The sequence below is a fragment of the Littorina saxatilis genome, linkage group LG1 (genome assembly GCF_037325665.1).
Source record: "Littorina saxatilis isolate snail1 linkage group LG1, US_GU_Lsax_2.0, whole genome shotgun sequence".
In the NCBI taxonomy this organism is placed as follows: Eukaryota; Metazoa; Mollusca; class Gastropoda; order Littorinimorpha; family Littorinidae; genus Littorina; species Littorina saxatilis.
The window spans coordinates 71,097,626-71,160,125 of record NC_090245.1 but is presented as its reverse complement, the minus strand read 5'-3'; the positions used below and the strand labels follow the sequence as shown (position 1 = coordinate 71,160,125).

The following is a 62,500-nucleotide window of genomic DNA, read 5'->3' as shown; positions in this document are numbered from 1 at the left end:
AGAGAGAGAGAGAGAGAGAGAGAGAGAGAGAGAGAGAGAGAGAGAGAGAGAGAGAGAGAGAGAGAGAGAGAGAGAGAGAGAGAGAGAGAGAGAGAGAGAGAGAGAGAGAGAGAGAGAGAGAGAGAGAGAGAGAGAGAGAGAGAGAGAGAGAGAGAGAGAGAGAGAGAGAGAGAGAGAGAGAGAGAGAGAGAGAGAGAGAGAGAGAGAGAGAGAGAGAGAGAGAGAGAGAGAGAGAGAGAGAGAGAGAGAGAGAGAGAGAGAGAGAGAGAGAGAGAGAGAGAGAGAGAGAGAGAGAGAGAGAGAGAGAGAGAGAGAGAGAGAGAGAGAGAGAGAGAGAGAGAGAGAGAGAGAGAGAGAGAGAGAGAGAGACAGAGAGAGAGAGAGAGAGAGAGAGAGAGAGAGAGAGAGAGAGAGAGAGAGAGAGAGAGAGAGAGAGAGAGTTGTTGTTACAGCTGGTACAGCCGCTGTGGTGCATGCCGTTAATCACCCACCCTCATGTACACCGTCAAGCTAGTACGTTGTCCTAACAAACACAAACAACTACACTGATTGGCAGTGTGCTTTGATACATTCATGGGGAAAGTTGAGATAAATGTTCACTGGTGTATCACCCCACTCTGCCTACAAAATATAGACTAGTTGAACCAAAGATGGTGTGACATTTCTTTAGTCGGTTAGTAAATCAATCAACCAGCAAGAACGTTAGTAAGTCAGTCAGTCAGTCAGTGAAACAGCCTTTTGTTGGATATTGAACGACCAAGGTGCAAGTACCTGTACCTGTTTGCTTAGTAAACTTTAGTTTAATATTTTGCTGTCTGTTATTAAGATTATTATATTTAAGATTGATTTAAGGCGCCTACGTTGTGTATTGTTGCTGTTATTAAGATGATTATATTTAAGATTGTAAGGCGCTTAGAACTATTTTAGGATTTGCGCCCTATAAATACCCTTATTATTATTATTATTATTTTCCCCCCGCTGGTTGAAATGTTGTTTTTAGGTCAGTATATATATATACTGTTAATGAGTTTTTCTTTTTTCTTTTTCTAGGTCTTTATAGAATATTTTTTTAAAGAAGAAGATGAAAACAATTACTCGAAAAAAATGTATAGATGCCAAGAGTGCTAGCTTATGCGAACATTTTCATTTCTAACGACAGTTAGTGCTCCTCTTCTTCATCTTGTTTTGTGTCTCAATTGAACATGTAAAAATTGTTGCATTGAATGCAAAACCGGAATTTCACTGCCAGTTGTTCTAAGAGCGCACGATATAGGACTCCGTATCAAGGCGTATGTTGGACATACAATGCCGTCCCCCAACCCCTCCCCCCCCTCCCCCCCACCCCTCCCCCCCGCCCTACTTCGTCGTGTAAGCCTGTAAATGTATTGCATATGTCAGTATTTGGAACTTTTTTTCTCACAAAACTTACGTCAGAATAGCGTCTTTTCACGTCCTTTAGATCCAACTTTGTGTTTCTGGCAGATGCGGTCCTTGAGACAAGGCCCTGCTTCGTCATCCGCCGTCATAATCTTACTCTGTGTCGTCACTTTCATTGTGACATCACACGCCTTTGACGCCAAAGACGTCGACAATGTCGTCAGAGCCGCTCAAGCGTGTCGCTCTCACACCAACCCCGCCGTGGCTGTGGCTGTGGTCAAGGATGGCCGCGTGCTGCTGTCACGTGGTTATGGCGTCACGCGTCTCCAAGGCAACGAGCGCGTGACGAGCAGCACGCGCTTCAACATTGCCTCTCTGTCCAAAGCCTTTGCCGCCACCCTCATGCTCAAGGTTATGGTGGAGGATGGACGGTGAGTCCTTTTAAAAAATAAGTCAGGCATACGTGTGTTTTCATTTTAATTTGTTTTTGTTATAGCCTAGTTGATTACAAGAATAGGAACAACAAGAGACTGCAGCGCAGGTGAGAAGAACAAGAATGAGATAACAATGAAAATGTACACACCAAAAACATGGACTGTTAGCGATGAAAAAGAGGACCGGTTTCGAACAACAGTCCTCCTTTTTTGGCGTTTATCAGGGCCGGACTAGGCGAAGAGGAGGGGGGGGGGGGGTTGCCAGTGGTGGCCCAGGGGGATGTCCCCCCTGGCAGCAGGGGCGGATCAGTTCATTTTATGACTGTTTTTTTTCAAAAGTATATTGTGAAGATATGGGTGTGAAGGCGCGAAGCGCCGAGCTGACGGCGCGAAGCGCCTAGCTTGCTAGGGGGGTCCGGGGGCATGCCCCCCCAGAAAATTTTGAAAAAAAGGATGCAAAATGGTGCATTCTGAGGATGATCATTACCAGTTTCAGGCAGCAGATTTTGTCACTGATTAATACCCCAAAAATTGAAACTCAATGTAAAATAAAGAAATGCATACCTCATTCAATATTTTTATTTTTTGGCTGTGGGGGGGGGGGGGGGGGTCCGGAAACCCTAGAACCCACCCACCCCCCCCTCGTTGTGGGGGTCAGGGGGCGAAGCCCCCTGAAGCTGATGGGTAGGTCATATTCTGAGATAGGAAAATGGTCGCTCCTTGCATGAAACGGCATAAAATAAGCAATAATAAAATAAAAATTAAATAAGTAAGGTACATGTTTAGGCTAGGGGGGGGGGGGGGGTTGCGCAACCCCCATAACCCCCCCGGTAGTCCGGCCCTGTTTATTGTCCATGTTTCTGGTGAGTACGTGTTCATTGTTATCTAGTTGCATTGATTACACGTTAACCTTACTGATCCTTTCACTGGCTTTTCAAATATATTAACTGATCACTGAGTCTAGACTGTTCATGTTGTCATTATGCTCAAGGCATTTTCCATGCTGTTTTACATATGATTATAGGCTCAGAACCAGCTCAAGATAGGCTTAGCCTATTTACTTCCAGACCTCGAAATTCAAGCTTGGCCATTAACACTGTATTAACCTCTTTCTTCAGCTTAATTGTTTTGAATACACGTTTTGTAATACGATGGTTGTGTTATTTCTGAGAACCGAAATATTGAACTATGTCTGTAATAGTCCATTGTTTGTATGTTTCTGTGCCGTTGTTGTTGTAGTTTTCGTTGTCTTTGCTGTTATTGTTTGTGTGTGTGTGTGATTAGTTTGAATATTATGAATTAACAATATCGTCTGCCACTTTGTTCTCTTGTCTCTAAGAGCACATTAATTTTATAAGTTTACCTTTATTACTCCATGGCTATACAAATATGTATCTGAATGAAATATGGTTTCCAACCAAATTATGAACTAAATGCTGCTTTCACACGATCTGCACACAGGTACAATCTCTCAACGAAAGTGCGTGACATTCTTGGACCGGATTTCCGGTACGGAGATGACATGCGCACAAAGGAGGCAACCGTAGAGGATTTGTTATCTCACAAAATGGCCATTCCTGCCAACAACCGTCTGCGATTTAACAACAACCTCACCAGGGCGAACCTGAAGGAGTAAGATGTTTCTGTGTTCATTTATGAGTGTGGCAAGTTTATTATGAAAATAACTACAGTCTGTGTGTGGTTGATGATTGCTGGGTATCTGTTTTTACGGGCAAGTTTACCGTTCACACCCATGATACACTCACAGAAACGACCACAAAGATTGTAGTGACGGACAGACATACAGAAATATACTCATGCACGCTCGCACGCGCAGGCTCGTACACACACACGCACACACGCACAAACGCACGCACGCACTCAAGCACGCACGCACGCACGCACTCACGCACACACACTCGGGCGCTGTTGACATCTTAATTTGAGCTTATCTCAACACTATCTGGTTCTGTTTCAACATTCGGCTCCTTTTTCAATTCTGCAATAATTTTTAAATGATACCTTAATATCAACGACACGCTATGTGCTTTTGTTAGGGGGGAGGGGGGGGTGGGGGGTGGGTGGGGTTGCAAACCTCTTGTTCGTTCAAAGCTTCTCATTCTCTTAGGTTCCTGAGACAGATTCGCATAGGTCTCACTTACTATTGTCTAACATTGGAGCCTCAGACCCGTTTGTATTCGTTTTATACACAATATATCAACCGTGATATTGGAAAATGTACTTGATAGTCGTTCAATTACCTGTGTGTCTTTGAACGATGTTTTCCTAACTTTGATAGCTTCTTTCTTAGCGGCTGAGGATGAAAATCGCTTGTCAGTTCATTTAAATGCCTGTTATTCTCTCAGGTGCCAGGAAAAGGGTTCAACATGACTCTCACCTACTTTGTTTCACATGTCGGCTACATTTCGAGCGCCCACGACCCTTTGTTTCTTAAATGATTCTTTCAGTTGCTTTAAGCGGGTAAATTTAGAGCGCTCACGACCCTTCAGTTGTTTCTCAGATGATTCTTTCAGTTGCTTTCAGGCGGCAAAATTAAGAGCCCTCACGACCCTTTGTTTCTCAGATGATTCTTTCTGTTGCTTTCAGGCGGCTAGAGTACTTGCACTCACCAGACGCTTTCCGCAACATCTACATCTACAGCAATCTCATGTACGGTCTGGCTACGCACATGACGGAAGTGGTGGGCAATGGACGCTGGGAAGACCTAGTCAGACGTCATCTGTTTCAGCCGCTGAAAATGAAAAAGTCGACCTTCGTGAAAGATGTCAATTTTGAGGACTCCGGTATTGCTCTGCCCGTGAGGAGTTACTACGGTAACTTGAAACGAATCTCTCCGCGTTTGCCACCGTAAGTACAAGCAAGACACTTTTGTTGTCTATAATGATTAATGAGTAAAATTGAATGCAGAATGTTTGATCGAAAGTGCAATTTAAGAACACTACTGCTTGTGCTACTCGTTTCTAGAAATGGCCGAAGGCTCATCAAGGGAGCCAATGAGGGTTTGCTTAGTAAGAAAGCTCTGTCTGGATTATCTCCCTTGGAATAAGAAAAGTGCACAACGGACTCAATGTTTTGCTTTCAGTGCTAGATAAGTGGTCATACTTTTGTTCATTTTGTCGTAATGATTCTCATTTCCTTAAAGATTTTCCTTTACAATGAACTGATACTTATTGCACTGAGGGTTTGTTTATTGACATATTTGCATGTCTGTTTGGAATAAAGACTTTTGGGCAGAATGGAAACTATGGTAGTGAAATAATCGACCCTCTTGCTTGGTCCTTCCTATGTAAACCATTTCGTGAACCACCCCCATAGCCTGGCTGCTTCTGTGCAGAGTTTGGTATTTCCAATCGGCGATCTTTGGAAATAACTCCATCAGGCTGTAGATTTTTGGCTTGTGTCTAAAAAGATAGATGGTCTTTCAACATTTTAAAAACCTGGACCGATCTCTAATGGTAAACGTGATCTGTATCACAAGAACTGGAATATACCTTTAAAGTTGTTCTTCGTTAACACTTTGCAGTCTTTGGTCCGAGCTGGCCGGCTCAGGGGCAGTTGTGTCGACGGCAGACGACATGGCAAAATGGATGAACTTCCATCTCTCAAAAGGCCGGGGTCCGGGAGGGGAAACCATCATTGCTGAGAGCACCATGGCAGAATTGTACAAACCGCGGACTGCTATGACGTCATCAACCATGACAAAGTTTCGTCAGCCTGACGTCCCGGTGACGTTATCCTACGACGTTTATAGCATGGGCTGGCGAAGAGGATACTATAGAGGTGAGTACGTTGACCTGTGTAAAGCGAACTTTGTTGTTGATGTAATAGATTGTGAGTGTGTGTGTCGAACCGTTGGATATGCTTTAAGGTGATTTAATCAAATCAAAATGTGTCTTTCACCCTCAAATTTCTGGCTGTTTCAAGATAATTTTTGTGTAGCGATGCGGCAGCTGCAATACTTATAAGCAAAAGATTTTTTTTGTCTGTTTCTGGTAACATGGCTAAAAATAATAGGGTCGGTAGGTAGGGATTTTTTTTTATTTATTTTTTTTATTTTTTTTTACCCCAAATGTAGACCAATAAAACTAACTTTAAAAATCGCGCAAAGAGACTGGATTCACTATACATAGAGACAAGACACTCAACACATTTACAAATCGTCAGCGGACTTTCGTTTTCACACGTTTTTGTTGTTCATTTTCTCATCCTGTCCTTTACCACCAAAAAAAAAAAATTTTTTTGAGTTTGGAAAAAAAAAGTTTAGGGTCGGCGCCGAAATTTAGGGTCGGTCGGGTGACCAGAAACAGACAATTTTTTTTTGGCCTAAGCAACGTCCATCTCTGAGTTATGATCTTTGCATTGCCTTTCTGTCTTTCACGTTTCTCTCTCTAATTCTTGATCTGATCTCTTGTTCCTGGTCGATGATACTAATAATTTGCTCGTTTGCTTTCACTGCGTCATTCTTTACTTAGTTCACATTGTCTAGTTCGTTTCACGGATAGTATTTTGATAGAAAACGCGTGTGGTCACGCACAACTGCTGCACGTTGAGTTTTAAATTTTGATTTTTTTTTCTACCCAATATACTGGATACCTATGTTTTACACCCGGAGCTGGCTGCAGGCTTCAGTTCGTATGTAACCCAAGGCGCGCATTACGACTTAGGTCTGTTCTTCATTCCAAGGTTACCCGATTGTGGGTCACGGCGGGTCATCATACGGGTACCGCAGCCTGCTCACACTGGTCCCCTCCGAGAAGATCGGGGTGTTCACCACCATGAGTGGCGGAGACTCCAACTACGTGCTTCGCGGGACGCTGCACGCCTTCTTGCTTGACCACGCCCTGGATGTCCAGCCTTGGCTCAACGTGTCCACTCTCTGCTCCTTCCCCGCCCCCTGGCACAACGAGACCAGCGATCGTCCAACCCCGCCCTACAGCGACAAGCGTCCTCTTCGCTACAACGTGTCGGCGTACGTCGGAAGCTACGAGAATCCTGCGTACGGGAGAGTGGAGGTGAGAGAGTGGGAGGACAGCGAGGATGGGTCCGATGATGGTCGAGAAGATTCTGCCCACTTCACCATCTTCTTCGGCTTTGGTACTTGGGATTTAGTGCAGCTTCCTGAACCTTCATCTTCCTCGCCGGCGTCGTCGTCGTCTTCTTCATCCACCTCGTTGCCTTCTTCGTCCAAACCTGAAAAGTTCTTCGGCAAGGGACGCAATGTCACGGCATGGGTAGATTATTCCCCTTTCGTGTTTCATCCTCTGCCGGCCGGAAGTGACGTCATTGTGGAGCTGAGCGTGCCTGGGTTTGAGAAACGCGCTCCCCCAGTATTTACACGACTGGGGTGGGCCACGTCTGGAGGTGGGACTATTGCTGCTTTTAGTGGTTTGCTCTGGTCGTTGGCTGTGTTTCAAGTAGTGTCGATTGTATTAATGTAGGAGTCATGGACAAACAAACGATGTCGAAGTATCTTCAGGTGTACTTTGGTCACATACAGTGTAGATTTTGTAACATTTCGTGAATATATTGAATGAGTGAGTGAGTGAGTGAGTGCCATTACTACCGTGTGTGTGTGTGTGTGTGTGTGTGTGTGTGTGTGTGTGTGTGTGTGTGTGTGTGATCACTTGTTTGTAGAGTTGTGCAAATGTGTAGCTATTTCTAGATGGTAAAGTTACCCGTCTGTGATCTTCACTAGTTCTAAACGTGATCTGATCGATACGGTTAAGGATGCTCTTTCTGTGTGTTGAATTTGAGCCGTTTGAGTCTTTTGAAATTCCTCAGGTCATTCAACGGGTTTGATTCCTATATTGAAGGATAGGTACAAAGAGGTTTTGAAAACACTCTGTTGACACCTTTTAGGCAGGGGGTGTTTGTATTGTTAATTTGTTCACAGGTTTATCCTGTATTTTATTAAAACAGTCGAGTAAGCCGCAAATGTTTTCTGTCAGTTTATGAATTTAGTTAACGGCTAAAGTGGTACTTATTTCGTTTGAGTAAGATCTTTACAATGTTATTTCATACATGATATTATAGACGTATGTCAAATTCCTTAATATAGATCTCTGATATGATGAATTTATATTTTTTGGCCACAAACTGGTCTTCATTTTGCACCAGCATTTAACGTAGCAAGGGGGATAAGTCCGCTGTTTTGTTTTTCCACAGCAAACATGAGATTGCTTCCCTTCCTTAGGGCAGGCAATAGTGAGCAGGACTTCGTGCATGGTTTTGTTATAATGTTAACTTTACCCTTCGTTTCAATGCAGATTCTTCGTTATCGTCCCTTTGTCTTTCCTTGTTAAAAGTAATATTCCTCATCTTCAATCTACTACTAACTGGAAGAACAACGACGGCAAACACTGATTAATTTTTGCGTCTGGAACTTTTTAGTGAGTGATTAGAAACGGCGTGTTTTTGTGTGTAAAGTCCCCTTGCGCTCAAGAAATGTTTGTTTTGACAGTCTGTGGTAGATGAGGTGCATGTATAACGCTCAATCTTATTCTGCTTCAGCTTAAAAAGCAAGAAAGCAGACCTTAAATGGGCAAGCACATGCTCTGATAAAGAGCCTCTATCTGTCTGTCAGAAAGTACCTTGTTTAGTCATTTTTGAGTTAGTGCAATAAAATTCTGAAAAGATTGCAACAATGTTGGCAGAGACACCAATTGCAGTATTGTCAGTCCGGCGGAGAGAGAGAGAGAGAGAGAGAGAGAGAGAGAGAGAGAGAGAGAGAGAGAGAGAGAGAGAGAGAGAGAGAGAGAGAGAGAGAGAGAGAGAGAGAGAGAGAGAGAGAGAGAGATGTGATATCTCAATACACAAAGTGTGGCATTACTTCCCTTCCTACTCTATTTTCATAAACGGAAGTGGTTACATTTACCATTTCACATTTGTTATTACTGAGATAAACTTTCCCAGTTCTTCTGTCCTACCCCCAGGGACATCGAGCCTGTTTTCTCATATTTCTCATTCCCCTTTCATTCACTGAGAAGCAAAGCTGTGATCGATTTCTTTCACTACTTGGTGCCAAAGCAAACCGCCGCCTCTGTTATCCACCAATGGGAAAGCGCCTAGCCTGTTTGCGATGTACTCGTGCCCAGTTTGTGCGGAGCTGCTTGTCTTGTCGTCTGCTGGATGAGTCAACAGAGTATGCTTTGAAAGCAAGCCGGGGCATCGCCACTGTGTCTATGATGTTGCAAAAAGTTGGTAGATCGGGATGGACTACGCAAAGTGGGGTTTTACTGACCTAATGGGAAACTTTAATGCAATTTGTGACGGACAGAAAGAAGACGTCAGATTTCACTTCGCCTTCATTTTTGTCAGACTTACATTATCAAAAAATATGCAAGTTGAAGTTATGTTATAGGAACGTTTAATTGTGGCAAAACAAAACGTTACAGTCACTATCCTGTGTCAGGAGCTGGATTCCCTTCGTCATCTTTTTTTTATTTAGTCCTCATAGATACTCTTTATACCCACTCGTCAAAGCAGATTAAGACTGTTGGATCATTGAGGAAGTCAAACCTCAAGTCCAGCAAACGCATGCATATGTCGTGCCACACCGAGCTAAAACGCTTCGTATAATGTAAACAAACACTCAGTCCGTTGGAGAATATCAGTCACGGTCTGAAATGACACACACACACACACGCACGCACGCACATTCACACACACACACACGCACGCACGCACATACACACACGCACGCAAGCACGTACCCAGAGGTAAGTACGCACGCACACACACACACACACACACCTGTGGCTAAAGTGACGCGCCTCTAACCTACACTTGGAATGACTGTCCATGCCCACCCCGTAGTATATCATATAGCATTTAAGCGCAGAACGTACAATATAATGCCACCCGGGCAAGTTATAAATGACTGTTTCCACGTCGCTTGATAGTAAACTAATTTGTGAACATGATCATCATATCAAAAGTACGTCCATGGGAACGCAAAGGTTTTATCAAGGTAAAAATGAGTATGGGGATGATTCTTTCTTTATTTGATGTTTAACGTCGTTTTCAACCACGAAGGTTATATCGCGACGGGGAAAGGGGGGAGATGGGATAGATCCACTTGTTAATTGTTTCTTGTTCACAAAAGCACTAATAAAAAAATTGCTCCAGGGGCTTGCAACGTAGTACAATATATTACCTTACTGGGAGAATGCAAGTTTCCAGTACAAAGGACTTAACATTTCTTACATACTGCTTGACTAAAATCTTTACAAAAATTGACTATATTCTATACAAGAAACACTTAACAAGGGTAAAAGGAGAAACAGAATCCGTAAGTCGCCTCTTACGACATGCTGGGGAGCATCGGGTAAATTCTTCCCCCTGACCCGCGGGGGGCTATGGGGATGATCATGTGAAAGAATTTGTATGAACAGTGTCATGAATATCGGTCCACACATCCCTCCCCTCCCCCACACCACGACCATCGTCTCGATTTCCAGTTAACATAACATATGTGTCTATGTTAAAACATTTAGTCAACATTTTGACTAAATGTAAAAAAAGGGGAAAAGCCACTGGAGCTTGTAGAATCATTATCCACTTGTATAACATTTTCATTTACACTTCTTCTGAGTCGCAGCCGCAATCATACTCAGAAGCACAGTATCTTTTCTTTGATTCTGCTCATGACTTTTCAACACCTTGGACTTGTTTTTTCACATTCGTTTCTTCGTTCGCTTCTGACAATCTGTGTCCATCCACCAAGCTACACCACCAAAACAAAACTGCAGCAATCAAAACTCAAACGCTTTATTCCGTTTTCTTCATTTTTTCACCCAAGTATTCTATGCTTTATTATCACATGTTAAATGAGCTCTCATGATGTCATTAAGTCTTCGTTGCACTTGCAAACATCCTGTGTGCCTACAAAAACAGCTATGTACAAGACCAAAATTTGCATATTATGTGAACAATGATTTCATTGGATGATGTGACAGGATATGAAATGGTATGGATGTGCACAGACGGAGACAGACAAATCGCATTTGCATATTTCTATAGGAACGGTCACGACGTGACGAGAGTGTGCAACACATACGTGCAGTTGTCAGGAAAACAGTTATTTCTGAAGGACTAGATGTGGTTCCTGTTAATCTTAAAGAGATCATTCATGCCGTGTTAACTCAACCTCATACTAAACCTTGATAAACATAAAAAGGTCGTGTCAGACTAGTCTGCCAGGGACCTGCTTTCCCAATGCTTATTATCATATGCCAAAGTCAGCGAGACAAACGTCGTTATGCGCCTGCTTTGCAATTATTCGTTGAAATAAAAGGACACATTTATTTTTGCTTGACTTACACTTTGACTAATTGTTACAAGTGAACTGTGTTTTTGCAATACTATGTTTGTTGAAACTCACCTTGGGTTTTTGTGCTCGACTTTGCCTTACTTTGAAGTGCGAAACAATGTTATTTTAACCTGAAGGAGTATGACGAAAGGCTAACATTCATTATGTCACTAAATGTGTTTACGAGTCAAAGTAATACATTGATTGCTATTACTTTAAAAAAAATACAATGCTCGACACAATTTAAAGGAGATCGTTGAAACTCATGACAGAATCATATCTGGCATTGTGCACACTTTTTGTAGGAGAACGAACGAACTATAATGATTAAATCAAATCCACACTTTCGTCCCTCTCTAACCGAGGTTTTTTTTTAAACGTGAAAACAAAAGCTAACTTACTGGTTAATTTTTTGACAATCGTTTTTTCAAAGAAAAGATTTAAATATATTTTTCTTGCTCCAGTTTGAACTGATGATAAACATACCAAAACTTGGCCTAATGTGCCTATTAAATACTGCAGAGTCTCTCCGTGCCGTGAACTATAGCAGGGTCTGTTCATGTTTCTTTTATCTAAAGTTTGATTTCGCCTTCATGCTAAATTGTGTTTGTTCCTAAAGATAAAATATAAACTAGTATAATTGTCTCGCCATAATGTCAAGCCTGTTCGTAGTGAAATAAAGAAGCTCGTCAATGGGCAAATTATCTTTGAAACGGAAACCAGTTTTTGAAGGAATTAAATCACACAAAGTCATTACCACCACTAATATAAATGTTATCACAGTCGCAAGTTCAGATATATATGCAAAACTACAGAACAAAAACAAATGGAATTTTACACGTCGACTATACGTGTACAATGACATACACCTCAACATGCGAATGCGATATTTGTGCGTATGTGGGTATGAGACAGTCAAATCGGAATATCTTTGCTTGCATGATTATCTTATTTAAAGGTTACAGGACGACACGTCTGTCTGTCTGTGAACACCTTATTGATACTACAACGGTAACTGACGATCGTAATTTAATTTCAAGCGATACATTACACTATAGTTAGTTTATATTTCATCTGATATGTTGTCACGGCCAAAAACATGCATACAAGTATGAAGGACAATCATATTCTTGCGTACTATTGAGAAGCCGACGAAAATCCATTTAGCCGCATACTTATGCTTCAGTCTTTTAAATGAAAACTTTTACACTAGTTGTCGGAGAGGAAATTAATCCGGCAGACACTGGTTAGGTCTTCGCGTTGATTGCTTTATATATATTTTTGTTTCTCTACAAAAAATTGCTATCGCTTTGTTATGTTTCACGTCTCAGTGATACAATGAAAGGTGGACATTTTATACCCTTGAAGAAAGTGGACATGTCATTAACATAATTATTATGACGGACTTTCACTCGTGATTAAAGACATCGAAGCAAGATTTGACCTATATTTGTGTTGTCTTGACGGTGCTTATTTCGGCAGAATTTGTACCCATGAGGTGCCAATGGCGATGAAAAAGAAAAACAACAACACAATAACAACAAAAAGAGAAGAGAATATTGTCTTCTTCACTGACATTCGTAATCACAGTTGACAGTGAATCACTATGTGGACAAAAAAGGACGACGAAGAATGAAAGATACCGTCCTTCTTGTCTGAGCCATCGTGTCGCCCACCACATTTACTTTATTTGGTGTTTAACGTCGTTTTCAACCACGAAGGGTTATATCGCGACGGGGAAAGGGGGAAGATGGGATAGAGCCACTTGTCAATTGTTTCTTGTTCACAAAAGCACCAATCAAAAATTTACTCCAGGGGCTTGCAACGTAGTGCAATATATTACCTTACTTGGAGAATGCAAGTTTCCAGTACAAAGGACTTAACATTTCTTACATACTGCTTGACTAAAATCTTTACAAAAATTGACTATATTCTATACAAGAAACACTTAACAAGGGTAAAAGGAGAAACAGAATCCGTTAGTCGCCTCTTAGGACATGCTGGGGAGCATCGGGTAAATTCTTCCCCCTAACCCGCGGGGGGGTGTCGCCCACCACAGATCTGCCTAGGCCTTGACATGGGGTAAGAAGAACATCTGTCCTCTTAGACACACACCAAAAATAAGCAACCTTGCTGCATCCTGTGCAGAGTGATAATTTTTGCTGAATTAATTTAACAGATTGACATCAGTGCCAGTAACAAAACAAATTCTTGAGACAAAAATAGTCGCTAAGCAAAGAAAATCGCAAGGCTGTTGGTTTTCGGTATGTGTCAAAGTGGAAGGATGCTCTCAGCACGTGGAAAATGTCTGAACAAATCCGTGGTGGTGAACATGACGGTCTCGCGCGGGAATGAGTGTGCCTTTAGGTGATGGGAATACAACACAAAGAGAAACGAAACAAATCAGAGAGAAATCAATGATAAATCCTACAAAGCACTTGGCGCCGACCGGTACCGGTGTTGATGTCTGGGAAAAGAGTTACAAAATATTCATTTACAGTGAGGCTACAGTACAAGTGTTTCCTTTCTTCTACAAATTGGGAACGTCCTGCTAAAGGATGCGATCAAATAGACCATGTGGGGAAATAACTCTGTCGGGGCGTTTATGGGCGTAAAAGAGTTGCGCCACGTACAAGACAGTGAGGCAAACAATGGAATCAAGTCAGTTGGACTGTGGGCAATCAAGGCGACCACAGTGAAAAATGAGCTCCGATATGCATTTTGTGCATAACGCCTTTTTCTTTCAAAAATATGAATAAACAAGAATAGTAGGTAATTGGAACGTTTATCATAGACAAAACAAAACGTTACATTTACTGGTACGTCGACCCAAAGGTTTTGGAAGTAGATTTTAGAACGTTGGCAATCTATCTGCTTTGGGATTTATTTCTGAAATCTGTACTGCCGCAATGACCGCTGGCCTGCAGAGATCGGTGACCACTTGTGTTTCGCGAGTGGTCACGTGTGCGCAACTCATCAAAACCAATAAAAAAAATACCGACAGAGTTATTTTTGGAAATCGTAAATTAAAAAAAAACACCTTTATGTTGTGGTTAATTGTGAAGGGAACCAAGATCGTTCCATCTTGAAGTATGCACAGTCAGAATGCACAGTCAAAATGCTCAGTATGATGAACTTAAAAAAAACATAAACCAACTGACATGCGTTGTTCAGTTTTCATCAATAAGGCTTCCTTGATTTGGTCCGAGAGAATAATGGCTTTCTAAATAGCGACTACTTTTATGTGGTATATAATTACGCTACATATATATATATATATATTGCATATTACTCTACGTTATTGCTTTCACACACACACAATCATTATTGGAATTCATGATGTTGTGTTTGTGTGCGGCGAATGAAAACACAACTAAGAACAGAGAAATAAGGTGTATGCGGATTGCTATATTTCTGATACAAATTCGTTTTAAAATTGTTGAACAATATTTTATTATATATCTAGCCCCCCCCCCTCCTTGAAGTTATGTCAACATTTCTCATCTCAATTTCAAAATGCAATAATGACAAATAACAATTCAGAGGGTATAACTCAGTGTAATCATTTCTCATCTGACGTCCACACTTTTCACTACCGTTGCAAAAAAGTCGTTAAGCAGTTTTCCTAGTGTACTGCACATGGTTGAAATAAAGTCTTCATCTTGTGACATGTCATACACTAATGTGTGCTATGTGACAACTGCAACTGCATGAGCAGCTGTGCTAAGATGAATGGCATGGAGCTTAATAACATGAGGCTCATAAACCTACTTTGTGCTCTGGTGATTAGCTGACTACATATCTATAGTATGGCGATGTGGAATTAAAGAACTATGGATTTAAAAAAAAATCATGCTGGCTTCTGTCTCTTTTTGCATATTGTCAAAGGTCATTAGAACACCCATGAAGCATCCTCACTACAGATGTCCAAACACAACAATTTGAACTGGCTCCTTTTGTAGTCATTTCTGTCAAGTCTCCGTGTATGAAGTGGAAACCACATTCATGCTTCGCTTCGTCACATTGCGGTTGATCCCCAGTACCATGTAATGGTGTTCAACAAGCACGCACTGAATCATGTTCGTGCACATGACCTGAAGTATTGTAGTGCAGAGCTGTACACAGGATCTTCTGAAGGTGTTACGAACATAATCGGCAACAAGAAGACCATTGCATCCGTCAGTGCAGAGTTCCGCAAATCAGTGATCCTCTGTTTGCGTAACCAGCTTCATCACCAACAACGAGGTCACTGCGTACGGCACGATTGCACGAGCGGTGGAGCCTTTTGACCACAGCAGTGGCTGTCAGCATCACCCCTCAGACACGCTTGTCCTTTGACTAATACACCATCTTATCTCCATCTCTAGCCTTTAGTTTGGTGCATAATTTCTCCCCTCCACATACAAGACAAAGACACCTAACAAGGTGTACACATACGAACAACCTTGACTGGTATAACCGTGCACATCGGGCACTTCACTCATTAGAAATAAAACAATAGGTCAATATGTGCATTATTGCTCTAAATTAATGGCGAAATTCCGTGTCCACAACACTTTTGAAAACGTGCGCCAGTACAGTCGTATATGCTACGGCTGCGCGCACAGATCACAGCACATATATTAGTATCCTTAGTGTTCAGGAAATATTGTCACTATTGTATAACATGTCCAGATCATTTGTTATGAAAATCTTCCTCACTCCATCCGTTACCTCGCTTCTAAGCAATCTTTCTTCCCCTCTTTCGAATCACTTAACTTCTTGCAGCTTGCTTGAGACGTCGTCGTTGTTGTTGTTGTTGTTGTTGCTGTTGGTGTTGTTGTTGATAAATCACCCTTTCTCTCATATTCACCTCTGAGCAGATTGTGTAGTTGGTGTTGCTGTTATTGTTTTGTTGTTGATGTTGTTGAGTCATTCTTTCTGTTATATTTGTATCTAAGCAAGATTTGTTTTCGTAATGTGTGTGACTAAATTTGCATTTGCCGACAAGCACTTTTCGAAATTTTTATAATCTAGCAGATCTTCAAAAATAAACCCATGTATATGATTCCTTGGTTTAAACGTGGGATAAGGTGTTAACAATTCACTGCGCAATCTTCTCATGATAACATCACACAATGCATGCCCAGCAAAATCAAAAGAAAAACTATTCACACTCGACTGAATTCTCCAGACACAAGCACAGTTTATCGTGTCGAAATCCCAGCATACATTTATACACTATAATGATCTGCGGGGCATAGGTACAAGGTCATTCACATGTTCCAATCAACATTTGTCAAAGAGACGGACACTACACACACTTGATTCTCCTTTGGTGTGTTGACGAGAGTATATAGAACACAGTTTGTAGATCTAAACATAGTAAATAGTCACTGTTGGCTAGAGTAGCAACCCTATATTGCAACCTGTCAGGAGACGACACATTTGATTCTCAATTCACTAGACACAATGGACGAGTGTATGGTATTCACTGTCATCTTTCCTCTTTTCAGCAGGAAAGTGAGGGTAACATGACGATGATCAGCAAACGTACTCCGCATCTTTGGACAGAACAGAACAAGCTTCTTCATCCTTTCTCAGTCATGCAGCTAACGTGTTGAATGAGAACAGTAGTTGTCGTGTATTGTGGTGAACGACTTTAGACACAATTTTCTGGTCACTTGAGAGACAGTCATTATAGACTAAGCTGAGATCTGATACTTTTTTTTTCATTGGAACAAATCTGTCACTTAGACATCAGGGGCAGGGCAACACAAAGCCATGTCAACAGTGTTGTTATCATGTCAATGAATATGCCAATAACTAGGCATAGCGCGACTATGTCTTCTTTCTCGAACTTGGTATCTGACAACCCTTTGCCAGCCTTTCTATAGATCAAACCAGGAGCACCAAGCACTCTTTAACTCCCTGATCACACCGCGAGTTTCCGCAAGACCAAATACTTCTCATGGAAGCAACACGGAACAAATATTCCAGATGTGCTCTACTCTTTTGCGCCAGGAACATCTCTTGTGTAACACTGCCACCACTCTTTGCACTGTCCATTGTGGGCAAGAGCATCCAAGACACTGCTATCTGGAATGTTGCCCTCCTACTTCACAAATCCCAGTGTCCACTCGATGTCGTCGAAGAGAGATCGGCGAGCTCCAGCTCTCTTCGAGAATTCCATCAAGATGTCCCCTCAACATCAATCTCTTGTTGGTCCTTGCCACAGTACGAAGATGAAGAACGGGGAACTCACTAGGGTGACTTTACTGTGCCAGGAATGAATTTTCCCCGCCCCTTCTGTCGCTTGTTTTCTCTCTGGCACAGTTCGAAGAAGAAGCGAGGAACATACTGCCGCCCCGAAGCGAGGAACATACTTCCATCAACGCAGCTGTCTGGTATACCGCAGCCCCGGAGCTTCTGGTCACACGTTACTATCGCTCCTGTTTGACATCTTGTAGTGCATGCATGACGAACGACGACGAGGAAAGCTTCATTTCCCACATGCGTTGGTAATCTGTCCCTTGTTAAGGATATATCCTTGTGGATTTGCTGCATGCATGAAGAACATACTTGGACCTCCTTCAAGTATTCTGCCGCCCCGAAGCCCCAGCGTCTTGTCAAACGTTACTGTCGCTCTTTGCCCGGATCAACGGTTTCCTCTCCCGCGGCGACCCCCCGTCCTCAACCGTCACTATGGAGGGGGTGTTGGAGAATGTTACGCGAGGTTCTGCACGAGTTTTCTCCCCTTTCTTGGTGGCTGCGAAGACACTAGGGGGCGTGGCCGTGGACACGGTGGCAGCCACGGTAGGGATGGGTACAGAGGTGGAATGGGAGGAGGCAGAGGAGGAAGTGGGGGGAGGGGCTAGAGAGGGGCCTGCGGACCGGGTGAGGGCAGGAGAGGAGGAGGGAGAGGGGGCGGAGGAAGTGGAAGGTACTGCGGTGGCGAGCGAAGTCAGGAGCGGAGCAGAGTGGACGTGACTGGGGTGGGAACTGCTGGCCTCTCCTACGCTGTGTGTTGGAGAAGCTGTGGTGGTTTCTGTGGTGGAGGAGGGGGTGATCATAGCTGCTCCAGACGGAGGAGGACCCATGCCCATTCCCATCGCCAGGCTGACAGCGGGCCCCATCATCAAGGGGTGGCTGAAGGAGGTCTGCGAGTCCTTAGGCCGCTTGATGCCCATCTCGCTGGTGACACTCTCCACGAGGATCTCGGCCACGCTCCTGGGCCGGCCTCCCTTCTTGCTGGGCGAGGCAGGCGTTTGAGCCTTTTCTGGCAGCGTCAGGTAGCGCATGGAGGTGGAGTCGTCCAGTGACGGGGTCTTGGTGTCCTTCAGCTTCTTCGGTCGCACCTCCCCCCCACGACCGTCGAACTTGAACAGCTTGCCGCTCAGGAAACTCGCTCGTCGCTTCTCGTCGGACCCCTTAGAGTCCCTCCTGTGCTCTGGCCCTTCCTCCTCTATGCTGTCCTGGTGGCTCAGGGCGTAAGCGTCCCCAACGCTGCCCGACCGCTTCCTCTCGGGCAGGCCGGGCACCTTGAGTCCGAACAGGTTGGAGCCCGAGTACACCTTGGGCAGCTTGGTCCAGATGTGGCTGTGCTTGTGGTCCGTCAGGTCAATCAGGTCCCGGTCCTTCAGGTTCTCACGGGACCTGAACTTTTTCTCCTCGGAGATCTTGTGAAGCCTGTTGGCGAAGTCGAACTTGAAGGGCCGCTTCTTCTGCTTGGACCCGTCAGAACTCTCGTCCGAGTCGCGGTCCTCGTCCTCGCTGGCGGAGGTAGGAATGGGCGTGGACTCCATGACGATCTCGTTGACCAGCTTCTGGTCCTCCTCCAGGTCCGCCCTGCTGGACACCAGGCTGGGGTTCTTGCCGATCTTGGTCAGGCGCTCGGCGGCCACGGACTCCATGGTGCGGCGCATGAGGGGGTAGCGCTCCAGCACGTCGTTGAAGTGCTCCACGGACAGTGAGTACAGGTTGACGTAGGTCTCTGCCCTGACGCTGGCCACTCGCCGCGCGTTGGTCAGCAGGCAGATCTCTGTGCAAACCCGGAGAGAAATGGTTATTTGTTGGGGATAACAGCTCTGGACAAGGCAGTAATATACTATACGCTATTTGTATTTTGGTCAAAAATACAATAACATTTATGTATCGATCGATGATAGTAAGAATTCCTTTTTATTTTTTTAACGATTGAACGCACACAAATATGCACTCTTTTGTAGCCTCGGCTAGCCTCCTAAGTATGAGTTTTTGTCGGACTCGAACGTCACATGGCTCAAAGAAGGAACTTCCCATGTTCAATCGATACATTACAATCTCTTACAACCTACAGATTGATTTGTAAGACAACAAAGCTCGTAAAACGTGACTGTTATTATGTCATTTTTCAATGCCTCCACTGCCTCCCATTAACAATCAAAATGCAAACAAAAGGACATGGCACAAAGCTATCTGTAGTTTCAAATCGACAATGTCTTGCCCTGGTCGAATCAGAAATAGCTGTGTCAAGCTGAATAGTATGTAACTGAGCACAAAAAAGGAAACAAAATAATACTTTAACTGAAATACACACAACATACAGCTGCAATTGTTTTTAGTATCTTGTTGATTACCAAAGACAATTAAGGTATATCCAAACCATTCCATCGAATAATCACAACAAGACAAATTTTTAACAACTCCCATCCGATTCTAAAACTAACAATTTCTTTCTCTGTCATTTATCCCTTGAACACAGCTCTATACCAGAAAGTATAGCCACCACAGCCCGAACTTACCGCCAAAGTAGGAGCCATCAGAAAGGCTTGTGGCCACTTCACCGTCTGACGTGATGATGTCTACAATTCCCTCCTGAATGAAGTACATCTGTGTGCCCATGGTGCCTTCCTTGATGATGTAGTCGCCGGGCTGGTAGACCTCGAACCTCAGCTTGCTCACCACCTCTGACACGAAGGACGGGTCGGCGTTGGTGAAAAACGGCACTGATGCCACCAGGGAGCGGCAGTTGTGGTTCACCACCTCCTGTTGACAGACACAGACACAACGAGATGTGGTGAGTGAATTTACACGATGAACGACACATTGGACGAGTTGGTTATGGTGAAAAACGGCACTGATGCCACCATGGCGCGGCAGTTGTGGTTCACCACCTCCTGTTGAGAGACAGAACAAAAATCGATCAGTAAAAAAACCCAAAAAAAAACCCAGCACAACCTTGAGATTGATCTGGAGCACAAAATACGAATCTATGTTGGCGAAGAGCGGCACTGAGACCACCACAGCGCATCCATCACATGAGGTTAACCAAGATCAGTAAACTGATGAATGAACACTGATGACAACCTTGCGCTTGTTCACCATTTTGAGCACAAAAGACGACCCTAGGTTGGCGAAGAACGACATTGAGGCCACCACAGCGCGGTAGTTGAAGTTCACCAGGAAGAGGCGACCAGAGAGCCAAGTACATGGTTGACAATTCTCTTTGACACAACTAACCAAGACACCAAAAGCATGGCTTGACACAGGGAACTAGCTGGCCTTAACAAGAAAGGTGAAAAAGTAAACAAAACAACAGCAGTCTAAAAGACCTTGCTCAAAAGAACATCGATCTCTGCCATAACAGGAAACCTTTTACTCTGTGTTTAGACAATTGCGAGGAAGGGAGACAACGCCCAAAAGACAGCTGTGGTCAAAAGGTCATCAAACATCTAAATTGTAGTGCATAGTTCAATAAACCACTCTATTTGATTGTTTTTTTTTAATTCTTAGATGTATCGATCTCTGTCTTGAAAAGAAAAAACTCTCCACTGTGACAAGTCGACGAGGAAGGGAGGGGCGGGGACAGCGCCAGACTGGCAGCTGGGGTCACCCACCCCCTACTAAAGTACCGAACATGGGGTGATCATTAAGGAAGTCCTTTGGACACAGAAGAGAGTGCTAAGAATATCAGAGGGCGGCAGCTGATTTTTTAGTAACTGCATGACTTCTGAAATAAAACGTGGCCAAGATGTTTACGCAGAATTTGAATTGAACGTCCCACCGGACATAACATTCTGTAGAACTTTGCGTTAAAGAACAAACACACAAAACGTCTTGGAACGACAACTGTCTTCCGCCACCTGCTGCCCAAAGGACAGTGGACAATCATGAGCAGAGAGGACAAAAGCTTTAAAACTTCTTCGGGGTAATCATTGTTACACAGTCGAGTCGGTCACCAGACTTGGCTGGACCAACCAAGAGTGACACCCGTGGTCCGCCTCCTGGTGAGACACAGACAATACAAAATAGGCCTACATGTGGACTTTGTTTGGAAAGTGCAAGATTGAAGAATACTGTATATAGCCAGTTCTGAAGTTCAAAACGGGACAAGGACGTGTATTTTGTATATGTCGTGCCAAATTAACGGAATTGCCGAATTCGCGGAATCGGCATAATTTTTTTGCCCATTTCTCGTAATCGACAAAAAGCTGCCCATTACGCGAAATCGGCAGGGTTTTGCCGAAAATGTGTGAAGGCTTCTGTAACTTACCTATTTTGCAAAATCAAGCTTCGTGAAGTTGACTGCGCGAAATCGACTTCGACCAATTATATCAGGCTTTAAGATCAAACTTTTGGACAACATCTTTTGTCAGAAAACTCTTTCCTTTTATCTGCTCCGTCTCTGTCTTCCTCCGTTTTCTCTCCTTCTCTCCCTCCCTGCTTATACTCACCAACCCCCAACTGAATCTCTGTATCTCGTATACCCCGCGAGGTTTCTCACACCTACGTTGACAAAGAACAGTTACTGTCTATGGTAATCATCAGCCTCTAATCCCTTCCACCCACCCGCTGGAACTGTCTCCCTGAAGGTGTATAGAATGTCGATTTTACGAAATAATTATTACCTATAGGGATACGCACCCCGTGAACCACAAAATGTCACTTCCACGAAGGAAAGTGGCAGAAGACAGTTCTCATTAGCCCTCTCACAATGATCGACCGAAGGAGCCGAATGAATAGAATAAGGTGACGTACGCGTCTGACAGACAAAAAGTCATTAACACAACATGGTCGGTAATGCAAAATGATTGCCCGACAACCTGGAGGTTGTGAAAGAAATCGAGTGCACTTTTATTCACGGCGTTTTTGTACGATCTTACGCAATGTCCACTATGGCTGCTGGATTTTTCTGTCACAGATAGTGTGTAATTGCAATGTCTAACACAATTTCAGAGACATTTTTAAACTCATGTCGGAAAGCGTATAAAATCCTCCGTTAGCCTGCTCCAGCTGACGTAGCAATTAACCTTTACGTACAACGTTACTCGTTTCATGTACGTTTAGCTGTTTAGTTGTTCGCAACATCAAATTAATATTTTCGTGTGGGTAGTCTAATTGCGTTGAGGCACGTTTGAGATATTACACAAAAATGAAAGTAAAACAAGTCGCGTAAGGCGAAAATACAACATTTAGTCAAGCTGTCGAACTCACAGAATGAAACTGAACGCACTGCAATTTTTCAGCAAGACCATATACTCGTAGCATCGTCAGTCCACCGCTCGTGGCAAAGGCAGTTTGTTTGCTTGTTTGTTTGTTTGCTTAACGCCCAACCGACCACGAAGGGCCATATCAGGGCAGTGCTGCTTTGACATTTAACGTGCGCCACACCCAAGACAGAAGTCACAGCACAGGCTTCATGTCTCACCCAGTCACATTATTCTGACACCGGACCAACCAGTCCTAGCACTAACCCCATAATGCCAGACGCCAGGCGGAGCAGCCACTAGATTGCCAATTTTAAAGTCTTTGGTATGACCCGGCCGGGGTTCGAACCCACGACCTCCCGATCACGGGGCGGACGCCTTACCACTAGGCCAACCGTGCCGGTGGCAAAGGCAGTGAAATTGACAAGAAGAGCGGAGTAGTAGTTGCGCTGAGAAGGATAGCACGCTTTTCTGTACCTCTCTTCTCTTTTCAGCAAGACCATATACTCGTAGCATCGTCAGTCCACCGCTCGTGGCAAAGGCAGTGAAATTGACAAGAAGAGCGGGGTAGTAGTTGCGCTGAGAAGGATAGCACGCTTTTCTGTACCTCTCTTCGTTTTAACTTTCTGAGCGTGTTTTTAATCCAAACATATCATATCTATATGTTTTTGGAATCAGGAACCGACAAGGAATAAGATGAAAGTGTTTTTAAATTGATTTCGAAATTTTAATTTTGATCATAATTTTTATATTTTTAATTTTCAGAGCTTGTTTTTAATCCAAATATAACATATTTATATGTTTTTGGAATCAGGAAATGATGAAGAATAAGATAAACGTAAATTTGGATCGTTTTATAATTTTTTTTTCTTTTTACAATTTTCAGATTTTTAATGACCAAAGTCATTAATTAATTTTTAAGCCACCAAGCTGAAATGCAATACCGAAGTCCGGCCTTCGTCGAAGATTGCTTGGCCAAAATTTCAATCAATTTGATTGAAAAATGAGGTTGTGACAGTGCCGCCTCAACTTTTACAAAAAGCCGGATATGACGTCATCAAAGACATTTATCGAAAAAATGAAAACAACGTCCGGGGATATCATTCCCAGAAACTCTCATGTAAAATTTCATAAAGATCGGTCCAGTAGTTTAGTCTGAATCGCTCTACACACACACACGCACAGACAGACACACAGACTGACACACAGACAGACAGACAGACAGACAGACACACACACACACACACACACACACACACACACAGACACACACACACACACACATACACCACGACCCTCGTCTCGATTCCCCCCTCTATGTTAAAACATTTAGTCAAAACTTGACTAAATGTAAAAATGGAACAATTTAGGACCAATCCCAGTAGCTCTTTAGGTAGAGCACTAGACTTGAGATCCTAGGGTCGCAGGTTCTAATCCGGCCCGGGACGGACACGGGTCAACTTTATGTGCAGACTCAGAGACGGCACGTAAAAGACCTCGGTCATTCTGCCATCAGTGCAGGTGGCTGATAACACCCAAACACCCATACACCTGGGTAGCGCGACTCTGTTGCTGCTAGCTTTCCACTTGGAGGAAGCGACCCGAATTTCCCAGCGATGGGACAATAAAGTAATGGAAATGAAAAGAAAACAATCCTGTGTTTCCGGTTAAAAGGGGTTGGCGCGGGAGGAGACTGAGGTCTGCATCCTCCCACAACTGCCCAGTAGTACAAGCAAGGAATGAGCGAGAGGTTACCGAAACGAGAACCAACGTTGACGTGATTTGCGACAAAAAGTAAGTGAATAGTCCAAGCCCCGCTGGATGTCTGCAACTGCAATCGGATTTCCTGGCTCAGACCTCAGTCCTTTGCAGGCACGAGGGACCATAGCGGGGCTATAGCCTTTATATAATCCTCAATCACCCTCAATCATGAGGAGCAGGGAAATGGACAAAGTCTTCCGGGTCGCAGTCATTAAGCGCCAGAACTCAACTCTGCTTGAGTGCTTCCTTGTACTTGTCGTCGTCCACATTTGGCAGATGTGGGTACTAATCGCTGATGATTAACGACAGGCTGCAGACAAATCCGGACATACAGAAATGCGGTATGCCCCACTCACACTGATCATCCACATATGTGGGGTCTGGAGTAAAAAACAAACACAAACCACGCACGAAAAAAAAGGAATGAAGAAAATAAGAAAAGGGGAAACAAAGAGAAGAAAAGATCATACGGTATGAGGTTGTCTTCAAATTAATCATTCAAGAAGGCAAAGGTCGTTAATTTCGTGATAATACCACCGGCTGGCCGAAGCTGTCCGAATCTTACCAAACATCCTGGCCAAGACTGGATCAGACCGGTAGACAACAGACACCGGCTTTAGTCAGGAACAAAGCTAAGCGTAAATGACGCGCCAGTAGCGAGGACAGCTAATCGCGGGGATCCAAAAGTGGGGTGGTTGGGCGGCCCAAATCTGTTGAGGACTTTAGCCTGAGGTGGCCGGCAGACTGACTCTCGTTGACGAGCTGGCTTCCCTGAGGTGAAGACTGGCAATCCGCTGACGACCGGGGCCCGGGCTGGGCATTAGAAACCCATCGGCCATCAGTCTCTGCGGGCATGCAAGACGGACTGCAATCATTAATCATTTTCTAATGGGCTTGTCCGCCTGATCCCGCCCTGAGCCTGACGCCGCCGTCCTATTGACCGTCTGACGTGCCACAATGACGGTAGATTTGGCATGCACTCTACGATTTGCTCTTGAGCAAGCCCTAAGGGAAAGTGGCTGACTGGCAATGGCCCTCGGAGAGTTAATGTGTCTTCGTGATTTTGCAGTCATAAAATTAGCCATGCTCGGAAACAGCACTTCGCCACTAACCCAGTTCAGTGCAGTGATACCTGCGACGAGAGATCACCCTTTGGACCGGACATGAGTGTCCCTACATTAGAGGTGTCCTCTCACAACAGGTATATTTTGGTCAAGTTAATAGACAAAGCAACAAAAGAATGTATCATCGTAGGAACCTCGGTGGCAGGGGTGACCACACAACTCGAAAAAGAAGCAAAGGTGCTAGTCACCACAATATTGCTGCAACCTTCGCCCCTGTAGTTACTTTACGCATGTGTATTTTGTTGATCACTGCTCTGTCGCAAATCGATTTCCGAATTCCCCTGTCGCAAAATAATGCGACATTGCGGCAAATGATCGCCCCTGAAAAGGTAGTCATTGCTTTAAATCCGTCATAGTCAGAAACATTCATATAGAAATGCTCCATAGCAGTTAAATACTAGAAACTTGGCGTTAATCACAGCACCGTGACAGAAGTTGAGTATATATATGATACTATTTCGTTTTCTGCCTGCGTGATAATCTTAACAATTCTATTCAAAGTCATCCCATCTTGTCTTCCAAAGAAGGAAAACCAAGAGCAGAAGGCAAAAGAAAAAAAACAAAGTAAAGACGTTCTGAACATATGGACTGCCAACGTTCCAAAGTCAAGAATCACGATTTCTTAATCACTGGAACGTTTAATTATAGACAAAACTAGAACCTCCATCAGTAAGGTATCGGTTCTTCGATCTCAAGAGGGCGAGAGTCAAATATAAAAAAGAATGTTCTGTACACAGACAATTAAGAACAAAGAAACTTACGTAATGCAAACACTCGTTGAGTTCCGATAAAATGGTGTGCTCGTCAAACATCTTGCCCTGGTACCGATGTTCGTAGTAGTCTGTGATCCGTTGGCGCAGACTCCGTGGTAACTTCCGGTATATCATATACTCCTCCACTTGCTTGAACTGAAATGGAAAAATACGACGTTTGTTGGTTTGATGTTAAATGCAGTTAATGGTAATACTGTACAGGCTTAGATTTACAACAAACAAAGGACTTTCAGGGTAACAATTTATATTTATATATGGTGGTGGCAGAGCTAAGAGGGATGACCCAATTGAATACAAAGTCAAAGCTTTTTTGGTAATGGGACACAAAACGTTAAAGTACATAAGTTTATGACAAATGTTCACACTCGTTTCTTTTAAGTCCAAAGCCTGAGGCAGACCAGGTGTAACTAGATACAAGCAAACACTTCGTTTATACAATATTTTATCCCATGTAAAAATGATACAATGATAAAATGGAAAACAATAGGAACACGAACACTTACTTTGGCGACCGTCAACCTTTGCACAATTGCTGACAAGGCATGGCACTAAAGACCCAAGAAGGCTTTGTTCAAGGGTGCCAATCTATTTACACATATATACTAACTTCATTTTCTTTCGATTCCTCGTTGGTTACTGACGAGACAGTTTGAATAAAAACAAGAATTATATTGCTAAAGTAAAGTCGTGAACTCTTTAAAACTGACAAAACTTAACTTCATTTCTGCTTTGTGGGGAACTCTTAACTTTATTTCTGCTTTGTGGGGAAGTTCAAAGACACGCCTTACCTTGGACCTACTGTCATCGATATGTAAGTATGAAACAGAACAACAGTAAATCGCTGAGTACTGCGAGTACTGCGGTGCGACCGCCTCCCCTACCTTTTCGTTGTAGAGTCGTCTGGACGTGTCGAAGGACTGGATGAGGGTGGTGGTGTGAGCCAGGAAGAGGGCGTAACACGTGGCCCCGCTCAGCATGCTGAGGATAGTCAGCCACGTGTCCGACATGTTTTGAGGCGGGAATCGGCCATACCCGATACACAGCATGTGGGACAGCGCCTTAAACAACGCCCACGTGTACTGCTCCGCCCAGTGCGCGTCCTGAAAACACAAGCGTTGAGTAGTTCAATACAAAATAAAATGTAAAGGGAATCCCATGAGAGGGATTGGTTGGTTGGTTGGTTGGTCGGTTGGTTGTCATTGTTTATCGTCTCTTCAACAGTCAGTGCTATTTGAGACCATTGCAAGTCTGTTTCCTTATTCAGTTCAAGAGAGGGAAGCCAAGCGACATTTTCATTTTATGCTGGTCATAATTGATCAGTTTTGCGTGTTTAGGTGTAATCAGTCAGGCAGAACGACGGCGATTTAAACAAAAGTATAATGGCACCGACACGGCAGTGACACAGGAGTAGGACATGGATACCATCTTTGAATCATGGCATAACTGAGGTTGGCCCGTGTCCGTCCTGGCATGGATTCCAACCTTTGGCCCGACAATCACAATTTCACTGCTTTTCGGACTTAGCTATAGTCCGGCCAAGGGCTACCGGAGGTCGTTTTTAATCATTTAAACAAAAATCTAAGCAATGTTTACATAGTGCTAAAGAAGAACAGTTGTTCGAAACAATTGGTACTATCTTGTGTTTAAAGGGTTTAGAGCTTTCCCTAATCGTTTTCGCTCTACCCCAGTAAATGTTTGAGTGATGCCACCAAAAAAAGGTAACTTTTAACCTTGAATGCACCCCACTGACCTCTCTACTGAGCCGGGTGCACGGTTTTTTTCACACCTGCCAAATTCCGTTTCACTGCATTCCTAGTTCAGGTTCTGTTCTATAAGCATGACAGTTTTAAAAAGCACTTGAGTTCAAACAAATATATTAAAATGCGACATTGAGCGTGGGGGTTGTTTCGGGTATAAACGTCAGGGTTTTTCCTCTTGATTTGTGAAAATGTCCGTGTGCAGGACTTAAACTGCAAAAGCTGGAAACACGCCTGTTTAACAGAAGGTAGTACTATTCGTACTTTACAACCTTTCTATATTAAAGTTACCTAGATTTCTTCAAAATAATGATACACGTTCCCCACCTGCTCCTCGGCCAGACTATCCCTGGCCTCCAGAGTTCAGTGGTAATTATTGTTTTATGGCAAAGCACGGTGACCATGCACTGTAAACACTACGAATCGTGTACTGTATGTTCTGGCCCGCCCATTGCACGTCCTGCCAGCAGAAGGGTTTGGTAGACGTGCAGGTAATCAGTGTTTTATGGCAGAGCCTAGAACACCTTATGAACACCATGAAGGGTGTATTGAGGTTTCGAGCACTGTGGATAGTGTTTTAGGGAACGGACAAGGTGAACAGTGAGTTTGACAGAACCACGTTGTGCATGCTCCAAGCGGAGGTTTAGGGTGGACATGCTGGTAACAGGTGTTTTATGGCAAGCCACGGAATGTTATAACCGCCATGAATCGTGTATTGTGGCAGTGTTTTGTGCTGAGGCTACGGTAGACCTGTTCTATAGGCGAAGAAAAAAGAAGAAGAAGAAGAAGAAGAAGAAGCAGAAGAACTTGAGAAGAAGAAGAAGAAGAAGAAGAAGAAGAAGAAGCAGAAGAACTTGAGAAGAAGAAGAAGAAGGAAGAAGGAGAACTAGCGTTGAAGAAGACGAAGAAGAACTAGAGGAGTTGGAAGCAGGGAACAGCACCTGCGAAATGTACATGCCAAATAAAATAAATCTCAACTATTCATTTCTCAAATGACGATATCAGCAACTTTGAAACGACCAATAAGAGATACATTTTCCTCTGTAAAAGCACGCAGCAACACTGTGGGGAAATCTAAGAACTATTGCCCCTGATACGTGGGCAAGGGTTCGTACACATAAATGCGCGTATTAAACAGAGTTCACCCCCGTCTGATGTGTTCCTAATGCGAAGTTGCTACCTCACCACTGACATCTCCCTCCGAATCGGAACACCCAGGGAGGTTTATTCATCATTGAACTCCACAGGCCGGCATTAAATCTGTCTCTTTTACTGCCCTCCCCTCTTCTGGTTTTCTGGACAGCACGCGCCACGTGCCTTTACCCCCCTCCCCCCGCTTCCACATCTCCATTTAACATGCTTTCATTCTGGCGTAAGCCGTCTTGATAACCACCCCAGATCTGCCAAGGTTTTTTTACATGGGATAAGACCATATCCTTCCAATTGGACACATCCCAAAAATCAACATCCTGGCTACGTCTGCGCGTATAGACATTTTCGTTTTAGGGGATTTTGAAAATGTTTGTTAAAATTCATTTTGCTGATTGACATAGGTGTCAGTCATGAAATGAATTCAGCACAAGATTCCACGTCGGCACTAACAGCAGGGAGCTGCACACTGCCATATAGAAGTGGAAGAATGGTCTAATACCATGTACAAACCTGGACAGGTCTATCGTTATTTTCACCATAGTCTACAAGGAAAGAAAAGGACCTTTAATGGTGCCAGACACTTTGGAGCTATCGTTACCCCCACCCCCCCCCCCACCATTGGCACGAGGGCCAAAAAGCGGAATTAACGAATGAAACATTGATTTTGTCCTTTCTTGTTTCGAATCTTTGCACTTTGAAAGCTTTGAATATATGGCAACTGCTTGTATGTTTTGAATCATAGTTCCCCTGATGTTTCAAGCTTTAAAAGAGTTTAGCTTGTTTACTGAAAGTGAATACGTTGGCGGAAAATTCGGAGAACTATAACTTTACACTTGAAGTTATAAAGTGATTTATCAAGATGATATTGCGTACATTAACACTCAGTGCTTGGTTTCAACATTAAATTATAAAAAAATCAGGCGCATACAGGGTTCCCCACAGACGCTCTACCTATGGGGTCCTGGGACCCCCAACTTTAATGTGTAGGAACTATAGAGGGTCCAAAGACCAAAAGGTTCCTATTCAGTCTAGAGACATAGTGCTTGCTGCCGCGCGAGCCGAGGAAAAGTCCCTCTTTATCTTTGCTACGCTGGTCGCAAAACCCCTCCGCGCGGAGGTCTTTTCAGACACATCGTACTTAGGGTGTATTCGTGCTCTCAGAAGGCACACTCCTCGCCGACACATGGTCTTTGGAACGCTCGCTTTAACGTAATGCCGAATTTTGGAAGTTCTCTGAGCCCTTCACAAAAAAATCATGGTGATATTGGTTAGATTAACTCTGTCAATTTGCCTCGGTACAGAACTGGCAGACCATTTTCTTAAAAACAGGTATACAGACGAAGCTGAAGGTAACGGATATGTAGTGCGTCCCGGGGCCTCATCTTGAACACGCGGCCAGTAATCGGTCTCAAGGCCAGTTACAAGGTACAAGGTTCAAGATGCCCGGGGCCTTTTCTTTTCAGGTTCTATGCCGGCGTCGCGAGAGAGGGAGAGAGAGAGAGAGAGAGAGAGAGAGAGAGAGAGAGAGAGAGAGAGAGAGAGAGAGAGAGAGAGAGAGAGAGAGAGAGAGAGAGAGAGTTTGTTTGTTTGTTTGTTTGTTTGTTTGCTTAACGCCCAGCCGACCACGAAGGGTCATATCAGGGCGGTGCTGCTTTGACATATAACGTGCGCCACACACAAGACAGAAGTCGCAGCACAGGCTTCATGTCTCACCCAGTCACATTATTCTGACACCGGACCAACCAGTCCTAGCACTAACCCCATAATGCCAGACGCCAGGCGGAGCAGCCACTAGATTGCCAATTTTAAAGTCTTAGGTATGACCCGGCCGGGGTTCGAATCCACGACTTCCCGATCACGGGGCGGACGCCTTACCACAAGGCCAACCGTGCCGGTTAGAGAGAGAGAGAGAGAGAGAGAGAGAGAGAGAGAGAGAGAGAGAGAGAGAGAGAGAGAGAGAGAGAGAGAGAGAGAGAGAGAGAGAGAGAGAGAGAGAGAGAGAGAGAGAGAGAGAGAGCTGAGTACCCTATAAAGGCAAAATGTCACGGTCACACATCTCTTTCCAGACTTTCCTAATATGCCGGAAGCTTATTTTCTGCAGAAAGTCCTCATATTACAAAATGATCCCGAGTGAAATGTCAACCTATACTGACTCCTATTGAACGCAACACGCAACTCATTCCGCCTGGTATGTCCTTTTCAATGCTGGGGTAATACCGTTCACGCAGACAAAACTTTGGAAAGAATTAACATCGTTAGGGATTTTGATACACAATACCTTTATGTTAAAAGTAGAACTAACGTAGCTAGTGATTTCGATGCCCACCACTACTTATGTTTTACATAACACGAAGAAAAACAGAAAACTGCCGGAGTCTAAAATTTGATAGCTGATCAACAGATCAGTAATATTATGAAACGTTCTGCGTGTATGCATACATTCGTTTTTCTTCTTAAGTTGTGCAACTTTGTATTTCAAAACGCATGAACTATCTCCTTCTTATTTCTGATATTCATTACAAAACAAAACACGGCCTCGGATAGCAAAACCTTCAGAGCGATCTTCAGAGGGATACAATTTTAATATTGGCAATTCCAGCGTCACTGACGTGGCATTCGCACAAAAAAATCAGACATTATTTGCCATAAAAGCAATATTCATGATGCTTTTATTAACTCAAATTTATGCAGAGATTTCCCCAAACATGACAACCTTCCTACCCAAGGTGAAAAATGTTAAGGTAAAAATAGCTAAGGGTATTTAACTTGATTTTGAAAAAACGTCACTGACGTGGCAAAAATGCTCACCTGCATTTCACTCACTAAGCAAAATTCTAAAATTCTATGAGTTTAGGCAACTAAATCATGTGATTTTTTGGTAGATCATAGTCAAGACATATCATATTTACTGAACTATGAAAAAAATTGCAAATATCAAATGTATCCTTCCCACAAGCGGTTAATATGTAGCGTCACTGACGTGGCACGTGTAAATTCAATGTTCAATAGTAATCTGTTTTTGGTGTTAAAATATAGGTAGTTTTGCACGGACGATGTTTAACTGATAATTGTTCTTCTCAGCCATTGTTGAACCACTATACGGTTCTTTGTCTCTCCGTCCGTCTGTCCGTTGGTCCGCCCGTTGGTCTACCGACGCCATGATTGCCCATCTAAATAACTTGTGAACTAATGATTTGAATTGGACATTTTCTGCATACATTGATACACATTAATGAAACATACACCTCCAGAAAACATATTTAAAGTATTCCGGGTCAAGGTCACTTCTCAAGGTCACCGGTCAAGGTCACTCGATTTTATTCTTATCCGCTTCAGACAACGCCTTGATTAAAAAAAATATTGCATTCAAACGTGGCGGGCGAACAGGTACACATCATCAGAAAGATAAATGGCTCCTGATTCAAGCTCGAAAACGTCATTTAAACGGTTTTGTATTGTGCAGTCATTATTTTGACGTTCTTGGCTGTCTTTCTTCCCGGCAATTTAACAACCATTGTACACTCACGTAAAACAAATGAGTATGTACATTTGACAAGATCCTAAATGTGCAACTCACTATTCCACTTTATTTTTTGTTGGTGTTTGTTGAGAATATCACGTTAATTGTAAATCTGTACATAACTAAACTCCAACATCGTTGCATGAGAATTAGTGCTACGAGGTATGATCCAAACAAAATGATCAAATGTGATTTTCGCGGAGACTGTTTGGCGTATCTGGCTCAAATTACAGTACCCATTAGAAACACTCTCCTCCTACATCGATGCAAAGTCACAAGTGCCTGAGCGAAGTAGACGCCTTAAGATGGCCTTATTTGGGGTTGGGTTTAAGCTCAGATTTGTCACCCTTTTGATGTCTTGGAAACAATAAAATGTCTTGACACAAAGTCTTGTTTTCATAGAGGGAATAACCAGAAATCACAAGGATTAAAATCAGGCCTGTAGAGTGTGTGAGGCAAAGATTTGTTTGTTTGTTTGCTTAACGCCCAGCCGACCACGAAGGGCCATATCAGGGCAGTGCTGCTTTGACATATAACGTGCGCCACACACAAGACAGAAGTCGCAGCACAGGCTTCATGTCTCACCCAGTCACATTATTCTGACACCGGACCAACCAGTCCTAGCACTAACCCCATAATGCCAGACGCCAGGCGGAGCAGCCACCAGATTGCCAATTTTAAAGTCTTAGGTATTGAGGCAAAGATGGGATTATTTAGACTTTAAGGAATGGAGTTATGGCCCTTATTGTGTGGAGACTGGCATTGTCATGGAAGAGAAGGGAAGTCTGGGTTTCGCAGTTTAGTCGTTGACTGCTGAACTTGTGAGTAAGTTTGAGTAATAAGGTTTCTACGCAGTATGGGACAGTGACAGTTCTGTTAGCAGACATATCAGCGAATAGCACTGTTTCTACTTTGAAAACCTTACATACAAATTTGGTGAGTCACGTCATTGTGGTCCAATCGAGCTCTGTTTTGTGTTTTCTGGCAATAATATAGAAGGAAACCAAAATCTCATTATCAGTGACTTCATTCATCACAAGTTTGGGTCTACTTCGTTCAAAACGGTTGAGCGGATGGCGTGCAGCAGGAACCTGTTGCTTCTTCCAGTTCCCTGTCAGCTTACAAGGCATCCATTTTGCGGCCAACTTTTTAAACTGAAGGTCATTGTGTAGAATTCTGCGGAATGTTCTATATGAAAGTTTAAGTCAGGCACAATATACTCGTATGTACACGTTTAATCTTAGTTTTGTAAGTTTTGATACAGCAGCTACATTCGTCTTGTGTGAAGAGTTCCCGGAAGTCTTTTTGGCTATTCAGAGTTGTTCCTTTTTTCTCCAGTTTTGATTTCCGTTTTATTTTGTCAGATTGTAGAATATGAAGCAGCTTTGATTCATGTAACTTTCTTCACCTTTGTAGAAATTTCCTTTGCGTCATTACCTAGCTACACTCTTGCACAGAAGTGGAGTTGTTCATGGTGCTTGACAAAGACCCCGTTTTGAAGCATAGTTCAAAAGTGACCTAGTTTGATTCCTCGTCATTTATGACGTAGCAACCTAATGACCTCATCTCTGAAAGGTTAACCAGTTAAATGTTTTACCTTTCCAATGATATATTACTTAAGATGATCAGTTACCTGAAACATTTATAATAGCGTTTTGATCATTTTTTGGGGATCATATCTCCTACAAATCACTCGGTTTAATTGCACTAAATATTAAAAATAAAGGCCAAATGATCTCCTTTTCGTGCTCAGCTTTCTCCAGTAACAACTGTGTTTAGAAAAAGAGTTAGAAAATAAAAGAATATCACAAAGAAATTTGTTAAAATCTACCAGAAACAAGTACACATGGAATCAAAGTGCCACAGACGTTACAAAACAGTGCCACGTCAGTGACGCACTTTGTGCACAACAAAATGGGGACAACAAAAAAACATAAATCACATGGTTGGACTCCTTCATTGTAAAGCTAAGAAAACTCAAAAAAAGAAATCAAACAACCGATCGGTTCATCGCCGCAAAACGTTTTTATACCCAAAACGTCACTGACGTGGCACCATTTTGGGGTGGAAAATGTTTCGAATATATCTCAAAAAGTATTATCATTAGATATTTGAAAAACAGATCAAACGATAGTTTAAGGCTTCTCTAGCAACTTTGACTAATTTTCGAAACCAAAAAGATGAAAACTAGCACACGCGATGGCATTCTTAAAAGTTGTCATAAATTGACTTTACACGGCGCGTTCCCAAATGGCATCAAAAACAAAATGGCGGCATGCAAAAGGAGTGAATAAGAGGCAAACGATGAATGGTATGAGTAACTATAAACATCTCTCATGCCATATGTACGGTGAAAAAGCCGTCAATTCCATTTTGAATTTCAGGCTTAGGTGAGCATTGTTTTTGGAATTGCCCTATTCCGACTTTTTTTCTCTGTGTGTCTGTTTGTCTGTGTGTCTGTCTGACTGTCTGTCTGTGTTAATCCGTCAGTCAGTCAGTCTGTTCACGTCTCTGTCTGTCTGTCTCCGTCTGTCTCTCTGTCTCTCCCCCTCTCTCTGCACATCGCACTCTTAAAAGCAAAGCTATTTTTTTGCAGAAGTTGCGTGCGAAACTTTGCGTGCACTTCAAGGACTCTATCGTGTTATTTTCAAAAAATACTGAATCTGATTAACACACATTTGAAGAGGGTCTTAAGTGCTCAGGCGGGAGGCTTTTGCTCTTCACATTTGGGAGGAAAGGAATTAGAAAGGGAATTCTATCGTAAATGTATGCCATGGTTTGAGCTGCACAAAGGAACCCGTCATAGACATAACCGCTGCCTTTATGAAATTATAACAAAACGTTCCAATGAGAAAACTGTCTTATCTTTTTTAGTTTGGAACGTAATCAGTCTATTTGTTTCTGGTTGTTTGCTGCTTTAGTTAACTGCACTGCTCTTGCGCACTGCACATTCAGGGGACAATTTAGTTTTTAAAGACTTTCTGAAAATATACCGTTTTACGAGTAAACTTATTGAAAATGACATGAGAAAATGTACAATGTCTTGTGAAAAGGTCACTAACCTTCGATCTAAGATCAAAACACTAAGTTCATCCACATAAACAATAGCATGCGGCTACTACTTTCTTGCACTAGCACTGAGCTCTCTTTACCATATTCATGGATTGTCTTCGTTGTCTTTGAAACGAGACACACACACACACATACGGCCAGAATCAAATCGTTCAGGTTTTCATTCTTTCTGTGGAGAGTTGGCCCATATTTCGAAATTTAATAGACCCTACCGCCGTAAAGCATTTGCATGTCTTTCTAAGGATAACAGTCCCGCGCTTTTGCACTCACATGATCTAATTTCTCAAGTCAACAAATCAAACAAACAAAACGAAAACACCACAGGCTAAGCAGTGTGTTTACTTTGGCTGCTTTCCTTACCCATACATTGAGTAGCATTCTACGAATAGTGCATCTTTAGGTGAACCTTCGTACAGGACATCGTCGTAATATATATTCATATGCTTTAAAAAAAAAAAAAAAAAAAAAATGGAATGATGTCACCACTGTACCTGTAGCTCCTCAATGGCGACCCAGCTGGCCTTGGGGTAGTCCTGGAGCATGGGCACGAGGAACTGCAGGCAGCCATTCCAGTGGCCCAGCAGGAACATCAGGCAGATGAGGTTGAAGATGCGCATGAACTTGCCTGCGATCGCCAAAAACTGCACACAGGGAGAACTCAATCAATCAATCAAATCAATCTTATTATCTTAATAAACTCGTGAATAAGGCTAACGTTTCTGTATGAGGACACGGACACCAGTTTGGTATTGGTATTGCTTTCATATTGTCCTCTGATACGTTACCCTCATGGACACTCGGGCTGCTTTCTCACTGGGGGAAAGTGAGCTGCCATTCATTACGGCGCTACCCATTTTCTTTTCTTTATTCTGCATGCGTGTATTCATGTTTCCAAGACTTTTTGCTGCGAACTTAGGTTTTTTGCCGTGCGCATGCGTGCACACGGAGGGTGTTCGGACACCGAGGAGAGTCTGCACAAAGTTGACTATTGGAAATAAATCCCTCGCTGAACGTGGGGGTCGAACCCACGCCGATAGTGAGAACTGGTTTTAAGCCAGCGTCGCTACCGACTGAGCTATCTCCGCGACTGATAAAATGCTCCGGTAAACTGGGGGAAACAGAGGGAGGGTAGTCTCGTTTTGTTACGCTCAAACTAGTTCCAGGGCATACTAACTGCTGTAGTTTTCGTCGAAAATGAGTACCCGTTGTGTTAGATTTGACGAGTTCACTTCATTGTTCACACAAACATCAAAGGATGAGAATATATTGGCTGTAATGTAATAATTATACCGCATGGTTTACTTTTGATTTCTAGCTTTCTAGAAGCCTTAGGCAAGCAAATTAGGAAAGGAATGACCTGCAAGGGAGAGCGAGAAAAATGGGAAAGGAAAACACGCAATCATGCAAATCCTTTAAATCTAAATTTCGAAAACCGACTAGTTGAGAGTTCTCGCTCATCCTCCTACTGACGAAACGCAAAATAATCCTTACTGGAATATTCACCCCACATTTCAATAATATACCCCCCCCCCCCTGAACCCGTCTACCACCCCCGCCCTCCGCCATCGCCCGCCACATGACCTCCTTTCATTCATACTATCTCTGCTCCTTAATGTTCATTTGTGTGTGCTCTTGTTAATGAAGGAGACACGAAGGAGATATGGGGGAGAGAGGTTTGCCTGGTAAATTGACAAGGTCCACTTCAAATGACAGACAATCAATTAGTGAGAGCCATCATGCTTAACACCAGCATTTTGATCTGGTACGCTTTAAAATCACGTAAAACGGGGTTACAAGTAAAGCTTAAAAGTACTTCTATTTCAATATTTCCTTAATGGGATCTATTTTTCAGAGTCAACTTTGTGCAGACTCTCTTCGGTGTCCGAACACCGCTGTCCGTGTGCACGCACGCGCACGATAAAAAACCCAAGTTCACAGCGAAAGTCTTAGGGGTTGTAACATGAATACACACACGCAGGAAAAAACCCAAACGGGTAGCGCCGTACTGTATTGGCAGCTCGCTTTCCGCAGTGAAAAAGCAGTCTGAATTTCAATGAGGTTACCTCACAAGACTATATGAAATCTTATCCGTATCTTCTCAGACATCTTAGATACATTGCTGGGAGCGATCAGGTTCACCGCTACAGATCTGTTAAGGCTCTCACAAGAAGTTTGAGCTTCCTTTTACATCAATACATACCAACAGCCAACAACCTGGCTGCATGTTGTGCAGATTGTGACGATTTTAATGAATCAATTGCGCATGTTGGCACTGGTATCCAATAAAAGAAGAACAAGAACATTATTTTTGTTATTATTTTTGTTTTGTGTTTTTGTCATAAAGATAACGTTCCAGTAACCTACCATTCTCGTTTTTTTGATTCTGAATTTTGGAACGTTAGCAGTCTATCTGATTTTTGATTATTAATCCAATCAAACATTCTCACTCTGCACATGAAGTAAGCAGGCAGGCCATTTAACTTTGGCATGTGGTCCATTTGAAAGAGGCTCACATCCCATGGAAAAGCCTGAACAAGTATGTGTTTGCTGACATGATAGGCAACAGGTTACATGACAAGGAATGTATAGTCTGTCCGGTCGGCTAGCAGAGGACGTTTTTAATTATTTTTAAAAAAAATCTAGAGAAGAAAAGTTGTTTTGCACGATTAGTACTAACTTCTGTTAAAATCACTGGTTTTAAGCTTGTGCAGTTTAAGCTCTGTACACGTACATTTTTGCAAATCAAGAGGAAAGCCACTCAGTTTTATACCCGAAATGAGCCCCACGCTCAATGTTACATTTTAATATATTCATTTGAACTCTCGTGCTTTTTAAAACTGTTACGCTCACATGAAAGAGCCTGGCCGAGGAATGCAGTGAAATGCAACTTGACAGGTGTGGAAAAAACCCCGTGCAACCCACACAGTAGAGAGGTCAGGGGGTTCATTACTGAGGCTCGTTCGGGGTTTAAATGTAACCGTTTTTGGCCGTATTACTCAAACATTGACGAGGGTAGAGCAAAAACGATTAGGGACAGGACTTAACCCTTTTAAAGGTACTGAACTTGTTAAATCCAGGTGCATGGAGCCCCTGGGGCTTTTAGTCATACCTCAGGCAGCTATCCGTTAGAAGAACTACCAAGTTTCATTGACTTGCACCCAAAGAGTCGAGAACTGCGATTTATTTACGCATTAATTTCGTACTCGGACCCGGCTGGTCTTGGCCTATTTTTGGATCTAAATTTAGATCAGGTAGATCTCCACATCATGCATAAAAAGACACGTCACTAGCAAACTATGTCAGACGTCATCATGAGTTTGTGTAAAACAAAATGGAGGCCGGAATCACTCAGTTGAATCGAACTCCGACCAAACACCACGTAATAACTAGGTTAATTTATGCACTCGCGTGAACAAAAAACTGTCGAGCTTCACAGATGTCGTCGTTGGGTAGTTTTGGGTTTGTTTTACTACCATAGGAGGATTTTTGAACTGTAAATGCACTCAGCTGCAACAAAAACGCAAAGGCTGTGAGCTGCACTGTGCCTTTAACACAAGATAGTAATAATCGTCTGGAACAACTATTCTTCTCAAGCACTATGTAAAAGTGGCTTTGATTTTTTTAAATAACTATAAACGAACGTCCTCTGCTAGCCGTCCGGACAGACGTATACCTTGAAACCTATAGCTCATGTCTGCCATGGGATAAGGGTCTCCTTCAACTGTACCACATGCCAAAATTAAATGGTTTCCATACAACCAGCATAACACAATTTGAAAAAAGTAAAGGACCCTTGTGTTGCATTGAGAGAAAAGATGGTTTGCACTATTTTGTCAATACAATATGTTTTCAGACTACTCGAGAAGTTTTTTTTAATTAACCGCACTCTCATGTTAGAGTGTAGGAGATTCGTTTGATAAATCAACTGAGTACGTGTTCTCTCGGCAATGACATAAAGTCTGAAGTTCAAGTTTGTTTCATATCTTATTGACACCAACTTTTTCTGCCGCCCCCCCCCCCACTCCTTTCTCCAGTTAAAAAAAAAACTTACTGAAAGTTGTGGTGACACTATTTATATATGTTTTTTCTCCGAAAAAAGAGATTGCTGGACGTTGCTGAGTGCAGTCTGGAAAGTTCTTATTATGTCATCTGAGACTTGTTAGAAGCTTTTTTTTTTATATATATAAAAACTGTATGCAGTTTGGAAGCTCTTATTTTGTCATTTCCTGCCAATATCCACATTCTATGTTTACGTCACATTTTCTTCTAACCAGCATTGTTTGTCCGCTGTATTTTCTCCGTGAAAGTTTTAATTGAAGACTCTGTTATGAAAGTGAATAATAGATGTCTGTAGACACAACGTCATTATACCGAAATAGAATTGCATGGCGAGTTCTGCATATTTGAAGAAGAACAACAAAACTATTTCATTGTCGTGAAAAATATTATCGCAAAGTTCAAAAACAAAAAAGCGAGTTGAAATTGAACAGAAAAAAAGGAAAGAAAACAAAAGAGCGAAACAAATGTCAACAAGGAAGAAACAAAGGAGAAAAGATAGAAATAGTTACTGGTTGTGTTAAAAATAATCCACATCAATAAAACAAAAAATACACGTGGCATATAAAAAAACACCCACCCTAGACAAGCTCATAAACAGAGAGACTCCTTCCTAATTTTCTGTCCGGGACTTTTGTGAAGATACGCCATTGGTCTTTCTTCACGAAAAGACCATGTACGTACTCGATCCTGTCTGTCTATTTCTTCCGCTTTTTCGCCCTCTCTTTCTCTGACTGTCTGTCTGACTATTTATCACACGCAGCACAGACGCAGATATAGACACAACTTCAGTACCATCTTCTTCAACTTATCGATTTGCTCCTGTGCAAAAAAATGCAAATGCATACACAAAGAGCTCTCCCGTGTATCAGTGACAACAAAAGAAACATACCTTTATATTTTCTATTCGAAAAAGTCTCATTGGTAAAGTACTTTGTTGTCATATTTGTAGCTTGAGGTGCTTATTTGCAAACTGAATCATTTTTTGTGGAGCAAAGAAAGAGAAAGAAGCATCATCGTCATCATAATTCAAAATACACCTTTCTTCATATTACAGGATTAGTTCACAAGCACCCAAAACATTGAGCCAAAATAGCATTCTGACCCAGGCACATGGAAAATTCCACTTCCCTTCACAGACAGATAGCCAAATAGACAGTCAGATGGATGGCCTACAAGAGCATATACATACGCACCCAATAAAACGGACGGACAGACAAACAAAGACACAGACAGACGGACACTCACCTCCTCCCACTGCTGAATGTATCTGACGAGGCGGGACAACCTCAGCAGCCTCAGCAAACTCAACAGCTTGGCCAGCCTCAACATTCGTAACGCTCGTCCTGTGGGTCAAGGTCACATACACTCTTAAGCACAAAGTCACTTGAAGGTCATGAGAGGAATGGGGTAAAACAAAGTCGCCTGAAGGTCAAGGTCACAGTAGAGGCATTCAGTATACCAAGGTGGTCTCAAGATCGTGAGAGTTATTTGGAACACCAAGGTTAAGTCAAGGTCATGAGAATAATAGTTGGTGTTACAAGATCCATTCAATGTGATACATGGTAATTTTATCAACACCCCCATGACGAATGATGACGATAGTGATAATGATAGAAAAGGTACATCTAATATTGTGAAGAAAAAAACAACTACTCAGAACTCATTTATGCCCGTGGACTACTAGAAAGAGAAGAAGACGATTTGGTGTCAGACTGACCGTAAAAGGTGGAGGAAAGGAAAAGCTAGTCTATGCAAAAGGTCGTTTGCATTTGTTGTTTTCACTTACGAGGAGCCATGCCAGACACACAGTAATTTTCAAAATACTCATGTCTAGCCATGCAGAATGCATGCATTCTTAAAGGGGTTATCTACCCGCGCTTTATTTTAAGACGCAGTTGATACATGCAAACGATGTGTCAGTACTGTGAAAATGTGTGCACACATATATCCGCAATGACACACACACACACACAGACACAGACACACACACACACACAGAACCGGTCACGCTGTTTAAATTCCTGTATTTATTAATTTTATTGAGCTTTTTATAGAGTATTCCACTTTCATGGCGAGGGTTAAATATTAAAAACAACATAACAAAACAAACGACTGATTACTTTATCGCCATTTTTCTTTTTACTAAAGATCTGTCATGGAGACATATCTGTGTCATTCTCTTTAACATCTACATCATCTTGTTTCTCTCCCTATTTAGCTCCTCCCCCATCCCCCCTCTCCAATGTCATCTTGTCCGCCCACGAAATGTCAGCTGTCCTTTGTGCGTGATATTTGAGATCCTCCTCTTTCAGGTTCTGTCGTCTTTGTGATTTACTGGGGCTGATGGGGTCTATGTTGACCAAAAGAGTGGGATTCCCTGTAGGTGGAGTTCCTGGAGGGGGATTCCCTGTATACAGGGAATCCCACAGGGTGGAGTTTTTCAATACAACTTGCAAACCATACTCGAATTTCTAAGAAATATCAAAAAAGATTGAAAAACATCAAATTCTACCGATGTCGCCAAGCATCACGTGACTTTCAGCGATATCAGCGACACGCTGCAGGAACTGAATCCTGTGGTATTCCCTGTATACAGGGAATCCCCCTCCAGGAACTCCACCTACAGGGAATCTCACTCTTTTGGTCGACATAGACCCCATCAGCTTTACTGGGGTCTAGCATGTCTGAAAGCTAAGCAGAGTTTAATCAGACAGACACATGGCCAGGTTCAAACTCCTAGTAGGTGCCCTGTGTGTAAGGGTGTAAGGGTGTGTGTGTGTGTGTGTGTGTGTGTGTGTGTGTGTGTGTGTGTGTGTGTGTGTGTGTGTGTATGTGTGTGTATGAGTGTGTGTACGTAAGTGTGTGTGTGTGTGTGAGTGTGTGTGTGTACGTGCGTGATGGTGGTTTTGAGAGAGAGAGAGAGAGAGAGAGAGAGAGAGAGAGAGAGAGAGAGAGAGAGAGAGAGAGAGAGAGAGAGAGAGAGAGAGTATGCGTCTATGCGGCTGCATGTGTGCACGTTCGAGTAAGTGCTTGTTGCTAACTGCTAGTTTACCTCACCAACATCTTCAGTAATCTGACAGGTGTTTTTTCCGACACACACACACACACACACACACACACACACACACACACACACACACACACACACACACACACACACACACACACACATAAGGAGACATGCAATGGCAAAAGCCGGGTGACGTCATTGACCGGAAATTCATTTCCCATGCGCAGTGTCGCTTCGCCCATAAAACAAGGAAGGGAGATAACACCAGGCACTTGTGATTCCTTCAATTTCGCCCTGACGTGCCGAGTTGCAGTTTTCTTGAAAGCTTCAGAGCGCAAGTTAATTTTATTCTATTGATTGTAACTTTGTGGGCAGAAAACTTCATTAGCCGCTGTGGCAGCTAGCAAATCCTAGTAAATGAATTAGATGTGCACTAACATTCTTAAAAAAATAGTGTCTGGTCTTCGTGCGTTGAAGAATACTTGTCAAAGATTGACTTAACCTGACCGCCACGGTTGGCTTAGTGGTAGGGCGTCCGCCCCGTGATCGGAAGGTCGTGGGTTCGAACCCCGGCCGGGTCATATACCTAAGACTTTAAAATTGGCAATCTAGTGGCTGCTCCGCCTGGCGTGTGGCATTATGGGGTTAGTGCTAGGACTGGTTGGTCCGGTGTCAGAATAATGTGACTGGGTGAGACATGAAGCCTGTGCTGCGACTTCTGTCTTGTGTGTGGCGCACGTTATATGTCAAAGCAACACCGCCCTGATATGGCCCTTCGTGGTCGGCTGGGCGTTAAGCAAACAAACAAACAAAACTGAATTGACTTAACCTCGTTCAGCTGTTGGACCTTTCACCTCTTCCTCCACCTTGTTATCGTCGTCACCAAAGTCACTACTGGCATTGTGCACTGGACTGTTGATGTTTTGGGGGGTAAGAATTCTAACAAGTCGCGTAAGGCGAAATTACTACATTTAGTCAAGCTGTGGAACTCACAGAATGAAACTGAACGTAGTCCGCCGCTAGTGCAAAAGGCAGTGAAAGTGACGAGCCTGTTTGGCGCGGCAGCGGTTGCGCTGTGCTTCATAGCACGCTTTACTGTACCTCTCTTCGTTTTAACTTTCTGAGCGTGTTTTTAATCCAAACATATCATATCTATATGTTTTTGGAATCAGGAACCGACAAGGAATAAGATGAAATAGTTTTTAAAACGATTTCGGAAATTTAATTTTAATCATAATTTTCATATTTGTAATTTTCAGAGCTTGTTTTTAATCCAAATATAACATATTTATATGTTTTTGGAATCAGGAAATCATGAAGAATAAGATGAACGTAAAGGTGGATCGTTTTATAAACATTTGTTTTTTTACAATTGTCAGATTTTCAATTACCAAAGTCATCAATTAATTTTTAAGCCACCAAACTGAAATGCAATACCGAAGTCCGGCCCTCGTCGAAGATTGCTTGGCCAAAATTTCAATCAATTTGATTGAAAAATGAGGGTGTGACAGTGCCGCCTCAACTTTTACAAAAAGCCGGATATGACGTCATCAAAGACATTTATCGAAAAAAAGAAAAAAAAACGTCCGGGGATATCATTCCCAGGAACTCTCAGGTAAAATGTCATAAAGATCGGTCTAGTAGTTTAGTCTGAATCGCTCTACACACACACACAGACAGACAGACAGACAGACAGACACACACACACACACACACACACACACACACACACACACACACACACACACACACACACACACACACACACACACACACATACACCACGACCCTCGTCTCGATTCCCCCCTCTATGTTAAAACATTTAATCAAAACTTGACTAAATGTAAAAATGTAAGGTCAGTAGAGAATGCTAGTCTCTTAATAAACATTGTCGCAACAGACGTCTCTGAAGTCGTCAAGGCAGATGTTTTTAAAAACTTCTTTTTTTTTAGTCGGGAGTAATGTGGTCTAGAACTCCTCTTTCTTCTTTCCTATCATGATCATCGTCGTCATCATCATCATCATCATCATCATCATCATCATCATCATCATCATCATCATCATCATCATCATCATCATCATCATCATCATCATCATCATCATCATCATCATCATCATCGTCGTCGTCATCATCATCATCATCATCGTCGTCATCATCATCATCGTCGTCGTATTCGTCATCATCATCATCGTCGTATTCGTCATCATCATCATCATCATCATTATCATCATCATCATCATCATCATCATCATCATCATCATCATCATCATCATCATAAGCAGCAGCAGCAGCAGAAGAAGCAGCAGCAGCAACAGCAGCAGCCTTCCAAGACGACATAACCTTTGTCAGTAGCAATATAAACACCTTTACTCACCATCACCATTATGTACTGTTCTGACATCGATTTATGACATCACCAACCAACCCCATCACGACCCTTGGAATTCACTCTTGTAAACGCAACTGCAGACATTTGACAAACTGCACAACAAACCCCGTCACCAAGTGATGGCCACGGTACACATCGGACCAGACCAAAACAACACGAAAGGTAGAAAGAAACGTTGTGACGATCAACACCTTGGGTTTCTGTCGACCGTAACGACCGTGACAGAGTGCACCATTAGAGACGTGACTGTGAAAAAGGAATAACATATTTCCCACTGGAATGTACTACTGTTGTCAAGGATCCACGCCTACAGCGTCGCTGATGGGGTACGTTCTGAATTGTCTACTTCACAGAAAGTGCGAAGGGTAAGGGAGAGTGTAAAGAGTTTCTGTTCACTGGGCGGGGAGGTGACATAGCAAGGAGTGTTGTGAGCTGTGCATGTTTATCGTTCGCCTCTACACTAGCACAGTAGCAGAGTTTAAGACACACCAACATAAACCGGACGTGAACTATAGTGACGTCAACAGGAAATGCACGAAGCCGCACATGCGCGCCTCAGTATGGCCTTGCAAAAAAGAAAGGCAATGTTTTGACCAAAAGCTACGCCAAATCACGCGCATTTGGAATTGTTCAAATAATGTCACAGATCACGTCCGTTTTACGCTGTTTGAAATTCTGTAGAAGTATAGAATCAGTGAGGACAAAGGCCGCAAGAGGAAAGATAAGGTAACATCTATGGGTAAAGCTTTATTAGAAGAGACAGAGGATTTCAATGGAAAAGAGTGATCACAGAAGTATGGCAGACGGTTGGAGTCACATGGTTCTACTTTTACACACGATGCACGGACAAAGCTTACAGTTATTTCAGAAGAGGTTGGAATCAGATAGATACGTTTGGCAAACACATCCAATTTGCATACATTTCACACCATTGGAGTACATTTGGTTCAAGGATTGGGATTTCACAGAATACATTTAGTTCAAAGCTTGGAACTTCTCAAACTAACTTGACCGAAGCAGAATCGTAAACTTTCAAAAGGAAAAAAATAGGGCTATCAAATATCTCACGGCGGTCAGTCAGCGAGAAAAAAGATATCTCTTCAAAACGTTTTGCTTTCCAAAGCAGCAAAAGATAGTAAATCGTTGTCGTTTTTTGAAGGCAAAGGGTATGAGTTATAATCTCCATGACAGACCTACATAGAACAGACCTACATAGAACATGACAGACCTACATAGTACTAGTGAAACATATCTTGTTTCCAAAGCGTGTATACACGATTTACAGGTGAATTGTCAAGAAAATATCTCTGCACACAGCTTCTAAATCATGTTAAAACAACTCTTTTCAGTTTTGATCTGCATGCTTCTGTTCTGGAAAAAACATACAGTTTCTTTCTAAATGTGAACAGTAAAAACTAGAAAGCCTGCAGTATATTTTAGGAAGCATTTTGTGTTTCATGCTATACCTGTCACAATTGAATGCAATATGAAGACTATTGTCGTGTGTATTAATAAGCATCGCGGGTTGAAATGGGATAACACGGATAACAATGCAAAGATATTGTACACACTATTTTTAGATGTTCATAACGATCATGCGTCCACAGTAGCATGCAACAAAGTGATAACAACCAAATCTTGCCACATGCATGCAAACAACACTGCAGTACAGAATAGAAACGATGTTTTCGACGTCATCAGTCGACGGTGTCTTCAACAGAAATGGACGAGAAAGATTATGCAGATTATGCAAAAAATGCAAATGCATACACAAAGCGCTCTCCCATTATTCAGTGACAACAAAAGCAACATACCTTTGTATTTTCCATTCGAAAAAGACTCATTACTACTGTTGCTTGATGATGCAAGGCGACCATTTCCAATACATTCATTTTTATTCTTTACAAATAATTATTGAAAATAAATATAATAGCAGGCATTTGAAATTTCAGTGCGTTCTTAATTGAAGCATGTCAATGCCACATACTGTGAAAGACGTCTTATAAGTTTGCGTTTCGAAACAAAATCTAAAAAACCGCGAAATACGCCAAACCTACCTTTACAACAAAAGACAAACCAAACTAAAGGAAACAGAAGAACGAACAAAACAAAACTTATTCTGACGAAAAAAAAATCAGAGCTGGTAGATACCCAAGTGTACCAAAGCACAACAGCAAAGCACTTTGAATTTGACACAAATGAGAAACATCAATATCTCAAATGTGATGAGAAGCAGACACAATATCAGCATACAGATCACAGGAGCTGCGAAAATCTGAATCGATAAACACACAAAACTTAACAAAACATCTGTCAAGTATGGATCTCAGTCCAGCAATGTAGCACTGGAAGACAAAGCATGTGATCTCGCCTTAAGTGCTCGACGTTTTGGTGGAAGCGTGCAGAACGTTGTATGCATTAGTCTGTTAGGAGAAGGTTGAGGTCAATGTAGCCAGAGTGCGGAGAGGTGTTGGTGTGTGTGTAATGCTAGTGTTGTGCATTCACATCCAACCAATATCAAGTTAGCCTCTATACACAACTGGCACTGTGGAGCTTACTTTTGTTTCCCAACGAGTGCGCAATTTAAAAAAAAACACTCAAATTTTTTTCTGCACGTGCAAAAAACAAATGGACGACAAAAGACACTGTTATGCTTCAATGACGGCAAAAACGACAAGCAGCCTTAGACAATCTTTTGTTTCAAGATTTACTTGCGGAAACTAAGGACAAGAACATTGTGCTTAAAGGACATCGCGAGAGCTGAAATAAACTAAGGAAAACAGCTTTATTGACCATCAACTGGTTGCTGATGACTCTGTCATTATTTAGACTGAACATTAAATCACATTTGTTTGCCGTCTATCTCAACTTGAAAAGTAAGTCGGACTAGCACGGAGTAGGCAAATTGACCTATAGATTCTAGATCCACTGCCTCTGAAACTCATGAAGCGGTATATCAAGTCTACACTTTTGCATATCTAACTCCATAATTGACCTGTTATTTATGCGTATATATTTTTTTAAACTCGGTGAATATAATTATCTGCACTTCCACCTTTCTTGGCTGAGACTCAATTTTTGCTTCAAGGCTTAGACGTTGAATAACCTATTTTTTCTCTTTGTGTCGGCAGTACGCATATAAAAGTAACAGCCAATCTATTCTTGCAGTTGTACGTGAGTGTAGTTTAATATTCGACCTGTTCTGGTTTTCTGGGACTTTTGTGAATAACTTAACATCGGCTTCCTCGGCAATGTAAACTTGACTTTTAAAAAACTAAACAAGTAAGCAGTTTGCCCTTTTACAGATTCAATCACACGAAGCATAAGTAACAAAGACAAAAAATCCAACTCTTTCAGAAGTATTGACGAGAAGAAATCCACTCTACCTGAACGAATTACAAACGAGCTCACGGTCACCTCAACATTAACTCATACCAAAAAAGACATCATAATAAGAAAGTGAAACGACCGAAGAAGACGGAAAGACGGAATCAATGAATTTGGAAATGATCACCTTGCCAATAGGGAGAAGCGTCCATTTGTGCGCCATTGTTACCTGCGTGGAAGAGCTGGTTAAAGTTCGCCTCGGAGTCCCACATCAGGAAGATGTAGTCCATAGGGATGCTGCTCAGCAGATCCAAGAAGAACCAGCTCTTCACGTAGTGCTTGGCAATCTGCTTGGGATCGAGTATAATCTCGTCCGCAAAGTCGTTCAAAATTATACCTGTTGAGAGGGGAAGATGTTATCGGAGGTTTGAGATTTTGTCAAGCATCAACGAAAATTAATTAAAATAAGAGAAAAAAGAAAAAAAGAAAAAAAAGTACAGGCCAATAGACATCTGTTAAAGGCGTGTCTGTTTACATGTTAGGGCTATATGAACTGCTTTTATGTTAATGATGTTTTTGTTTTTACAGAGCTGAGGTCCATGTTGTGATATACATTTCCAATCCTATTAACGCTTATTAAATGGCCGATAGAATGTATTGGCTTGATTTCGATCATTAATACTCAGGCTAGTTAATGATACAAACATAAAAACATACACAATTACACAATTGTATCCATTGTTGCCACAAAATGTATGTCACATCTTTTTTCCCCATTGATTTCTGACATGTTTACAAGCTGAACGACGCTTTTATTCCATGCAGGATTCTGAACAGATCTGAGGTGATGTACATGATCGTGTGCGAGTAAAGGATAGTACTCTTAACTAGGACTAGGCTGCCCGATCGGAAATTACATGAAAAATCCCGAATATTAATCAATCCGCACTTTGCAAAAAAACAATGTAGTACGTCATCCTAGGAAGACAAGAAATTCATCAGCCAGAGGGCAAGAAGAATTAAAAAAGTATTCGAAAAGGAAGAGCAGTTGCGGACGCAAAATGGAGCAACAAAAACTTGCTGAAAATAATGGAAGAAACTACGAAGAAGCAACGCGACGAATAAAACAAAAACATCATTTTCTGTCAATGTAACAAATTCCCCAAACGGCTGAGAAAATGAGCTTTTCCCACGGCACCAATAACCAGGAAAAGAACAGAAAAACTCATAAATGTGAAAGAAAATTAAAAAAAATCTTGCAAAATGGAGGTTTCCGAATGGACAGCAGCATGAAGAAAAACTCGCACTTATTGAAAACAAAAATCCCCCAAAATGGAGATTATCGAATGGACAGCTTCCCAGAAACATCTACGACCAAATTTCTAACGAGTTTCGAAGATGACGAATTGCAAATGACGACGTTTATCACGGTCAGAAGGGCATGGGAGGAAGAGAGATTATCAACAAAAACAGAAACAAAATCGTGCATGTAATCAACCGAACCAGTGTACCCAGCAAAATATACAAGGTCGGGAAAATCACCAACCCCCTCCAACCTTCTTCCTCCTTTGCCCTTCTTGTTAATGGATTTGCACAATCGATTGCAATCAGCAAACGTGCAAAAGGAAGCAAGCACACATACAAAAAACCCACCTACGAACGTGTGCCTTTGGGCAAAAAAGTTGGCAAGGTTTTCATGCAGTGAACCGGTGCAGCACTATAATGCAGTATGTATAATGTCTATGACATTACAAAATATGCTTTTTGTTGTACTACCAAAGGGGGATAACTTTAAGGCAAAGGTTGGTTAAACTAAGTGAAGCAAAAACGTGTTCCACCACTGACTTACTAACTTAAAATAAAATTAACGGTAGATAAAATAATGACAGAATTGTTGACAAACAGAATGCTAAATTGGTTCCGGCAGTCAGGAATTCGAAACAAAATCAATCTCACATGAGAAATCTACCAAATGATAAATGGACCAAATAATAAATCTCAAAAGATCAATGACATCTCATCAGCAGACCTTAGTTCGGTTCTAGGCCAATTGCCCCCCGGACAATGCCCCCCCCCCCCCCGGACAACTGCCCCCGGGACAATTGTCCCCCCCCCCATTTTTTTCTGTGTTAACAGATTATCAAGTGTTTTATTGCTGTTTCAATGTATACATAGGTAATCTAAGTCTATAATTAAATATCTGTATGATGTTTCTATGATGCTTCGTGGTTTCAAAACACACAAACACTTGCTACCCTTAGACCAGATACTTTGCATCATTAACGAGCCCTGAAACTTCAAATCGTCTACTGCGAGAACTTCTCACTAAAAAAAACACACAAAACAACGATACCCGCGTTCATTGGTGTTATCAGAGGTCAGTGACAAAAAACCTCTATAATTTTAAAATCACCAGAAATTAGGGACTTATTCTCAAAGCAGGGCATTGGCTTAGCCCATGAAATAGAAAAGAAAACCAATGTAAAAGTAATAATCTAGTAATTAAGAAATTCTCGCCAAGATGCCACACTGACATGGAAAGGAAACTACAACTTCCATGGAAATAAAAAGAGCTGTTTATTACAAACCATCACAAAAACGCCGTGCATTGGCATTGTTCTTGGACAGAAAAATCCGTACGAAAGAAAATTTCACTAGAAATTATGTTTTTCCCATTCAACATTGACTCGCCAAGATGCCACACTGACATGGAAAGGAAAAGGATGTGTAAATGTAGGATTCCATAAAAAAGACCCCCCCCAAAACCTGCATGGACATGACCAAGGGTAAGGAAACAAAAACTCTTAAAACACAAAATAACACCCACTAACAGTTTAGCATTTTCTGTTGAAATGTTGTGTATTGGCATAATCCTGGGGGTAAAGGACCCCCCTCCCCCCCCCAACCCCCAAAAAGAAAAAAAAGTTTGAGTTTAGAACTTTCCTTTAAGAAGCTGTGCACATTGACATAATCAAGGGAAAGGATAGAAACAAATCTATTAAAAGTACAAACTGATTTTCACTGTGAGTAGAAAAAAAGTCAAAAAAAAAACCAACGTGCACGGACATGGTCCAAAAGTTTACACGTTAGAGAAGCCGGGCAATTGTCACAGTCCAGGGGGAAACGAAAGGAAAAGCTTGATAAAAACAAATTTCATCAAAGGTCAAGAACTTCCTGTAAAAACCTGTGGAATGGCATATTCATGGGAAAATGCAGAAAACGAAATCCCAAACAAACAGGTAGACTGCTAACGTTCAAAAATTCAGAATTATAAAACAAGATTTGTAGGTTATTGGAACGTGTAATTATTGACAAAACATAACGTTACATTTACTAGTACTCCGAAACAGTGGCCTTTTAAGTAGACAGAAAGACAACTTGTGATACAAAGAATGAAATTATCTTAGAATCGTGGATGAAACTCGTTTGCACTTTTAGTGGTTTTTACATTTAGTCAAGTTTTGACTAAATGTTTTTACATAGAGGGGAAATCGAGACGAGGGTCGTGGTGTATGTGTGTGTGTGTGTGTGTGTGTGTGTGTGTATGTGTGTGTGTGTGTGTGTGTGTGTGTCTGTCTGTGCGTGTGTGTGTGTAGAGCGATTCAGATCAAACTACTGGACCGATCTTTATGAAATTTTACATGAGAGTCCCTGGGAATGATATCCCCGGAGGCGGCACTGTCACACCCTCATTTTTTAATCAAATTGATTGAAATTTTGGCCAAGCAATCTTCGACGAAGGCCGGACTTCGGTATTGCATTTCAGCTTGGTGGCTTAAAAATTGATTAATGACTTTGGTCATTAAAAATCTAAATATTGTAAAAAAAAAAAAATATTTTATAAAACGATCCAAATTTACGTTCATCTTATTCTTCATCATGTTCTGATTCCAAAAACATATAAATATGTTATATTTGAATTATAAACAAGCTCTGAAAATTAAAAATATAAAAATTATGATCAAAATTAAATTTTTGAAATCAATTTAAAAACACTTTCATCTTATTCCTTGTCGGTTCCTGATTCCAAAAACATATAGATATGATATGTTTAGATTAAAAACACGCTCAGAAAGTTAAATTGAAGAGAGGTACAGAAAAGCGTGCTATCCTTCTCAGCGCAACTATTACCCCGCTATTCTTGTCAATTTCACTGCCTTTGCCACGAGCGGTGGACTGACGATGCTACGAGTATACGGTCTTGCTGAAAAATTGCATTGCGTTCAGTTTCATTCTGTGAGTTTGACAGCTTGACTAAATGTTGTATTTTCGCCTTACGCGACGTGTTTTATATGCCTTTTCACTGCAAAGTTTCATCTACGATTCTAAGACGAGCTCATTATTTTTATCATAAGTGTTTGTCTTTCTGTCTTCTTAAAAGACCGCTGGGTCGATGTACTAGTAAATATAACGTTTTGTTTTGTCAATAATCAAACGTTCCAATAACCTACTTATTTTTTTGAAACCTCTATCAGCATAAAAACCAGAAGCAGACAAGAAAAAGAAAGGAAAAGCAAACCAAATTGTCTCTCGCCGTCTTAAGGTCCAACAGCGCCTACACCGATAACATTTTGTTTTCATCTCATAAATATGTGTGTGCCTGTTCACTGCAAAGAAAGGAAAGTTTTGTCTAAAATTAACCGTTCCATAATTTAACCTGTTTTTCTTAGGAAAGCTCATTCGAAAAGTAAATTTCACTATTAAGTCACGAACTTCCTATTGTAAATCCCTGCATTGATATGAAGCGGATTTTCCCGCCAAAGAAGTCGTGCAATTGGTATTTGTCAAGGTTAAGGTCAAGGAAAAGAAAACCTCTATAAAATAAAAGACCTCCAACATTAACGAAATCACTACTGTGGAAACTGCATGGTCAGCAAAGAAAACCCTCTATAAAACGTAAGAAACTAGCCGTTAAAACGCTGCAGGGTGTCAAGAGGTTCTCATTTAAAAGCTTAGGATGGGAAGGAAAGGAGAAACTCTATACAAAGTAAAATCCACTAGAAGTCAAGAACTTCTCCTAAAAAAAAGCCGTGCATGGGCAAGGTTCAGAAGTTTCCGTCAAAGAAACAGTGTAGTTGGCAAAGGAAAAGGAAAGGAAAATAAATCTTCTATAATAAATAGTAAGAATCAAGCAGTTCAGAACGTATCGTTCGCATGTTCACATGACAGAAAATAAAAGCCCTCTACAAAAAACCAAAAAAAACATTAACGTCTTGTTAAGAGGCCGTGCATGGACTTAGTCCAGCTTCCCTTGAAGGAAGCCGTGCAATTGGCATGGTCCAGGGAAGCATGCAGCCTGCATGCTTAGACGGAAACCTGATCGAAATCTCACACAAACCCGTCCTGAAGTTGATAACGATGTCGAGGAAGAAAACAGTGTCTGACATGCAGTTGAAGACGATCCAGTGTGTGCTGAGGTCATCGTTGAAGAAGGAGATGGCCACGGGCAGGATTATCAAGTTGGCAATCAGTAGCACCAGCATGAACAGGTCCCAGTAAAACCTGAAACACACACAGTAAAAAATACTTGTTACATGATGATATGTTTTGCCAGTGGTTTTTTTAAGTGGTAAGATAATGTGGAAAGGTATCAGTAGCACCAGCATGAACAGGTCCCAGTAAAACCTGAAACACACACAGTAAAAGATACTTGTTACATGATGATATGTTTTGCCAGTGTTTTTTTTAAGTGGTAAGATAATGTGGAAAGGTATCAGTAGCACCAGCATGAACAGGTCCCAGTAAAACCTGAAACACACACATTAAAAGATACTTGTTACATGATGATATGTTTTGCCAGTGTTTTTTTTAAGTGGTAAGATAATGTGGAAAGGTATCAGCAGCTCCAGCATGAACAGGTCCCAGTAAAACCTAAAACACACACAGTAAAAGATACTTGTTACATGATGACATTTTTTGCCAGTGTTTTTTTTAAGTGGTAAGATAATGTGGAAAGGTATCAGCAGCACCAGCATGAACCTAAAACACACAGTAAAAAAAACCTAAAACGAACACAGTAAAAAGATACTTGTTACATGATGACAATTGTTGCCATTGTTTTCTTTAGTGGCAAGGTAGTTTAAGGTAATGTGGTAAGGTATCAATCCTCAGCAGCATGAACAGGTCCCTGAAAACCTAAAGCACACACCGTATAAATATACTGGTAACATGAGGACATTTGTTTCTAGTGTTGTTTTGTTGGGTAATCAGGTAAGGTAATGTGGAAAGGTATCAGCAGTGCCAGCATGAACATATCCCAGTAAAACCTAAAACACACACAGTAAAAAGATACTTGTTACATGATGACATTTGTCGTCAGTGGTTATGTTTTAGTGGTGAGGTACCAGCATGAACATATCCATCCACACACAGTAACAAGATACCTGTTACATGATGACATTTGTTGCCAGTGGTTATTTTGTTTAGTGGTAAGGTACCAGCAACACCAGCATGAACATATCCCAGTAAAACCTAAAATACACACAGTAAAAAAATACTGTTTACATGATGCAATTTGCTTCTAGTGTTTCTAGTGGAAAGATAAGGCAATTTGGACAGGTATAAGCAGCCAGTGTTCTTTTTTTTTAGTGACAAGGTAACAATGTAAAGGTATTAATCTTCAGCAGCATGAACAGGTCCCAGTAAAACCTAAAACACACACAGTAAAAATATATTGTTTACATGATGACAGGCTTCAAAACGAGTTGTAGCTATCGGTGTGGGTTCGGTCCCCACGTTCGGCGAGGGATTTATTTCCCAGAGTTAACTGTGTACAGACTCTCGTCGTTGTCCAAACACCCCCGTGTGCACGCATGCACACGAAAAAGAACCCAAATTCACAGCTTGGAAACATGAATACGCGCATGCAGGAAAAAGAACAAAAATGGGTAGCGCCGTACTGTATGGCAGCCCGCTTGCCCCAGAGAGAACGCAACGCGAATTTTCATGAAAGTAACCTCACAGGACTCTATAAAATATTAGTTATCCTAATCCTCACTTATCCTTATTTTTTTCTTTCTTTATTTGGTGTTCAACGTCGTTTTCAACCACGAAGGTTATATCGCGACGGGGGAAGGGGGGAGATGGGACAGAGCCACTTGTCAATTGTTTCTTGTTCACAAAAGCACTAATCAAAAATTTGCTCCAGGGGCTTGCAACGTAGTACATTATATTACCTTACTGGGAGAATGCAAGTTTCCAGCACAAAGGACTTAACATTTCTTACATACTGCTTGACTAAAATCTTTACAAAAATATAATATTCTATACAAGAAACACCTAACAAGGGTAAAAGGAGAAACAGAATCCGTTAGTCGCCTCTTACGACATGCTGGGGAGCATCGGGTAAATTCTTCCCCCTAACCCGCGGGGGGAATTTATCCTTATCCATTATCCAGTGCTGAAATGTGTTTGGACACGAGCGGGTCGCAGACAGGCAACAACAAACGCCAGAAAATGGAGAGCATAACATCGGAAACTTGAGAAGTGCATGTTTTCCATTGATCATGCTTACTTGCCGATAACATGTGAAGGAGAGAACAGAAAGCAGAAAGAAAAAAACCCAACTATACAATCATAATTGATGACCTTACTTTTCCTTCACTATCGATCTTCTCCAACCGACCATGAGGGCGAAGATGAAACTGTCAGAAACAAAAATGATTAAAACGCCCCAAGGCAAAAACGCCATTCCGATCTAAGATAGCGGTCAAAGCCCGGCATATCATTTCAACCGGAAGAAAGGCTGCAGTCCATAATTACCCCTCCATCCATGAAGCGTCTCCACAGCGTGCATACTCAGAACAATCCTTTTCATTAGCTGCCGTTTAGAATCTGAGCTGGGCACTAAGGCCGCCTCAAGTCGATGAAAGGAAGATCTCACAACAGACTGATATGATACTGACTCCTACTCCGTCTCTCTGATTCTCTCTCTCTCTCTCTCTCTCTCTCTCTCTCTCTCTCTCTCTCTCTCTCTCTCTCTCTCACACATCCTTTCTCTCTCTCTCATTCTCTTATTCTCTCTGTCTCGTTCTCTCTCCCTCTCTCTCTCTCTATCATTGTCTCTGTCTCGTTCTCTCTCTCTCTCTCTCTCTCTCTCTCTCTCTCTCTCTCTCTCTCTCTCTCTCTCGCTGTAAGTAGAAATCTCTGTCTATGCAGATCTGTCTATTTGTGTCCGTCTCTCTCAGTCTCTGTCTCAGTCATTTTCTTTCTCTCTCCGTGTCTGTCTCTCTCTGACTTTGTATCTCCTTGTTTCCCAGTCTCTCTGTCGTATCTGTCCATATCTGTTTGTCTCTCTACATGCAGACATTTCAGACACATAATTATAACCCTCTTATTACACACATGGAGTAACGAGAAACCAATGTGACCAACTATAGTCACCTGTTTGCATTGAAGGTGTATAAATGTCTTCTGATTTCCACCTGTCATCAAAATAATGCACAATATGATATGCCTTCGTTAAGTCTGTGCAGGTTGAGAATACACAGTCCCAGAACATTGTATATTATTTTCCCGGAGAGACATCCCCTATATATCATGGCTTAATTCAAATGAATATATCTAAGGGCAAAGAGACCTTTGGAACCTTAGCTTCCGTCAAATAGCCGGGCATCCTTCCTTAATATTGTATTGACTTTATGACTGTCCTCTCTGGATGTTCGTTTTGATTTTTCGTTGTGTAAACCTGGTATCACACAACAAGCCATGACATATTCTCTTTATCTATGCCCCCGAAAGACCTTACATAAGGCCTCCGCAATAAGCCTGGTATGACCCAACATGCATTTTGTGACAGGCCGAAATATCTTCTCTGTGTAATCCCATTACCACCATTTAAAGCTATCTGACAATCATTCAGCGAGAGAGAGAAAAGCGACGAGGACTGAACTAGAGTCAAACCTAGCTTCACCATGGCCTTGTCGACAGAATGTGGAATACCAGAGATAACGGTGGATGTAACTTAAAGTGAGACACTCTCGTGCATCTTCAGAGGGTCTAGACAATTCAGAAGACAACGACGCGGTAGTGACACAACACAAGGAGACTTAGAACTAACTACACCCCAAGGACAAAGTTTCCACTTGAACTAGTTTTAATCAACCCAAGAGAAAGCACTCACGCTAAGACTCCCTTCTTATTTAATCGGAAGCGTCAACCCCCCGAAGACGAAGGATGGATGACCGCACCCTGCCTCTGACCTCTCCTTCTCGGACCATTTAATTTGCTGGATATATAGCGTCTCATCCCGGCAACTCTCTCTCTCCCTCAATCTCTCCCTTTCTCTCGCTATCTCTCGTTCTCGTTTTATCCCTCTCTAAACACACACACACACAAAAAAAACCACACTCACACACACACACACACACACACACATACACACACACACACACACACACACACACTCACACATCGTCACATGATCTACTTCCTGTGAGGCTCCCTCCCAATATTTCTCTTTCTCTCTCCCCTTGTCTTCCCTCGCAGGGTTAATAATTTATTGATTGTTAAGCTCTTCTATCATTCTCTCTGTCTCGATCTTCTGTCTCTCCCTTCCTCGAGTTCTCTCTCTCTCTCTCTCTCTCTCTCTTTCTCTTTCTCTCTCTCTCTCTCTCTCTCTCTCTCTCTCTCTCTCTCTCTCTCTCTCTCTCTCTCTCTCTCTCTCTCTGCCTAAAATCTCCATCCTTCTGCAATAAAGTTTAATCAATCAATCAATCAATCAATCTCTCTCTCTCTCTCTCTCTCTCTCTCTCTGTCCTTCCCATCACTCTCTCTCTCTGTTTCTCTCTCTCTCTCTCTCTCTCTCTCTCTGTTTCTCTCTCTCTCTCTCTCTCTCTCTCCCTCTCCCTTCATATCCCCTTCTCTCTCTCTGTCACTCCTTCCCATCACTCCTCCCCCCCCCTCAGTTACTTATTGATTGTTAGACTTTCCCCATCAGCCAGTGACCAGAGAAAAGGACCAGTGTCAATCGTGAGCCTGACCGTTCGATCCACGCCGTTGACCATCATTTTGATCGGTGGCAGCCAGAGAGGAGCTAAAGTTAATTGTGGTGAGAGGCCTTCGGCCGGATCTCCTGGCGTGGAGACTCAGTGTCGGTGACTTCCAACGGGCAGAACTGCTCTCGTCGAAGGGTCTGACTTTTTTTGCCCGTCCTAATGTTTGGTTTGTCCTTGAATGACATCTACGAGTGACTGCAGCAGAAGCTGTTAGAGTATTTAACTGTTGCTCTGTATCTTTCCTGTCTATTGGGTTTATAACCTGTCGTTTCCCGCTTTTAAATGCTGTTTGGCGTTTTACAGGAGAAATAGTGAGAAAGAGAGAGAGAGAGAGAGAGAGAGAGAGAGAGAGAGAGAGAGAGAGAGAGAGAGAGAGAGAGAGAGAGAGAGAGAGAGAGAGAGAGAGAGAGAGAGAGAGAGAGAGAGAAAGACACACACACAGACAGACAGAGACAGAGAGAGAGAGAGAGACAGAGAGACAGAGAGACAGACAGATACAGAAAGACAGAGAGAAATAACGAAAGAAAGAAAGAAAGAAAGAAAGGACAGACAGACAAACAGACAGAAAGGCAGAACAGAGACAGACAACGCCATATCAAAGCAATGTATCCATGAGTCCTGCCGCCCCATTCTCTCATCAAAAAATCATCATTACCATACCCATTTCACTCAGCTAAAGTTCCCTATCCCGGTTTTTCTCTTCCATCCTATTCAACAGTAACCATTACTTTCAGCCTATCAGAACGGAGGCCATCTAACCAATGGGATGACCATTCCCGCCCAGCGGAAGACAGGGAGACAAGCAGCATGACGGAGAATGCTGGGAAAAAAGTCTTAGCACGACAAATCCTTCCGCCAGGGCATTAATCAACAGATTCCTCCTTCGGTATTCTTCCGCGTCTCCCGAGACAGGCGTTGCACTTTGTTTGAATTACGGCACACACAAACCTCCACGTCCTGCAGGTATTAAAGTGTCGTTGGCAATGGATAGTAGACAACTTCAAGAAGCTTTTGGAAAAATAAAATTGAAATATCAGGAGGGAGGAGAGACCAGACAGAAGCCGGTCGTTCTGCGTGCATTATAGTTCTCTACCTACTGATGCCTCCGAAAGTGAAGGACCTGTTTTTGTATTCTTCAACAGAATTCCATTTCACTCCAAGGCAGCCATAGCTGCATGATCATGCGTCAAACTGGACGGAAGTGACCCTTGTTGCAGGGACCTTTGTTCAGCTAACGACTGGCAAACCCTTGATTCTGATTCTATTCCACTGGCCCAAAATAATCAGTCCCTTCTTCTTCTTCTCCTTTCCACTAACAGATACAGTGGCAACCCCCTTTTAAGACCCCCCCCCCCCCGATTTGAGACTCCCTCCTTTTTAAGACCCTGTTTATTTTTTGAAATATTATTTTTTTCTGTTCATAACCTCCGTCAATTTACCCCCATTTTAAGACTTCCTCCCTTTTAAGACCTGATTTTTTTTCAGAGTGTTGGAGGTCTAACAAGGGGGGTTCCACTGTACCCACTCAATATGAGGCTTATATCGCGCGTATTCCGTGGGTACAGTTCTAAGCGCAGGGATTTTTTTAAATTTTTTTAAAATTTTTATGCAATTTATATCGCGCACATATTCAAGGCGCAGGGATTTATTTAGCCCACGGCACCCTCGCTGATGCTGCGATCAACTCGACCAAAATCCTAGCAGTGACCATTGTTCAACAAAACTAGGCTTATCAGTTTTGGTTGTAGATTCCACGGGGAGAAACACAGAGTGTTGACACGCGGGTAATGGTTGTAAAAAGCTTCCTGGCTGCAGCCCGACGGCGAAGAACAAAAAGCTGAAAAGACAAGCGAGCTAGGACAGAGCTTTCGTAGACTGAGAACTGATTGAGATGAGAGAGATTGCTGGGATCAGTCTCCCTGGGGGCTAGGGGTGTCAGGCATTGTTATCAAACAAACCTTGGAGGTATTGAAACCCTTCCCGCATTTCATCTTGCCCGCCAGCGCTTGATTAGCTGCAGCATATCAACTCCGTGGCTGCTGAAGTTTTCACGCAGATAAATCGCAATACTGACATTCTGTTGCAATTTTGTGTGTACTAAACTCCGTAATCGATTAAGCTTGCTCTCCTGAATACCTGGCTCTCCTGAATACCCGAATGCGCAAAACGCACGCATGCACCCGTAGAATCAAGCACGCGCATACTCACGCACGCACGCTCGCACGCACATAAACACACACGCACGCTCGCACTCACGCGCATACACACACACACACACACACACACACACACACACGCACCCACGCACGCACGCTCACACACACAATTTGGAATTCGTTCGTGTACAGAAAAAGATCTAAAGTACATCTGTGCACTTCAGATCGTGAACAAGAGGGAGGAGTGGACAGAAGGCAAACACGAGAAAAAACCACCATATGTTCAAAATGTTGTAATTCGATAACACTTCACAACAAGAAAATCTAGAAACTTAAATATTTTCGCTGTCTAGATGACGGCCAACCCGTTCATTTCAAATAACTACCACTGTTCTTTTCTGAAAGAAATCACACTGGAGAACTCTTATAATTCCACTCCAATCGAGTCCATCAAATTCAAGAAAGGCGTTCTATTCGATGGGCATTTTCGGATCACATTTGCAAACATTCCATAACTTTGAAGATCCAGAAATGCCCCGGAAAAGAACCGTCCCAACCGGTGCTGCTCAAGAAATAATGGACTCTCAAGATGATGCGAAATGGCAGAAATTCTTTTCGAGTGGGTGAGTTTCCATATTATCTCCTTTTCCGTCCGCTGCGGTTTATTGTTATTTCATGTTATTTCCCCAGTTCAAGTTGCTTTTTCGCTTTACAGAATATCTAGAAACTGTTTTTGCACTGAGAGAGAGAGAGAGAGAGAGAGAGAGAGAGAGAGAGAGAGAGAGAGAGAGAGAGAGAGAGAGAGAGAGGGAGGGAGAGAGAGAGACTGAGAGAGGGGGGAGACAAGACAAAGCAATGTTTTTATTAATGAGGGAGATTGAAAGAGAGAGAGAGAGAGAGAGAGAGAGAGAGAGAGAGAGAGAGAGAGAGAGAGAGAGAGAGAGAGAGAGAGAGACATACAGGGAGACAGTGGGATAGACACAGAGATAGTGAGAGTTCCAAGCTCAAACAATTTGTATGGGGGGATTTCGGAGATACAACACACTCGCGCAAGAACACGTTTGATAATTATCTACAGTCGATTCTCAGTCGTAATGAATAGGGTTTAATAAACAGCCCAATCAAAATTAAAACAATTTGTTGTGTGGATACAAACTTTTCAGTTGTTAGTATTTAGATAACCATGATATGCATAGGGTGCCATTGTCAAAGGGACACCTGCGACGGTTACCATGTGGACATGATTTCGCGACGAAAAACCTACGTTCAGTGGCCGCACTACCAGGCCAGAGGCCCGGATGTTGGCAAAGCTAAAACTCCTTACTAGGTGGTTTTCAATAGTTTGAGTTTGTCTCGGCGTGCCGTGCCACCAGATCAGACAGAAAAGGATCGATCTGGAAAGTTCTAGACTTGACAAGCGTTTTACTTGTGTGGAGTTAGCTAAGTGACCTGTTTTACTTTATCGATGAGGAGGGGGGGGGGGGAGGCGCTAGATAGTGGCTGCTTTACCCTCCCGCGGCCAATTCTGGTCAGAGATCACACGTTCCTCCCTCTCTCAGGTTTAATAACATCACATTGATTCATGCCCCCTCCCCCATCTTTTGACTTTGTCTTTCCGGGTCAATGATCACACGTTCTTTTCTCTCTCAGGTTTAATACCATCTAACTTGAAAGCATACATAAAATAAGTCTGCTTAATGCTCACACAGAGAGGCGGGGGGGGGGGGGGGGGGGGATCAGTGAGGGAGTAAGAAGTATTAGCTGCAAATAAGAATAAGCAAGGGAGGAAGAACGTTGCATCTTTCCTGAGGCTGT

The 62,500-nt window shown here is 42.4% G+C and overlaps 2 protein-coding genes across 3 annotated transcripts in view; one reads left to right on the top strand and one right to left on the bottom strand.

Moving 5' to 3' along the window:
- The window catches only part of LOC138977333 (uncharacterized), a 36,695-nt gene extending 28,212 nt beyond the window's left edge, over positions 1–8,483 (top strand). For both annotated transcript variants that reach the window (XM_070350240.1, XM_070350234.1), the window contains exons 2-6: positions 1,483–1,808; positions 3,273–3,443; positions 4,419–4,679; positions 5,356–5,612; positions 6,516–8,483. In XM_070350240.1, coding sequence (XP_070206341.1) covers positions 1,483–1,808; positions 3,273–3,443; positions 4,419–4,679; positions 5,356–5,612; positions 6,516–7,270 — 1,770 coding nt within the window. In that variant the 3' untranslated portion in view covers positions 7,271–8,483. The remainder of the gene's footprint in view (positions 1–1,482; positions 1,809–3,272; positions 3,444–4,418; positions 4,680–5,355; positions 5,613–6,515) is intronic.
- A 2,102-nt stretch (positions 8,484–10,585) lies between these two features.
- Positions 10,586–54,036, bottom strand: LOC138977326 (potassium/sodium hyperpolarization-activated cyclic nucleotide-gated channel 1-like; the record flags this gene model as incomplete). Its single annotated transcript, XM_070350228.1, is given in 8 exon segments — positions 10,586–19,162; positions 19,905–20,148; positions 26,236–26,382; positions 27,129–27,347; positions 36,240–36,389; positions 41,053–41,150; positions 48,764–48,931; positions 53,873–54,036. Coding segments are annotated over 8 exon segments (2,602 nt in total), but the record flags the coding sequence as incomplete, so codon positions are not given.
- Between the last annotated feature and the right edge of the window lie 8,464 nt (positions 54,037–62,500).